This window comes from Papio anubis, chromosome 6, assembly GCF_008728515.1.
Source record: "Papio anubis isolate 15944 chromosome 6, Panubis1.0, whole genome shotgun sequence".
NCBI lineage: Eukaryota > Metazoa > Chordata > Mammalia > Primates > Cercopithecidae > Papio > Papio anubis.
The window spans coordinates 39,122,040-39,194,128 of NC_044981.1; the positions used below are offsets into that span (position 1 = coordinate 39,122,040).

At 46.7% G+C, this 72,089-nt stretch overlaps 1 long non-coding RNA gene across 7 annotated transcripts; it reads left to right on the top strand.

Moving 5' to 3' along the window:
• The first annotated feature begins 2,980 nt into the window (after positions 1-2,980).
• LOC103883666 lies at positions 2,981-23,721 on the top strand. Of its 7 annotated transcripts, none has more exons than XR_002521544.2 (7): positions 2,981-4,337; positions 5,517-5,580; positions 5,852-5,937; positions 7,152-9,135; positions 10,630-11,196; positions 11,717-12,624; positions 23,293-23,721. It is a non-coding gene; the product is annotated as an uncharacterized LOC103883666 (long non-coding RNA). The 7 variants fall into 7 exon arrangements; XR_004184274.1 differs by having other exon boundaries at positions 7,226-9,135; XR_645973.4 differs by lacking the exon at positions 7,152-9,135 and having other exon boundaries at positions 4,180-4,337.
• The last annotated feature ends 48,368 nt before the right edge of the window (positions 23,722-72,089 follow it).

Consider the following 72,089-nt stretch of genomic DNA (forward strand, 5'->3'; position numbering starts at 1 on the left):
ATTTGGGTTTTGTTGGTCTGGAGTGAGACCCTGGTATTGTTTGTTTCTGTAACTCCCCAGATGATCTTATTTTGCAGCCAGGGTGGGGAACCATCACTGTAGAAGACTCAGAGGTGAACAAAACCCACACCGGATTTCCACCATGTCTCATGGAAGGCACAGGCGCCTGCCCCATTAGACTGTGAGCTCCATGAGGGCTGAGATCCCTTCTCTCTTGTTTACTGCGGTACTCTCATTGCACTGCCTGATACATAGTAGGTATCCTATAAATATACACTGAGTGAAACTTAAGTCTCTCTTTTTCCATAGGTACCCTGATTTGCCTCACATTTCCAATATAGGTCCCACTACTTACTAACTGGGAGGTCTGGAGCAAGTCAACCTACCTTTCTAAGTCTCAATTTGCACATCCTTAAAATGGGGGTTCCCTGGGCTGAAGGCTCACCCAGAGAGGAAAAATATGGAGTTCAGCAGGAGCTCTGAGGAGCAGAGGCCTACACTGGGAGCCAAGAAATGCAAATTTGTGGTTTTGCTTGGGCTGAATTACTGTGTGACCTTGAGCATGTCTCCTGACCTCTCTGAACCTCTAACCTCCACCAGCCACCCTCTCCCCACCTGCCAGCATATCGGGTGGCTCTCTGGGTTAGGAGTCCGCTTTGCTGACCATGGCAGCTGCCCTTGAGACTTCCAGGCAGTGTCTGACCAGCCTGAATACTCTCAGGCTGGAAGTGTGGAAGTGAAGCACAGAAATGTGGCTGTGGAGGGAAAAATCTCTTGATGCGACCTGCCCTGGAAAATCCCTACTCTAACTGACACAGTTCTGTACCCAAGACACAGCCGCAGTGTGGGTCAGATTCCAGGGCCCTCGCTCTGTATCGTCTGCTCTGGGAGGGGGAATGAGGGCATGAAGGTCACTTCTGCTCCAGCGTGCATGACAGGGTACTCATCATTGATGCGGCATTCTGCAAAGATGGGAAAATGGCACTTTGGTTGCAGCTTCCTTCCCCAGGTCCCAGGAGTTAGTTGGCTCACTTTCTCCCATCATAGAAGAAATGTGAATTCCCAGGATGGGGTCATGGTGGAGAGAGGGAGGAGGAAATCTGTGCTGATCCTGGAGGTGGGGAAATGAGGAAGGAAGTCTCCGTGCTTTTTAAAAAACCACTCAAGGCAGGAGTTGCTTCCTGACTGCTTAAGCCTGCCACAATCCTGCTTGGAACTTCTAAGCATCGTAAGCTGTCTGCAGAGAATTACACATGCATGAGTATGACTTGGGGCTGTTTCCATCACTGGAGCTGTGACTTTTTTCTAAAAAAAAGGGCAGCTAATAGGGTGGGCAGCATAACAGCTCAGAGTCAGAGAGAACAAGAATCAAAGGCCAATTTTACTGATTCTTAGCTGTGCAGTCATGGACAATTTAGTTTTACCTCTTTGACCCCCCATGTCGTCATCAATGAAATGGGGACAAGAAAACCCACCCCACAGAATTGCTGACAATGTGGAATTAAATAACCTGTAGTGTTGCTAGCACAGTGCCTTGCCCATTGGACCTGCTCAGTAAATAAATGATGATGATGATGATGACGACGATGATGATAGTAGTGGTAGTAATAGTAACTGTTATGCTCCAGGGCCTTGAGGGTAGGAGCATGTCTTAGAACCCAGTGAAGGGTCAAATACACCAAAGGAGAAGCAGCAAGATGGAAGATTTGGGGAGTGAGTGGGAGGAGTCAGACTCACTGCTGGCAAGAGTACAGCACATGCCACGCATCTGTTTATCGCTGCCCCTGCAGATTTCTTCTCCAAAACGCCATAATTAATACTGCACCTCTTCCGCCCCAGCCCCCAGGCGCCTCTTAGGCAGGGAAGGAGCTTGCCTGCCTTCTGTCCCGAAAAGCACCAGAGAGAGGCCAAGGCTCAGCGGCAGCGGCAGCGGCGGCGGCGGCGGCTGGCGGGCGAGCTGCTGACGCGGGGCTGCCCCGGGCTGCGGGGGTTCTTCCCATTCCCTTGGCCGAAACGGGCATAATTAAGCCGCAGCGCTCTCCTTTCATTAAGTCTTCACGTTTATACCTGAATTAACTTTTCACATCCAGTTAAGGCGCATGGGAGGCCCTGTCCGCCGCAGGCGTGACAAGCGCAGCTGGGAGTGTTGGTTGGAAGTGGGGGCTGCGATGACCTACCACCCAAGAGCTGAGGAGCCTGAGCTTCCAGGTGTCTGGTGGCGAGGAGGGATCCAGCTTCCAAGCTCCGCCCAGGCACCCCGGGCAGATATCAGAAAGGGAAGAAGGGCGTTGCGCTCCAGCCGAGAACCTGCGGAGGAAGGCGCGGGCCCAAGCGGCAGTGGTGCGAGCGTGTGGGCTCCTTCCGATCTCTCCTGCTGGAAGAGATTGGAGCCTCCTTCAGGGGCTCTGGCTTTGCCAGCCGGAGCGGGGAGTGGGAGGTGGGGGCTGTTCCAAGAGGGAGGCGAAGTGTGCTCAGCTCTTTAGGTGTCCTCCTCAACGCTCCTGTTTGGACTTAACGAAGCTACAGAAACACACAGGGGGGCGCGCCCTGGTGCGCATAGGCAGGTGTTTGTGGAAGCATCCCCGGGCTTTGGTTTGCTGTAAAAGAGACCTAATCTTGCTTTAGCTCCCTGGATCCGGAGCCCGTGAAACTGCCAGCGTCTCCTTGACACCCTTCAGGGATATAAACAGGGGCCTGCTGGTGCCCTCCGCTTCGGGAAATGGGCTATGTCAAGGCATCTTTCTCCAGACGCCAGGAGTAGGCTGCCTTGCTTCTCTCCTGGCAGCCTTCTTGTGAATCATCGGAGCGAAGTGTTTTCTAGGAACTACTCAGCCTGCAGTGTTGTGACAGGGGAGAGTATGTTAACGTGCCCTCCCCCTCCCTACCCGCAGTAGTCTTCAAGGGCTTTCGCTCCTCCTCCCCCTTCACCTGCCTCCTCCATGCAGTTTAAGACATTTGGGTCTTCTCAATCAATACTCCTGCTCCCCCACACCACCCCCAGCCCTAAATTGGACACCTAAAGGTATTTAGTCAAAGGAGAGAAGGGAAGAAGCCAACCAAGGTGCCTACAAGGTCTCCAGAAATTATTTGCTTCGTGATCTTTGTCCTCTAGTGATTTAAAATCTAGTGGGGGTGCGGAGGGACAAGACAAGCCTGATAGACATGGCTAGCATGTGGGGAAATGATAAACGCTAGAGTGGTGAGTGATTAAATGCCGGAATGAGTGATTGGGACCAGACTCACACCCTTCGGAGGAAGGAAACTCTTGTGGGCTGGCTCTGAGTCACCCAGGATTTTTCAGGGGAGGTGGGATTTGGACCAGGCCTTCGTAACAATCTCTGTTCAGTGCATGCTGTCGAGATGCCAGGCTGTGAGTTTAGTGTTTGACACAATTATCTCATTTAATCCTTATAACAACCCCATGATCTGGGCATTATAATTACCACCCCATCTTCTAGATGAGGAAACAAGCCCAGAGGGGTCAGGGAACTGCCAAGGTCACAAGCTGGTGTGTCACTTTTTAGCTGGGCCTGTCTGACTCCTAAACCCTGGCTCTGAAACTTAATGCTTTATGGCCTCGTCCAACCTTGAAAATATGCAAAATTTTCTAGGGAGGATAACTGAAAGGAGGGCATTGCCACAGAGTCAGAGCATTAAGAAGATGGAAGGGTGTCAGGAAGATCTAAGTCTTGCTGGAGGGAGATTTCCAGGCCAGCAGTAAGAACTCGACTGTCTTTTCTAGGACGTGTGTGTGTTACTGTCCCCAACCCTAAGATTGCTTCATTATAGGGGAGGGGATTTGGGGTTCTCTGATTTCCCAGGACCCCCTCTGGGAAACCCAAACCACCTCTAAGTAAGGGCAGAAGGGTCTCCTTATAAATCCTACCCCCAAGAACTTCAGGATATCAAGAATTTAGAGATTCTTTGACCCAGTTGATCCAATACCTTCTGTTCAATTTGGATCAATAAACATGTGCCAGACACTAAGTGCTAGAAATGATTAAGGGACAGTGCTTCCCACCAGAAAGATTATAGTCTAGTGAAGACGATAGACACATAGAAAAAAATCAATATGAATGATAAATGCAAAGATAAAATTCATGGTCCTTCTCCACACTTGGGACATCAGCTCAGGAGGAAAGGACACACTAGCTGAGCCTTGAAAGCTGAGCAGGTGATCGGTGAGGAAAGGGGGGAATAGCACTCGGGCTAGAGAACATCGCATATGCGAGGTCATAGAGGTGTGGAACAGCAGTTTGTGTTTGAAATTCTAAGCAGGTCAGGTTATTAGAGTACATCCTTGGAGACAGGGAGTGGCGTGAGATGAGGCCAAAGAGGTGGACAGGATCTCACCATAGGGGGCTTTGTGGGACTGGCTGAGGGGCTTGGGCTCAACCCTTCAGAGGACTGAAGGGCTTTCAGCAGGATGTAACCTGGTTGCTTTGCATTTTAGAAGCACCCCTTTGGCAACAAAGAGGGCGAGGGTTTCCACTGGGCAAGACTGAAACCTAGGAGGCTGACAAGGAAAAGTGTGCTATACTTCACCCAAGATATGATGAAGTCCCAGATCAAGGCACTAGTAGTAGGTTAGAGAAGAGAGGAGTGGGTTAAGAAACACTGAAAAAGGGAAGAGATGAGAAAAGACCAGGGACAGAGAAGGAGGCACCTGGACCACTGTAGACTTCTATCTTGGGTGACTGAATGAGTGTGTTGCCTTTAAGATTTGGAACACAGGGAGAGAAGCAGGTTGGTGGGAGGGGATGATGGGGCATTCTGGATTTGGTTAAGTTCATGATAATCAAGTGACATTTAGGTGGATGCTTTCAGTAGATACCTGGAATCAAGCTCAGAGGAGAGGCTGGAGATGCAGAATTGGGGAAAATGAGCAAGAAGATAGGTTTAAAAAACGAAGAGTGAGTGAGCTAAACTACAGAGATCATGTAGAAAAAAAGAGAGAAAACCCATAAACAGACCACAGGGAGCAGCCATGCTTAGGAGGTAGACAGGAGAGACAACCATGGAGGAGACTAAGCAGAAACAACCAGAGAGTTAGAAGCCAAGGGAGCATAGGGTGTTACAGAAGGAGCCCCAAAGTTAAATGCAGCCAAGAGGTGGAGGAAGATCGGGACTGAAAAGTGCCCACTGACTTTGGCAGAGTGGAGGTCACTGTGGCTGTCTTATCAGGGTCCTGGCAGGAAAGAGATGGGGCTCTTAACTTGGGAAATTTCCAGAGAGTTGAGTAAATGGAATCTTGATAACAGCATGGCCTGGTGCAGGGAGGCCCCAAGGAGAGTGCAGGACAATGGGAGAGGTCACAGAAGGACAGCATGGGCAGCTGCTACCCTGGACCAGAGCACCAAGAAGAGAGGAGAACACCAAAGCCAGGGCCAGGGAGGTTGAATGCAGGGGGCTGTCAGGGCTTGTGAAGCTAATGAAGGTGAGCTTCCAGCAGAGCGATACCCCAAAGGTAGGGAGTTGTGGAGATCAATTCTCTGATCTCTCTCTCCTCCTTCCAGTCTCCAGTAGAGGCTCCCTATGGGCCTTACCCACAAGGAAGCCACAAGGCTAGTGAGACAGCAGGTAAATGCAAGATCTCCAGGTCAACCTCTGGGAGCAGAGAGCAGGGTGGAAGAGGGTGGGGAGTGGACATGGAAGGACAAAGAGGAGATGCCTAACATGCTGCTCCCCCTAGAGCACTTCAATGGAGCCACGGTGGGGGACTCAAGACCCACGGGTAGTGGGTTGGTCATGCAGCAAATGCTTGTCACACCGGCCAGCATCCCTTCCTGGGCCTGGTAAATTTCTTGTTTATGAGTCTCCCTTCCCCAAGGAAAAATCCTCTCTTTCCCAGCCTTCCTTGCAGCTGGGTCAGGCATGTGACCTGGGCTCCACCAATCAGCCCTACCAGTGAGAAGTGTGGATTTGCAGGAGAGCAAGGTAAGCAGACAGGTGCTGGGGGGAATCTGTTTCCTAATTAGGGTGATAGGGAGCTGCCAGCTTTGGGGTAAGCAATTCCAGGCTCTTTGGCATCCAGAATCAATCGTCAGCAGTGCCAGTCACAGCTCTGCAGTCAGTAGTCAAGGTTAGTAGGGCCTCCAGGGTAGGAGACTTGGGGCACCAGTCCCCCTGGACAGACCCCAAGGCTTCTCTTGGAAGAGTTTCTGGAATATTCCTGAAACCTTTTAATTAATTATATTTCTGCTTATATTAGCTAGAGTAGGTTCTGTTGCTTGTCACTAGAACACTTACTGATGTGAGAGCTGACTGGGAAGTGAAGACATGGGTATAGGAAAGCAGATTATGGGTTTTTTTCTTTTCTTTTCTTTTCTTTTCTTTTCTTTTTTTTTTTTTTTTTTTTTTTTTTTTTTTTTTTTTTTTTTTTTTTTGAGACTTGTGTCTTGCTCTGTTGCCCAGGCTAGAGTACAGTGGCACAATCATGGCTCACTGCAACTTTGACCTGCCAGGATCAAGTGATCCTCCAGCCTCAGCCTCCCAAGTAGCAGGAACTACAGGCATGTGCCACCATGCCCTGCTAATGTTTTAATGTTTCGTAGAGACAGGGGCTCACTATGTTGTCCAGGCTGGTCTCAAACTCCTGGGCTCAAGCCATCCTCCCACCTCAGCCTCCCAAGGTGGTAGGATTACAGGAATGAGCCACCAGGCCTGACCCAGGCTAAGCTTTTAAGAGAAAGAGGAGAAGGAAAAGAAGATGGAAGAGCTTTGGGTCAACAAAAGGATATTTTTAGGGAGCGAGAGCACTGAGAAGGTTAAAGAGCTGGAGGAGACAACTATGAGAAATAGAGAGCTATAATTATCCCCATCAAGAAGCTAAGAAAACTGAGGTCCAGAGAGGTTGACAACCTGCCCAGGGTCATGCTGACAGTAAGTAGGAGTGCAAAAATTCCAGTCCAGGCCTGCTGGTTTGAAAACCTCATCCTACAAGCATCCCCTGAAACAGCCAGCCCAGGCCTCCTCGTGGAGGGTAGTTTTCATGAGAAATTTTGAAGTCATAGCTAAAGCCCAATTTGAAAAGACAGAAAGACTCCTAGGGACAAGGTGAAGAATGAGCTGATCAGCCTTAGTATGACAGACAGACACAACTTCATGTCAAGTGAGTCAAGCTAGTTTAAAACATGAGACTCTCTATGTAGTGCTAGCTCATCCCACAAGACTGTGTTATCCTGGAGTAAAATCATTTTTCCTCAAACAACTGAACTCTATGAAGTACCACATGAAAAGGCTACCGGGGGAGTAGAAAAAGCTATGGAATACACCCCACCACCCCAGTACCACCAATCCCTTGGCAAATGGGCATTCTGGAACACCAGAGAAACTCCTAAGAGTGCCTAGCCTGTTTCATCAAAGCCGGATCTTCTGATGTGGTATATCAATGTGTGTTCAAGGAGAGGAAATGCAGGAAGGTTTTCATGGATAAATGCATGGAGAGGTTCTGAATTTTCATAGAGTATCTCCGGAGTTGGCTGAATTTGCATAGTGTATGTATTTCAGTTGTGTTTGTGCCTTTATGTGTCAAGGGCTTGTTGAGACATTTGGAGAGTTAATTCATCCTGACAGTCTGGGTCTCTGTGCAGGGTCTGCACACATGTATGTGCAGAGTTGACCCACCTACATGAAGCCCCTGTCTCATGAGAGTAGTGTCTGTCCACCACAAGGCTCTAAGAGAACAGCCCTAAGTAGAAAGTCTTTTACTGTATTACAATTAAGAGGCTAATTTCCCAGGTGCTTTTTCAATTGACCATATCGACAAAGTCTTGAAATTTGGTTATTTTAGTAACACATAAAGCATTTTCCTTGGTTAACACATTTGAGTTTAATTTCAGTAATATTTCCATTAACAACATGTAATTAAAGCATCCAATAAAGATCAGTAATTTACTTAGCTGGATTTGTGTTATTAAAAAAAAAAACAGAAAAGAGAAAAAAATGCATTTGTGGAACTCAAATTCCATTCCACTGTTAAATGAATATTGCGATTTTTCTGGGTCTCTTAATTGAAACTCATTTTTTAGCAGGAATATTAAACAAATTAAATTAAGCAAGTAATTTCCCTTTTTAGGTTTAAAAAAAAAGACTTCAAGTGGAAAAACTCGTCTAAAACACCCATTAGTGGGATGGGGTGGGGCAGTAATGTGGGCAAATGTGCTGCTTCTGCTTAAGCAGCAGGAAGCTGATGAGCTGTCATCCTGAGTGGGACCCCACGCGCTTAAAGAGCTCAGGCCCTAGAGGAGCCCACTGTCTTCCTGACCTGCTTGGCTGAGATTCCATAGGCTCCAGCCCTAAGGAGGGTAGGCTGAGACTGGTGGCAGTAGCAACTCAAGTGGTGGGAGGAGCTGGGTCTGGGCAGGTCACTAGGGCCAACCCAAATCAGGGGCAGGTGGAATCAGCTCAGGCAAGGCAGTGAGTACAAAACAAGCTTAGGAGTGAAAAGTATCAGTGAGCCACTTCAACCCACATGTGTAATCCTCCCATCTGCCCAGTGGGGGTGGGTAGAGATTATTTGCTCTGATTTACAGATGCAGAAACTACAGCTTTCAGAAGTCACAATTTGAAACTGGGTCTGCCTGGCTCCAAAGGCAGAAGTGTTAGTCTGGGTCCTCCAAGAAGCAGACTCCTGGATAAGACTAAATGTGCACAAGAATTAGGAGGGGCAACACCCATAAGGGAAAAAGCATGGCGGAAGCTGGGGGTGGCTAGTAGAGCTGTGAGACCCAGATGTAGGTCTGACCCCAGGGTGAAGGAAAGAGAGAAGGAAGCTTGCATGGGAGCAGTTTCCATTGCAGAACCAGTGATGAGATAGCTCCTTGAGGCAGTCAGAATTCTCCAGCCAAAGTGGCCCATCAGAGGGGTCCTGAGTCTTGGGAGTGGGCCTGTTTTAGCAGCTCTGCCATGCACAGGCACTGGCTGGGAGCACAGCAGCAGTGAGAGACTTCAGAGCACTCAGTTGGAGGTGCGAGGCCATTGTGCTCCCCACAAGCAGAGATCTGGGAGGTGCTTTTTCAGTGCCACCACATCAATGCGCTCTCTCTCTCTCTCTCTCTCTCAATCTCTACCATGTCAGATGGCTGCCCTTTATTCAAACAGATTTGGTATCAGTGGCTAACAAGGATAGGGCAGGTGAGTGAAAACAATTGTAATATTAAGTGATTTTCAGGCAGCATTTGGGTGTTGCCCACATGAGGCAAATACCCTGTGGGTGAACAGGACAGAGGGAGGTAGGACCCATCCAGGGTTGGGGAGAAGATGGGGCAGATGGACAGGGTTGGCCAGAGTTTGCATCCCCAGTCACTGGGTAGGATAGAAGACTTCCCTAAAAATGTATTGAATGGCCAGGCATGGTGGTTCACCCCTGTAGTCCCAGCATTTTGGGAGACTGAGGCAGGCAGATCACCTGAGGTCAGGAGTTTGAGACCAGCCTGGCCAACATGGTGAAACCCTGTCTCTACTAAAAATATAAAAAATTAGCCGGGCATGGTGGCGGGCACCTGTAATTCCAGCTACTCGGGAGGCAGAGGTTGCAGTGAGCCAAGATTGCGGCACTGTACTCCAGCCTGGGTGACAGAGCAAGACTCGTCTCAAAGAAAAAATAAAATGTATTGAATGCTAGACAGGGCCACATAAAACCAGGAGAAAGAAACTAGGCAGGGATGTAACCTTAGAACTGGTCACCCAAGGTCAAGAGGGGTCAGGGAGGTTGGGGGTCCCCTGAGCCACAGCCTTAACACATTAGGTCCATAGACTTGTGGGCAACATCAACTCAAGGAGAGAAAGCACACAGGGACCCATTTGCCATGGCTGGACTTCCAGGCCCCAGGCCTGCGAGGACCCTTGTCTCACTTCGCTCCACTCTCAGGCTGTAGTTCATAAAAGTGTTTGGTCCAGGGCAGGACCAAGGGACATGGTGTAATCAAAAAGTGGATCCTCCTCCTGAAAATTCCCCAAGTGGGGAAGGCACTGTCTCTGCCTCAGGGCAGCCTCCCATCTAATGGAGAAAACATGCTTTTGGCCCTTAAAGAGTTACTCCTTGGGCCAATGGAAAAACACAACCCCTGTTTCATGTGAGGGACCAGGTGGGAGATAATTGAATCACGTTGTTCTCATGATGGTGAGTTTCACAAGATCTGATGATTTTATAAGCATCTGGCATTTCCCCTGCTGGCACTCATTCTCTCTCTTGCCACCCTGTGAAGAGGTGCCTTCCGCAGTGATTGTAAGTGTCCTGAGGCCTTGCCAGCCATGCGGAACCATGAGTCGATTAAACCTCTTTTTTTTTTTTTTTTTTTTAAATAAATCACCCAGTCTCAGGCATTTCTTCATAGTAGCATGAGAATGGACTAATACATGCCCCCACACACAGCAACAACACTGCCCCTGAAGGTATGACTCAGAGGCAGAAGCACCTCAAATCCTCCACCCACTCCCCAGGCCCCATCCCAGGAAAGATGTCTTGGTGAGATTCCATCCTGAGCCCTATATCCAGAGATACCTCGCTAGGGCAACACTGCCTTTGGTCACGTGAACAGCCCCAGGAAAGTGCAGTAACTCAATTCAACCGTGTGGCTCCATAATCTCGTGTCAACCTCACAGCCGATTATTACTGTTTTATCACAGGCTCATAAAGTCTCCACATTGCCATGAATCACGGACAGTCTGCCAGCCAGAGCCCGGAAGCCCAGCCAACTCTGAGGGTGTCTGCTTGATTAGCAGCTGCTGCGATTCATCTGAGGTCACCTTTCATGATTACAAGGGTCCTTTCACCTGCTTGTCCTGGAAATCAGGGACCAAGTTACTCTCCTCCTGGTGGTGGGGTCTCCAGCTCCCTTATACTGGACAGATACTAAATGGCTAGGGGTCTCCCATGCAACAGATTAAATGATCTGACAACATGGGACAGAGGGAAACATCAAGGATTTTGAGTTCAAAGACATTCAACTCTTGGGTCTGCCATTTACTAATTGTATGGCCCTGGGCAAGTCATTTTTAAGCCATTCTAACCTCAACAACCTTGGATATAAAATGGGTATTGTGAAGCTTAAATGAGATAATGTCTGCAACACACTTTGAAAACAGTAAATCAGTGGACACGTTAAAATTGCACCTGTTATTAAGCCAGGACCCAGGCAACCAAGACCCAAACCAGGCTGACAACTGGAACCAGGAAGGAGGCTGCATCCAAAGGTTAGAATGTAATAAAAGGCTAGAGGGAGTACAGAGAAGCCAGAGTTTGAGGCAAGGCAGTGGGCTAAAGGCAGGACAAGAACACTTAGCATTAAAAAACTAGTGGAACTGGAAAGAACCTCAGGATCTTCTAGCCTGGTAGTTTGTAAAGTTCTGTTTAGTAGGTGAATCTTTGTCTGCTGAAATTGGGGTTCTCCAGAAAAGCAGAACCAATAGGAGGTATATATGTAAAGAGAGAGATTTATTGCAAGGAACTGGCTCATGCAGTTATGGAGGCTGGCAAGTTCAGATCTGCAGGGTAGGCTGTCAAGCTGGAGACCCAGGGAAGAGGCAATGCTGTCTGTAGTCAGTCTGAAGGCCATCTGCTGGCTGAATTCCTTCTTGCTTGGAAAAGGTCAGTGTTTGTTCTATTAAGGCCTTCAACTTATTGGATGAGTCCCACTCACATTAGGAGGGCAACTGGCTTTTCTCAAAGTCCACCAATTTAAATGTTAATTTTATCCATAAAATCTCTTCACAGAAACATCCAGAATAATGTTTGACTGAATATCTGGGTACCACGGCACAGCCAAGATGATCAACAAAATTAACCATCACAAGATCTTTCGCAGAACTCCAGTATATGAAATAGATACAAGAGAACCTGCTATCATTGAAGAGGGAGTGGGGGAACAGGGCCCACTCACAGTACAGTCTCTTGTTCCCTGCAGTGGCTGCAGAGGCTACAAAGAACCCAGTTTGAAAAACCACTGGCCTAGTTTCCATTGAGTTTGACCTTCACTCAAGAGGTTAGATAACCTATACTGGTCACACAGCTAATTCAGTTTAGAACTGAACTCACCACACTCTCTCCTTTGCTGGTTTTACTCCATCATAGCTCCTTCTAGACTGTAAGTCCTTGAGTAGAGGCGCCACTCACTTTTGCATGCCCAGCTCGAAGCAATGGGCAGACACGTCGTAGGTAAACAGTATATTTGCTGAATGAATGAGTGAATAAATGAATTCAGGAAAAAGACCATTCAATAACTGGAAATCCAAACTGAGAAAAGTGCAACGCAAAAGGGCAGAAACACTGCAAGTGCCTCAGAACTAAAGCCTCACATCTGCCCTGCAGCCCTAATGAGATGGGCCAAAGACAGAATTTCAGAGGAGGCCTCAGGATGTTGAGCGGCTGCTGTTTGCCACACTTGACAGTAAATGCAAACAAAGCTTCTCTTTGACTTTAGAATGCACTCTACAACTGTTCCTGCAGCAAATTCACTGCAGGCTGGTAGTAAAATGAGTCTGCATTCTGGGAACATGTTCAGAGTGGTGAGAGGAGGCAAACAGCTCCAAGACCCTGTGGGAGAAGGAGAAAGGGGATGTGGTCCTGCGACGGCAGAGTCTAATGAGTAGGGCACCACAAACGGGAGAACCTGTAACTATCTGGTGGGTAAATGACCAAATCCAGAGTAAGTAGTATTGGTCAGAGTCTTGCAAAGATGCTCTCTACCATCAGCACATCTGAGGGGATCTGGGGAGTGAGGCGGGATGTTCTGCGTGAAAGAGGAAGTTGCTTGTACACCTAATGAGGCCCAGGAGCCAATAGGCCTCCCTATACCTGGTAGTTAACTGGGAATGGAGGTGGGCATCTGCCTGCTCTGTCTCAGGAGCCTCCCGAGGCTGGGAAATTTCCTGCCAGCTGTCAGCACAGCTGTTCTCCAGACCCTAGAGTACTATAGCTAAGGGAGAAGGGGGACTTCCCATTCAGAGAAGGAACAATAAGTGAAGGAAAAAGTAATGACAAACATTTTGGCAACTCTTTTCTCCCTGCATCTGATCCTACAGGGCTTCCTTTTAAGGAGTCTGAAACTAGTGAGGGAGAAGGAAGGGCACGTTTCTACAGTGTTCCACTGCAATTTCAGCAGGACAAACAAGACTCTTCACAGCCTGTCCCTGACCTACCTCTGGATCAGTGATGCCCAGCCCTGGTTGCCCATTAGAATCATGTGGGAGCTTTTTAAAAGTATTGACACCCAGTCCCAGTCCAGAGAATCTTATTTTATTGGTTTGGAGGGGAGCCCGAGCATTGGTATTTTGTCAAAAGCTACCCAAGTGATTCTAATGTGCAGCTGAGATGGAGAACTTCTGCCTTAGATGCTCTGCCCTCCACACTCTCTTCCTGCCCTCCACACACAGAGTCCAGGCCTTTTCATAATGTCATGCATTTACACGTGTACTTTGGGGTTCCCATTCTTCCTTCTCACCCTCTATCTCTGCTTGGCAAATTCTTCACCCTTCAAGACCCTAGCCACATGTTGTCTCCTCTCTGAAGCCTTTCTAGATTTCTTTGGGCCAAGCTGAGCCCTACCCACAACATTGTGCTGCTGCCTCTGCCACATGGTACTCCAGTCATGTAGTCATCTTACTCCTAGCTAGATGCAAAGATTCTTTTGTTTTTAATTTTTTTTATTTTAGGTTCAGGGGTGCATGTGCAGGTTGTTATATAGATAAACTTGTGTCATGGGGGTTTGTTATACATATTATTTCGTCACTCAGGTGTTAAGCCTAGTACCCATTAGTTATTTAGTTATTTTTCCTGATTCTCTCTCTCCTCACACCCTGCACTCTCCAACAGACCCCAGTGTGTGTTGTTCTCTCCCATGTATCCATGTGTTCTCACTATTCAGCTCCCACTTATAAGTGAGAGAGAACATATGATGTTTGGTATTCTCTTCCTGTGTTAGTTTGCTAAGGATAATGGCTTCCAACTCCATCCATGTCCCTGTAAAGGAATGATCTCGTTCTTTTTTATGGCTGCATAGTATTCCACGGTGTATATGTACTACATTTTCTTCATCCAGTCTGCCACTGATGGGCATTTAGGTTGATTCCATGTCTTTGCTATTGTGAATAGTGCTGCAATGAACGTATGTGCATATATCTTTATAATAGAACGATTTATATTCCTTTAGGTATATACCCAGTAATGGGATTGCTAAGTTGAGTGATATTCTGTTTTTAGGTTTTTGAGGAATTGCCACACTGTTTTCCATCGTGGCTGAACTAATTTACACTCCCACCAACAGTGTATAAACGTTCCTTTTTCTCCCCAACCTCACCAGCATCTGTTGTTTTTTTACTTTTTGATAATAGCCATTCTGACTGATGTGAGATGGTATCTCATTATAATTTTGATTTGCATTTCTCTAATGATCAGTGATATTGAGCTTTTTTTCATATGATTCTCGGCTGCATGTGTGTCTTCCCTTGAAAAGTATCTGTTCATGTCCTTTGCCCATTTTTCAATGAAGTTATTTGTTTTTGTTTTTTTCTTGCAAATTTGTTTAAGTTCCTGATAGATGTTGAATATCAGACCTTTGTCAGATGCAGAGTTTGCAAAAATTTTCTCTCATTTTGTAGGTTGTCCATTCACTCTGTTGATAGTTTCCTTTGATGTGCAGAAGCTCATCACTGGTTTAATGAGATCCCATTTGTCAATTTTTGCTTTTGCTGCAATTAATTTTGGGTATTTGTTGTGAAATCTTTGCCTGTTCCTATGTCCAGGATGGTATTGCCTGGGTTTTCTTCCATGGTTTTTATGGTTTTAGATTGTATATTTAAATCTTTAATCCATCTTGAGTTAGGTTTTGTATGTGATGTAAGGATGGGGTCCAGTTTCAATCTTCTACGTATGGCTAGCCAGTTATCCCAGCACCATTCATTGAATAGGGAGTGCTTTCCCCATTGCTTGTTCTTGTCAGGTTTGATGCTAAGCTTCTTGAGGGTAGACATGATTCATGGATTAATATATATACACACATATTTTAATATTTTATATATATATATATGTTTATTTAGTAATGTATTTAGTGTCTCCTATGTGTCAGATGCTCTGAGGACCAGGGATATGACAATATATAAAACAGCCAAGTCTTCCCTTTTATATTCCCTGTAGCTTACCTGTCATAAGGAAGTTTAACAAAGATCTGTTGAATTAGTGAAAGACTTTCTGATGGAAGAAAGATAGGCAAGGTAGTATGCTGGTTAGGAAGTATGGCAGAGACAGTGCTTTATGGGCCACTGGGAGATTTCATCTCTCAGACCACCATGATGTCAGATGGGGTCTGGCCCTTGGGATGTGAGCAAAAGTGAAGTCAGCTACTTCCAAGTTTGATCTTAAACACAACTCATGCAATCTCACTTTTCTCTTCCTTTGCCTTGATGACCTTGAAGGCCACATTGACATAGCCACAAGATGGAGGAGGGCTGTCCAGCTCTCCAGGCTTTAAGGAAATGAGAAAGAAACATTTTGTGCTGAACCACTGAGATTTGTGAACCAAAGTCTTACAGCAGGGAAGTCTGCTTTGTCCTGACTAATACAGAATGCCTTTGCTATAAGTAAGAGCACATAAGTGAAAGTGGGGGAAAGATAGAAGTTTTCATCTCTGATGATAAAACTTGCAGAGGTAGGTGGTGTCTGGGGTTGAACAGCAACTCCTTCACATTAAGAAGGGCCCAGGCTCTCTCCATCCACCAATTCTGCCACCTTCAGTGTGTCAGCATGTCTCGTCTCTGCTCAAAAAGCAGCTTCTGCAGTTCCTAGCATAATTCCCACATCATGTGAGTGTCCAAACACAGTGAAGAAGCGGGGAGGCAAAGTCACCCTCTCATCATCTTTCCCATTTTAGGAAAGAGCAAAGTCTTTTCCAGGAGCCCCAGCAACTGCCCCTTATATCTCAGGGGCCAGAATTGGGTCACGTGGCCAATTCTGGCTGCAGGTCAGATGAGAAGACCATGTGCAAGGTCTCCCTGCTTCTTTATCTTGGGAAGTGGGTTGTGTTTGCTGCAAAGGGCTGGCATCTCAGCCTCCCCACCAAGCCTGGAGAGAGGGACACTGCCTGAAGCAGCCAGGCCAAAGGTGGGAGGTCCACCTGCTTTGCGTTAACAATGGTATTTCCTATGCAAGATCCTGGTTACCGGTTGTAATTTACACCTGAGTGTGTTATTTGGGGAAAGCACTGGGAAACTCACTGCTGCCTCAGAGAGGCAAGGTACAAAGGCAGGATCATTTGTTTTATTTCTTCAACAGATTCTTATGAGGCATGTCTTTTATGGCTGCATACTCATTATATTTCAAATGCATTCAAGTATCCTTGATGTATTGCTAAGTGTCTGGATAGGGTTTTTTTCCTCCAAAGCTCTTGTGGAAAAAATACTTATAGGTAAAATTGGGTGAGCCTATGGAGTAAGCTTTGTTGTCTTCTGTGAAAGCTGTGTTGTGGGGGCTGCTGCTCAGAGATAGGACCTTTCTTGGCTGTATTGGTATTGGAAAGACCAGGTAGGACAGGCCTTCAGCAAGGATAAAGGAGATGGTTGCCTGGACATTTTGATTTGGGCCATGCTATGCCTGAAAAATGTTCCCCCTAACCCCAGATCCCTAACTCACATAGAATCACCTCTTAGGTCAAAGCAATGTTTCTCCAAGTTTCCCTCAACATTGGCTTAATGAAGATGAACGCCAGCGGATTCCCTGGGGCTTGTAGGAGGATAGCCAGGACAGATACCCAGCTGGTTGTTAAAATACTGAAATACTTCCCTACCAGTTGGTAAATGGATGCAGTCCAGAGCCCCCCAGTTCCTTCCTTGGCTGCTCTCCCAGCTCCTCCCTTGGGGCTCCAGTACTGCCCTCAGTCCAGCTACTAAAGGGTTAACCTTTGGTGTTGCAAGGGTCCTCCAAGACCCTGCTCCAGCTGTTATTGGTTGCTGCTCCTATTGGTGGTTAAATATTTTGACTATCACTTCCTTCAGATTGCAGCCCAAAATGATCCATCTAAAGGCTCTCCTGTTTTAGCTGAGAAACGACAGCAAATTGTATTCTATGCCATAATTCACCCAAATTTGTTTTCATATGAAAGCAATGTTTTAAAATAGTATCTATGAAATAAAAATGTTGCTGCAAGAAGATGTGCAATGATCACCCTATGGTTTTGGTCTTTCCAGCACTTTGCTGGGTAACCCCCGCCCCGCCCCAGGTAGCTGGGCCATTCAGTCTAAGAATCAAAGATCTAAAGTGCTGTCATCAAAACATCATGGCACAGTTTTGCATATGGCACTTAAAGGGCGAAAGCCAACCCTCTGTCTGCAGTCTGTACCCCAAATTTTGGTTTTGGCAAAACCCAACCCCTACTGTCTGCCAGCTGCTCTGCTTCCTAGTCCCACTGCCCTGACCTAACGGGGCATTTTCCAATCCTCAAATCTTCTCATGCCTTTCCATCTCTAGGCCTTTGCTCCTGCTGTTTTTGTCCATAAGGTTGCTCCTTCAGCTCAGCCTTCAAAGTCATGCTCAAAGCTACATCATCCCTTTCCAGAGCAGACCCCCAGGCTGCTGTAACCTCTTGCTCTTCCTTATTTGTGTTTTTCTTTCTTTCTTTTTTTTTTTTTTTTTTTTTTTTTGAGACAGAGTCTCGCTCTGTCGCCCCAGACTGGAGTGCAGTGGCACGATCTCAGCTCACTGCAAGCTCTGCCTCCCAGGTCCACACCATTCTCCTGCCTCGGCCTCCTGAGTAGCTGGGACTACAGGCGCCCCCACCACGCCCAGCTATTTTTTAAAATATATTTTTAGTAGAGATGGGGTTTCACCATGTTAGCCAGGATGGTCTCAATCTCCTGACCTCGTGATCCGCCCGCCTCGGCCTCCCCAGAGTGCTGGGATTACAGGTGTGAGCCACCGTGCCCGGCCCCTTATTTGTTTTTTTCTTACCTATCCTGTGACTCACATCCCTTTCTATCTAGCGCTATAGTTGTTTACATTCATCTTTCAAGCTTGACTACGGCCTCCTTGAGGGATGGACCTTATGTTGTAGATCTATTTACTCTGCACAGTATCTAGACATGGAACGAGGAAGCAGAAAATGTTTATTCAAGAACCAAAGCATGACAGCAACTTTTTAAACTTTTTAATTTTTATATATTTAGGGACTACAAGTGCAGATTTCTTACATGTGTGTATTGCATAGTGGTAAAGTCTGGGCTTTTAGTGTACTTATCACCTGAATTGTGAACGTTGTACCCAATAGGTAATTTTTCAACCCTCACCCCCTCCCACTTTCCCATATTTTGGGGTCTCCAACATCTAGGATTCCACTCTGTATGTCCATGTGTGCCTATTGTTTAGCTCCCACTCATAAGTGAGAACATGCAGTATTTGACTTTCTGTTTCTCAGTTGTTTCATTAGGATAATGGCTTCCAATTCCATCCATATTGCTGCAAAATACATTATTTCATTCATTCCTATGGATGAGTAATACTCCATGTTATATATATACCACATTTTCTTCATCTAAACCTCTGTTAATTCATATTTAGATTGATTCCACATCTTTGCTACTGTGAATACCACTGCAATAAACACACAAGTGAAGATATCTTTTTGATATAATTATTTCTTTTACTTTTGCTGGATTGAATGGTAGTTCTATTTTTAGTTCTTTGAGAAATCTCCATACTGTTTCCCATATAGGTTGTACTAATTTATGCTCCTACCAACAGTGTATAAATAAGCATTCCCTTTTCTCTCAATTCTCACCAACATCTGTTGTTTTTTGTCTTTTTAGTAATAGCCATTCTGACTTGTATATCATGGTGTCTTGTGGTTTTAATTTGCATTTCTCTGATGATTAGTGATGTTGAGCATTTGTCATATGTTTTTTGGTCACTTATATATCTTTTGAAAAATGTTCATGTCCTTTGCCTACTTTTTAATGGGGTTATTTGTTTTTATCTTGTTGAGTTGTTTGAGTTCCTTGTAGATTCTGGAGATTAGCCCTTTGTTGGATGCATACTTTTCAAATATTTTTTCCCATTCTGTAGGTTACTTGTTTACTCTCTTGATTGTTTATTTTGCTGTGCAGAAGCTTTTTAACAATACTCATTTTTATACCTTGATATTGGTTAATTACATTTCCATCTGATGAAACAGGAGGAATAGAACATGGGATAGGCCACTTTGATGGAAAATATAGGACAAGGTTTAGACAAAGGCAGGATTCTAAACCACCATAATCCAACACATAGTTAAGGATTTAAAGGACAAATTCCATGCATATTATAGGTTTCAAAGGGCCACATAGTCATAAGTACAGGCCCTAGAGTCACACTGGCTTCAAAACCTGGCTCTGCTACTCTGTGACCTCTGTGGTTCAGTTCAGTTCTCTCACCTGTAAAATAGGACTGATAATTGTGCCTACCACACTAATTTCTTTGAAAGGATTAATGAGTTAATACATACAAATCATTAAGGATAGTGGCTGGCTGATTGTGATCCAAATCCCAATACAGTCTAGACAAGTTGGGTCTCCCATGTTTTAGTCCCTTTTTCCTTCATGATATAGAGACTATGACAGTCACCCAATTCCATTTTCTTCCACCTTCAGACCAGTGTGTATGTCAACTTTAGCATATTTTTAACATTCTCAGGTTAAGCACATTGGACCTATAGCTTTGGGAAGCCCGGTTTATACAATGTGTAGGAGGTTAACAAAAAAACAGCCACATAAAAGACAAAGTTGAATACATGTTCCAATGCCTACCTCCTCTGAAATTTCTTTTGCTCTGCCAGAAAATGGTCTTTTCACTTTTGTAATGCTACTCAATATTTTTGACAATTAGACATCAATTCAATTAAGTAAACTTTCTATTGTAAAGGGAATAAAAGAAGGAAGGGGGTGAAGGAGTAGGGGAAAAGAAATAAAGGAAAGAAAAAGGTGGTTTTAGCAAAAAGCTGGCAGTAATTCATAATTCAGTGTGAATTTGTTAAGCCAGATTGCCTTTCTGACATGTATCTGATATTGATCCACTTTGGAAAATAGAGATGTGGGTGGATTAGGATTTTAAATGGGAAAAGGCCATTTCAGAGCATGTCAAGGAAGGATGGGGCTGGGTGGAATATCCAGAGCAGAATGACAGGGTGGGAATGGGCGAGGGGTGCACCCAGCAACCAAAAAGCAACCTCAGCAAGCTGAGTCCAAGAAGTAGGTAAAGGCAGGGGAACAAAACAAAGATCAGAAAGAAACTCTGAAGAAATATTTCACATCTTGAAACGTAGCCTAGTGGAGGCTTTGGAAACAAATGTGAGGCAGATGTTCCGCCTAAAGCAATCTAGCACTTCTATCTGCAGTTAGTTGGTGATGCTGTTCCATCTCCAGGATGCTCTATCAGGAGGGATCAGAAAGCTAGCTCTTGGGTGTCTGCCCTTCCCACTCCTGCCCTCACCCTATTATGAAGGGAACAGTATTCTTTCTGTGGTCCCCAGAGCTTTTTCACCATGCAAGCATTGTGAGAAGTTGCCTCAAATTCCACCATCTCTTCATTACCCCTCTCCCTCTTCTCTATGAAAATGGGACAGTTCTAAATCCTTCTCCATTTCAGCAGAGAAAACATTTTTCTCAGCCAGTCTTGGTGGCACAAAGGCAGTCACTAGACTAAATTTCTCATTTATTACCCACAACTTCAGCCATCACCATCCATTTTATTTTTTTAGTAAAGGCAGATTAATGGGTTTAGACAGATGACAATTCATCAGAAAATCAAAGAACTGGAAGGGCCCTAGAAGAATATCTAATCCCACCCACTCACTAGACAGATAATGAAGCCAAGACTCAGAGAAAGGCATGACTCCCCCAGGGTCAACAGCAAGTCGAAGGTGGAGCTACATCAAGAGCCCAAGACTACTAGCTACCAGCTCTCATCCCCCAGCCCCTCTGTATTAGTCTGTTTTCATGCTGCTGATAAAGACACACCTGAGACTGGGAAATTTACAAAAGAAAGAGGTTTAACTGGACTTACAGTTCCACATGGCTGGGGAAGCCTCACAATCATGGTGGAAGGCAAGGAGGAGCAAGTCACATCTTATGTGGACGGTGGCAGGCAAAGAGAGTTTGTGCAGGGGAACTGCTCAGATTTCATGAGACTTATTCACTATCAGGAAAGACCTGTCACCATGATATAATTACCTCCCACTAGGTCCCTCCCACCACATGTGGGAATTCAAGATGAGATTTAGGTGGGGACATGGCCAAACCATATCACTCTCAGTCACTGACTTTTGTTGTAGGGTGGTAAGCCCTATCTAGGACTGGATTGTAGTGTCTACCTGTGCTCTGTGATTTGTTGGGATCCTGAAGGGTCCTGTCTCCCCAGCTGCTGCCATGTGGGTATAAGACACCATGCTAGATTCTGTGAGGAAACCCCTTGGTGGCCTATGTCTTTAAGCATCAGAGGATGCTTGGGCTGCACGTAACAGAGACCTTCACCTTAGCTGGCTTCAACCAGGAAGGTTAATGTTCTGGCACCACAGGGTGCCCAGAGTAGGGGGACTGCCAAAGTTGGTACACTCAGTGGCTCAATCTGTTATCCCAGGCTCTCTGTGTCTTTTTGATCCACATCATCAGCATGTTGGTGAGCTCCCGTCCTAGTCATAAGACAACTGCTGCAGTTCAAGGGCTCACTTCAAGACATAACATCACACCATAGAAGATGAGCCATTTCCTCCTGGTTGTCCTTTTTGTTAGTGAAGAACATTTTCTCCAAAGCCTCCCAGAAGAATTCTCTCCTCTCATTGGTCAGGATTAGGCCACATGTCCCTTTCTTAACCAATGACTGGCAATGGAAATGGGGTTACCAGAATTGACTTAAATAAATTGAGATTTACCCTAGAGTCTTATGGGGAGAGGTGGACCTTCAAACAAACTCAGAGATCTGCCAGCAAGAGGAAGAGAATGAGAGGGGGCAGGCACTCAACAGTACCTGCCACATCTTATCATCACCATCTGAGAAGAAGTATAGTGTTCAGAACAGACTCTGAACACTGGAGCTAGTCTGGCTAAGTTCAAATCCTTGCTCTGCTGCTTTCTAGTTGCATGACTTAAGAAAATTATTTTGTCTCTCTGTGCCTCAAATTATTTGAAGAATGTAATATAATCTACCTCTTGGTGCTATAAAAACTATGTAAGGTAATATATGTAAGCTATGCAAATCTATGTAATATGTAAGAGGCCAGCCCACGTAAATGTTATATAGGGGTAGCTGTTGTTAGCTACTTCCTAACTCCCTTCCCATCCTACATGCGCACACACACTCATGCTCACAACCCATATGCCCAACATCACTGCTACAGGAGCCTCATCATTATTCCAGAACTGACCTGCATTTTTCAAATCTTGAGACTTCACATATGCTGGCCTTCCACTTGTAAAGATAAACTTCCCACCATCTTTCCCATTGACATTTAAGAGCCAGCTCAACACCACCTCCTCCATAAACTTTTCCTGATCCCTTCTAGTTGGCATCAATCTCTTTCCACTCCACCCCCAAACTCCCTAAACCCTCAGTGTCTCCACTTGGGCTCCTGCACATGCTGCCTTGCTTTGTGGTTCCAAGTGATCGTGTTGGTCTCCTAGGCTGGGATCCCCTTTAGGGCAGGAGGTTAAAGACTAGGTCAAGAGTCTCTTCAGGAAATAACTCAGTACCCTGCATACAACATCACCTTAGTAAAAGTTAATCAAATATAAAATATACAGTCTTTGCCTTCAAGGAATCTAGTTGAGGAACAGGACAGACATGTAAGACAATTGGCCATGTAAGCATTAGAACCTCAGCACCCCTTACAGACCTGGTGCTCCAGCCACACCAACCTTCCTGCCATTCCCTTACACCCCCTTGCCTTTGCACATGCTGTTCCTTCTGCCTCCAACTTCCTTCTTTGCTCCCAGAATCTTTTTATGGGTGACACAGTCCAACTCACCCTTTCAGCCTCTACTGCAGCATTGCCTCCTCTGTGAAGCCCCTTGTGGTGATGCTGCTGCCCACTCTGATTCTTCTCTGTTTATTATACTGCTCACATGCTCCACTTCTGCCTCCTCCAGCCTGGGTGCTCCTGAAGGGCTAGGACTGGGTCTTTCCATCTCAGCATCCCCCAGCCCAGCACAGAGCTTGGCATGTAGCAGATGCTCCATGCCAACATTCCATGTTTGACGAGTGAATGAGTGGATGAGTTTGCAGGCAGCCTATGACCACTCTTGGGGATTTACATTAGCTCTCTTTTGTCCCTTTCTCAGAACAGCACCCCTGGGATCTTGGTAACAACAACAGGCTGTGTCTTCAAGAGGAAAGCCAGTCTGGAAAGCCGAAGAGTGGGAGCCACACTGGTTGAAGATGCCGGGCATCCCAGCCTAGGAGATAATAATATACTTAGCGTAATCCCTGAGAGCAGTGTGACAACACCTGCCCGGTGCTTGCCTCTGGGAGGAAAGCTGCAGAGAGAATAGGCACTACAGAGTGGGGGTTACATTCCTCTATGTCAAGTGGCCAGGCTGAAATGCCAAGAATGCAGCATTCTTCTAAGAAGCATCCACCAACAGGCACAGTCATGAAGCGCTGCATATCCCCCAGGATTCTGGCATGTGTTCCCAAGAACAATGTCTGCAGTGCACGCTTGCATTTGTTACTGTTGGCTTTCCATTGTAATACAGTGCCTTGCCTTACAATTTCCTGAGCCCTTTCCCATGTTACTTCAGCTAAGCCTTATATCAGCTCTGCAGGGACAATCCTGCCTATATTCCAGATGGGGAAACCTACTCTCAGAGAGGTCAAAGGCCTTACCCGATGGCACACAGCTAGTAAGAGCAGGGGCTCTGGATCCCAGCCCAGCACTTGCATGATCTGGTTTGGCTGGAAGGAAATTTGACAACGGGAGATTTCTGTTTTCAAGTGAGATACTGGTTTGACCCCAGCATCCATGGTCTTGTGGGCCACTGTTCTTCTGTGAGTCTTTATGTGTTGAGGTTGGGGGGAGTGGAGAATAAGGATATAGGGAATAGGAAAGGAGGGGAGGTTGTGTTGTGTATGCATATGTGTATGTCTGATGTGTATGTATGTGTGTATGTGTATATATATTGTGTGTCTATGTGCATGTGTGTATCTGTACATGTGTCTCTGTGTGTCTGTGTGTTTGTGTGTATGTGTGTATATGGATGTGTATGTTTGTGTGTGTATATGTGTATGTGTATGCATGTGAATGTATGTGTCTGCATCTGCATGTGCACGTGTGCCTGTCTGTATATGTGTGTCTGTGGGTGTCTGTGTATATGTGTATATATGTGTATGTGTATATGTATGCATGTGTATGTGTATGTCTGTGTGTGTCTGTGTGTGTATGTGTAATTGTGTACATGTGTGTGTGTCTGTATATGTATGTGTCTGTGTATGTATGTGTCAGTGTCTGTTTGTGTCTACGTGTGTTTGTATATGTCTGTATATGTGTGTCTGTGGGTATCTGTGTGTGTGTGTGTGTGTGTGTCGTATGTATCTGTGGGTGTATGTGTCAGTGTCCGTATCTATTGTCTGTGTGTATGTCTGTATATGTGTGTCTGTGGGTGACCGTGTGTGTGTGTATTTGTGTGTGTTTGTATATGTACGTATGGGTGACCGTGTGTGTGTGTATTTGTGTGTGTTTGTATATGTACGTATGTATGTGTCTGAGCGTGTGTGTGTTGGGCCCAGAGAGAGCTAAGAGCATCCCTTATGCAGTGAGCATGTTCCCCGGGACAGTGATGGATTCTCTCCGATTGCCCTGAGTGTCATAATTCCTCCAAGTGCATGCTCGCTCAGGGCAGTGATATTTTTAAAACCCATTCATATGTCTGTGCTGCACATTGCCTGGCCCTCTCCAAATGGAAAGGTGGAGCTGGAGCTACAATTGTGCTGAGATTTTCCATCACTCTGTCACCCAAGTTGTCTTCCCCACTGAGAAATAGAGGGCTTCTCCTTGTTTCCCCAGGGACCACAGTTCAGCAGAAGTCCCCACGGCCCACCCCTTCTACCCTCCTGTTCTCTTCCTTGTTCAGAGAGGGGCATCAATGCACAGGACTTCTGTGTCCCCCATCCAGCTTCCAAGCTGGCTCAGGCAACAGAAATGTGGTTTCTGGGTGGCTCCCATTGGATCCGTGTCTCCTGAAGCAAGTCACCTAGCACCAAGGACCATCATATCCTCATCTGTAAAGTCAGGATCATGGTGCCTCCTGAGAGGATGAAGTGTGGGAATGCTTTGGAGATTGTAGCAGGCCCTGTACCTTGGCCATTATTACCACAGCAGCCTCTGGCAGCCATCGGCACCATCCAGAAGCCAGAGGTCCCACTTCCACCTCCCTGCCTCTACTCTCCTTTCCTTCCAAATCTGACGACGAGCCCTCTGGCCCATCAGGGTCTCCTCTTTGGTGTCTCCCCCAGCCTCTGTTGACCTTCACCACTCTGTCCAAACTACCAAGTGCTCCAGCCCTTTCTGAGCCAAAAGGTTGTCTTCTGTTTGGAAGCATTTTGATTTAGAAAGTGCCTTGGACTCAAAGTGTGGTCTTGTGAACCACCAGGCCCTATTCTTCTGTGTTTGTGTGTGTGTGCATGTGTGTGCGTGTGTGCATGTGTGTGCGTGTGTGCGTGTGTGCACACACATGCATGTGTAGGGGCACATAGAGGTGTTAAGGATGTTGTAGCATGTGTGAGAGGGTATGTGGGGATGTTGGGCATGTTGCAGTATGTATGCTGTAGTAAGTGTGTTGGGGGGGGGAGCGGTAGGCAGGTATGCAGTGGCCTCTTTGCCCTAAAAGAAGCCAGGGGCTCCTGAGTGCCCCCTGGTGCAGGTGGAACAGTCCTGCTTTCCAAGGTTTTCTACGCAGGGATGATGTCCCTGAACTCCCTGAGACAGCCATGTGAGTTGGGCTCAAAAGGTGCTCCTGGGGTGGGTGCTGTAGACCCCTGCTACTCAAAATCTTACTCCAGGAGCAGAAGCATAGATACCACTGGAAGGTTTGTTAGAAAAGCAGTCTCAGACCCTAGCCCGGAACTACTAAATCTGTCTGCATTTTAACCAGATCCCCGGGTGGTCAGATGCATAGGAAAGTTTGAGAAGGCCTGGGCTAGGGTAGGAAGATGAACCAGCAACAGGAAGGATATTGACCCAACCTGGGGAGGAATTCCTGCCCACTGAGTGCATGAGGTAATGGGTTGGGTGACTAAGAGAGGCAGGAGGGGAGGTCAAAGGAGACATTTTTCAGTAAAGGTTGGGACTGGCTGGTGACTTAGGAAGGGACAGAACTGGTTGTCCCAAAGGCCGATCCAGTCCAGCGTCTCCACTTCATTGTGTTGGGTGGGCTGGAAACTGGGCCCCCAGCAGGGCATGGGCTTGTGCTTCCCCACCAGTGAGACGCCAGTGGCTTTGTGTGGCTTCGTATCAGGGTGATACTGGCCTCACAGGATGAGTTAGGAATTGTTTCTCGTTTATAATTTTTTGGAAGAATTTGAAAAGAATTGGTGTTCATTCTTCAAATGTTAGGTAGAATTCATCAATGAAGCTGTCTGGTCATGCACTTTTGTTTGTTGGATGGTTTTTTGTTACTAATTTAGTCTCTTTATTTGTATAGATCTGTTCATATTTTCTATTTAATCTCAATCCAGTTTTAGTAATTTGTGACTTCTAGGAACTTGTCTGCTGTAAGCATTATGGCCTGTGAACCAAGCTTGCCTTTCCTAAGCAGATCATCATGGCTGGGTAGTACCTAGGGTTCCTGCTGCTGGGTTCGGCAGTTCTCAGGAATTCACCTGTGCCTGGTCCTGTCCTCAGATCCCTGAGTCTGGTCTCTTCATTTGACCCAAGTGTAACCGTGCTGACCGACCTGCTCTGGCCACAAGAGTTTCCTGCTTAGATCCACACCCCTGTTATCTTGCTGGTGGACTAGAGCCAGCTTGCAGGGGAGGTAGAAACCTCAACAAAATCAACTGCAATCTCTCAAGTCCTGCTCTGCACCCTGGATCTTGAATCCTGCCCTTGGATGTGGACTGAACAACATCTCTGATCATTCTGTAAGTGATCAAATAAGAACTTTCCCCGGTGTTTAAAAACTGAGGATATTTTCAGTAGACTCCTCAAGACCCAAGTTGTCATAGTAAAAGCTTTTTTGGTTAAGATTAAAAGAAATCTACTATATTAGGCAGAAGACTCAGCTTGAGGACAAATAAACCTTGAAATCTCAGTGACCAAATGCAAAAAGCTTGATTTCTCTCTCACGTGAAGCCCCAGGAGGGTGGCACAGTCCTCCTCAGCAGCATTCCCTCCTCTGTGATTGGGGATCTGGGTTCTGCATTCCTGAGTTCCTCACTCACAGCCACAGGATGAGGGGGGAGTGCATGAAGCACAGTCACTCGGTGTTAGCTGCCTGGGACTGGAAGTGACACATCCCGTCTTCTCATGTCATCAGGGAGTATCCAGTTACCAGGGCTCATGCTAATGGCAAGTGCGATCTTCCTGGAAGTTAAACTTCCAAACGACTTTAGACAAAAGAGAATCAGGAAGTTACAGGGAGGTCCACATGAGAGTCAGGGCAAGAAATCCAGGCAGCCTCCTCCCAGCACCAGGAATAGGCACTGGGGAGCATCCAGATTCAAGGAAGTTCCTCTTGGTCATCGCAGGTCGCTCTTCTCTACTTTGGGTGACCAGCTGATTCTGGTTTCCCTGGGATGTTCTGATTTTAGCACTGAAAGTCCTGCGTCTTGAGCAAGCTACAATAGTTGGTTGTTCCAACATCATTTCTCTTTACCTATTGGCTTCAGTTTTCTGTTTGTTTGTTTGTTTTTGTTTTGTTTTGTTTTGTTTTGTTTTCTCACTCCTGGCTGAATTCCTTTATCTCTATGCATGTGGCATAAAGTCTATCCCAGCCTGGGAAGCTGCCAACCTCAGTACCTGCCACCACCTAACTAAGGCACTTCCTCAATACTAGCTCCAAATTTTCAGGAGGGATAAATTGATTATTCTGTCTCAGGTCTCACACCCACCCAAGTAGAATAATCATGGCCACCTGGGCCTATCCTTTTAAGTGAACAGGAAAAAAACAGAAAAAGCGGGGAGGGCCAACAGACACCCAAAATGCGTGTTATTGAATGGCCCATCAGGAACTTTCCATTTTAACTACACAGAAGACAAAAATAGAAGAGGACTATATTTATCCCGCCAAAGGACAGTGAACCTGGGATAAGAGCTGAGCTGCAGTCCCTCCCCTGAAGCCCCCCGCTCCACACACACAGACTTCATATTTTTAGCTACAGTGGTAGGCAGAAATGTAAGATTTCCCTCCAGGTTCCCATCCCTGTGTTCACCCCCTCCCCTTGAGTGTTGGCGGGACCTGGGAGTATGCTGGGATGGTCCCTCTAGTGATTAGATTACATTATATGGCAAAAGTGGTCACATACTTACTTCCACAATTACTGTATGTGACACTCATTGTCAACTGGAGAGAGACTCTCCTGCCAGCCTTGAAGGAGCAAGCTGCCATATTGTGAGAGGCCCACTGGCCAGGACCTGGGGTCAGCCTCCAGGAGCTGAGAGTGGCGCACAACTAATAGCCAAGAAGAAAATGGGGCCCTCAATCTTAAGACCACCATTAACTGAATTATGCCAACAACATGAAAAGGCTGGGCAGAGGACCTGAGTCTCAGATGGGATTGCAACCCCGACTGACATCTTGATTTCAGCCTAGTGAGACCCTAAACAGAAAACGGAGCTATGCTGTTCTTGGACTTCTGACTTACAGAAGCTGTGAGATAATAAATCCATGTTGGTTTTAGGCACTAAATTTGTGATGTGTTACATGTGTATAGAAAACTAACACATCTAACAGGAAAAAATCATGGGGGCATTAGGCAAGCCCAGGAGAGTAAGTTTCAAATGTTCAATCTTAAATCCAGTGTCCACATGAACAAAATATTAAATCAGCTTTACTCCAGAGTCCAGCTTTCCTAGGCCACCCACGTTCCTCACCACCCAATCCTCACTGGTTGGGGCTGGGGCAAGGAAAGCTGTCCCCTCATGGGGGCTAGCCTGTGTCATCAAAAAGGGAGCAGCAGCCATACCCTAAGGAAAAGGAAGAGTGTAACACTGGTTTCCCTTTAAATATTTGGACTTATGAAAAGGATCAATAACAACTCATTTGACAAGGGTGACAGACATCCCACACTCCCATACATAGTTAATGTGAGGATAAATTAGATTAGCTTTTCAGAGTACAGTTTAGCAAGATCTATTAAATTGTAAACTACACATATCCTTTAATCTAGCAATTCCTCTTTTAAGAATTTACCCTACAGAAATATTAACACAGGGACAAATCATATATGCTAAAGGATGTTCACTGCAGCATTGTTTGCAATAAAAAATAAATTGGCAGTAACCTGCATGCTTGTCAATAAGTGATTGGTTAAATAAACTGCGGTACACTCATGCTGGAATACTATTCAAGCATTGAAAAAAAATGAGGTTTATTTCTATGTGGTGACATGTCTATGCTGTATCTATGATATACTGTTAAGGGGAAAAAGCAAGTTGCAGAGCACGATGTACCGTACATCATTTTTGTTAAAAGTAATTACATATTTATATGTTAAAATATGCATAGTAAAAATGGAAAAATATAAACTAAATTTTTAGAAATAGTTATTTGTTGAATTATGGGGAACTTGCTGTTTTATATATACTTCTAGATTATGTTTTATGATAAGGACTTTCTATATTATTCATTTCTGTATTGTTAAAAATATTTACTATGTGCATTTGTTAATTTTCTAATAAAATAGAACAATAAATTTTGTTTTTTGTTTGTTTGTTTGTTTTTGAGACGGAGTCTTGCTCTGTCACCCAGGCTGGAGTGCAGTGGCGCGATCTCGGCTCCCTGCAACCTCTGCCTCCTGGGTTCAAGCAATTCTTCTGCCTCAGCCTCCCAAGTAGCAGGTTTTTTTAAATTAGATTAAACACCCCTAGATTTTTTATCTACCATCTGAGAAACTGATACAAGCCAGCCAGGCTTAGAGCTCACCGTCTAAGTAAAGCTTTCCATAGGCCTGCAGAACTGTCAACAGATACACAGTGGTTTTCTGCAAAGGGCTGATGTGTAGTGAAGAATTAATTTCACCCAAGGAGAGGCCTGGCCTTTGCCTTCAGCTACTGGGAGGTATCTCTAGGCACTTGGAATGCCATACCTAATAGGAGTGTCCTTATTTGCCTGGGGCTCTGGTTACCTGAACAGTCTAACAGTGTGACTTGTGAGCAGAGATCTAGGCCACGTGGTGTCATTTCCACCTCCAAATGTCAGCCACGTGGGCAGCATGTGGCGGAGTCCCAGTAAAAACTCTGGCTCACCAAAGGCTTAGGTGAACTTCCCTGGTTGGCAGTACCCCATGTGTACTGTCACTTGTCAGTGTCAGCAAAGTAATGCTGCCCATGACTTCCTGGGGAGTATTTTCCTCTCTACTTTATCCCCACTCAAATTCGCCCCTCTGCTCAGACGATGTTTCTTGGTTCATGTCCCCATCTCCACCCCTAGGCACAAAATTTAAAGGGTACAATTTAAAGGATAAAATTTTAAGAGGCCTCACTTTCAGGGCTGACCCCACATTTGCATGACCCTGAGAATGAGCACCTCCTTATCATTTGTGTCCTCAGCCCTTACTTGCCTCACCGTGGTCCCAGCCCTGAATTCCAGTATCCTGGCCCCTCCCCTCCTCTACCTGCTGATCCTCAGGACTTTTAGCCATAATCACATCTTGCCATTTTAGAAACGCTCCATTCACGCTCATGGCCTCCCAGTCTTCTTCCAATGAATAGCAGTTTCTTCCAGCCTTCGGGGTTTGAAATATATTATTCTCTCTGCCTGGAATAACACCCCACCTCTCACCAACCTAAAATCCTCATGACTAATTCCTCCTCAGCCCTCTGTGCTCAGCTTAAATATCACCTGTGCCGATACTTACTCCTAATTTCCCCAGAGTAAGTCAGATGCCCTCTTATATACTCTTAAAAAACATTGTATCACAGTTGCAATGAATTATTTGTGCCATGATTTGCTAGATGGCCATCAGGCTACATGTTATGTGACGCTAGGTATACCAGTCAGACTGGAAGGAAACAGGTGTATTTTAATGGGGTAATTAAGAGTTTGAGGCACCCCAGGGATAGCAAGAGTGTGGAGCCATTACTTCTCCAAGGCTTGAAGGGGCAAGAAGAGAGAGTGTTTCCTAGAAACTAGGGAGATCTGTGGGTGTTCTAGGAGAAATAGCAGCTGTGGCCTTGGGAAGAGGAATGCAAACCCTGTCAGCCTACAGAGCAGCAGGGAAGAAACAAGAGGGATAAATGTCTCAGTCTCTATGGCTAAACCCAACTGGATATGACAAGGCAGGAAGCTCAGGTGATGCAGTTCATACCGCTCAGCCTTCGGGGCACAGGGTGGGTGGAGGAGGATGGAGAAAAAACCTGGAGGGATAAATTAATATGTGTAGCCCGGCAGGGACCATGTCCATCTTGCTCACCCCTGAATCTCTGGTGTGTAGCTCAGTTCCTAGCATGGAGTAGGCTCTTAGGAAATATTGGTGCTGAACAAAGGAATGAATCTCTCCCTCACCTACATCCCAGGGATACAGTAAGATCAAATCAGATCAAGTGCATGAAAGTATTCTGTGAATCATAAAAGAGTAAACAAATAGAAAAAAGCATTATTCTGATTTTTCTTCCTATTGTGGGGTCAGTTTCTAAAAGAGAACCACAGCTTCTAGAAGGAACCACCTGGCTACATTTAATTTCTTAGCTGGCTAGAGCACCAGCCACCAAGGACCCTGTTGGCTTGAGCACCTGACCTGAAGGTCTTCTTGGAGGGGTAGCTCTTAGTGAGGTCGCATCTATACCACAAGGCACTTCATTTTTAATTTATTGAGTTAAAAATAAAATAATGACATTTTCTGGCAACAAAATTCTCTCTATTATACCTTGGGACTATAGGTTTATTGCAACTTTATTAAAACATATTAGATACATTGAAGAGGCATGCTTTCCAGCCAGCTGACAGAGCCACTGCCTCCCAGTAGATGTTTTGGTTTTGTATTAAGAAAGTTGTCACAAGTAATTTGGACTGGAGCGTGTAGTCATAGACTGCCAAATGTTGATTAATTAAGCCGATGTTTGGATTAGTTCAGCATGATCGTTTCATTAGGGGAGATGACTGAAAATGTGGAATAAAATAATAAGGGGGAATGAGAAAGCATCATGCCATAAGTGAGACCCAAGACAAAAATGCCCACCCTGTGTTCATCAGGATTTGCATGTACGTGCATGTGTGCGTATGTGTGTTTTCAAGTATTCCAGCAATGGATGGATCCATGGCTGTAAGAATTATAAATAGTTAATGTGAATTATTCTCCCGGTATCTGCTCCTTTTCTGACCTCGCCTTTGGGCTTGACGTCTCTTTGCAATGACTTCCCCAAGTCAAATTTCCAAATGTGCATTGAGCTTTTAGCCTTGAGTTGGAGGACCCCCAGCCACACTGGGGTGACCATTTATAGGACATTGAGGAACAGCCAGGTAAGTACTGACAGGGAAAGCTGGGGGTCGAGTTCATTCAGCCACCCAGAACCTGGCAGAAATGCCAGATGAAAGGCAAAATTCTCATAGAGGCAGGAAGATGCTTTTCCCAACCTCAAGGGAGCCAACATTGATGAAAATGTGAGTCTACCTCAAATGCGATGTGCTTTTAAGAAACTGTATTTTTGCTAATACATAACTTAAATAATGAGAGGTTTGGACATTTTTAGGAGTTTGTATAGATGCATATGATTTTTACCTTCATAAATTCATTCAAACATTAAACATTAATGTTCAGCCCTGAGCTGTTCAATTCACAAGAGGGACAAAAGACACAGCCTTTGCTCTTAAAAGATTTAGGATCTATATGGGAAGGTGAGTTTCCGGTGTTATGTCTTTCTAGCCCCACATGTCCAGCCAGCATGCCCTGTGTCTTTCAATGATATTGTACTTGTTAAAAATTCCTTAATTGCATCATGTTCTCTCTCATTGCCAAGATGTTGCCATGCTGTTCGTGCTGCCTAAAATATTTTTCTCCCAACCCCATCATCCCATCATCAATTCTTCAGATGATTCCTACTCATCATTCAGGTTTCAGCTTAGCTTAAATGTCATTTCTTCCAGGAAGCCTTCATTAATCATGGACACTCAGACTAGGTAAGAAGCCCTCATTCTATGCTCCAGAGTACCCTGTGCTTCCCTAATCATGGGACCCATCACATCATATTGTTACTTCTTCTTTAATTGCCCATCTTCTCCTCTCTATCATAAGCATGGGGAAGAGAGGGCATTTGTCTAGCTTGCAACATCCTCAGTGCTTAGTACAACATGTAATAGGCTTAATAAATGAAGGAAAAGAATAGAAAGAACATGAGCCAAAAATCTAGATGACTTCTAACAGTGAGAGTGGTGGGAACCTTGGCAAGCCACCTCCCATCCTGAACACCCATTCTCTCATCTGCAGAAAGGGAAATAGATTTGATGGCCATCTGGCACCCACTAGTGTCCAAGATTGATGTCTGGGCTGATGTAGTTACCCAAGTGGGAGTCGTATCCCCACTCACTGCTCCCAGTGAAGCATCGGGCTGGAGCAGAAAGAACAATATCCCCACGAGAGGTCAAAAGTACTAAGTAGGCCGGTGCAGTGGCTCACGTCTGTAATCCCAGCACTTTGGGAGGCTGAGGAGGGCAGATCACCTGAAGTCAGGAGTTCAAGACCAGCCTGGCCAACACGGTGAAACACTGACTGTACTAAAAATACAGAAATTAGCCAGGCATTGGGGTGGGTGCCTAGAATCCCAGCTACTTGGGAGGCTGAGGCAGGAGAATCACTTGAACCCAGGAGGTAGAGGTTGCAGTGAGCTGAGATCACGCCACTGCACTCCAGCCTGGGCAACAGAGCAAGACTCTGTCTCAAAACAAACAAACAAACAAAGAGCATTGAGTAAATGGGAATGACACAAACTGATCCCTCTCTCCTCTTAGACCTCTTAGGGGCCCAAATGAGAATGGCCTCTATCAATCAACTGTCAAGCAATACCAGGAGAGAATGATTATTACATTAGTGAGACAACTGATGGATACATATTTTGATGGCTTACAACAATCAGTGGCCAGATGAATAAAATTCTGCTCTTGCCTGAAGAGGATTTGCTATGACATGTTGTATAGCTAGCCAGCTAAGTAGAGACAGACACAGATGGTCCCTGACCTATTATAGTTTGACTTAGAATTTTTTTTATTTTACCGTGGGTTTATTGGGACAAAACCCCATCCTAAGCCGAGGAGCATCTGTATAGATATAGATTTAGGCTAAGGGAATCTGCAATACTTGTTAGCAGCATGTAGGAAGTTAGTTGGTGGATATTGCTTTCCTGGGTATGAAACTTGGACTTCATTCTCACACATGCACAAAAAAACTAATCATCTTCCCTTCTCTCCCTGCCCCAGTTATTTTAATTTCTTCCCATCCAGGAGGACTTTGATGACACCTCTGTGGAGGCCTTCACTTAAGGGAGACAGGACGCCTTGCCTTGAGAATGGGTTCCTTCACATCTCACCTGTCCCCCTTGCTGGTCTCTGGACCACTCTTCCTCACTCACATTCTAACAACTGCCTATTCCTTCCTTCATCTCCTAGTGAAGTCCAGTTGGCTTATTCCTGTCCCAGAGTGCAATCTTCTGCAGGGTTTTGTCGGGAGGTCTGGGAGGAACGGGGTGGTTAAGGACTGTAGCTTCTACCCAGCCTCACTAGCTGTAAAAGCAGTCACAGCACAGTGCCCTCCACCTCCACATTCTCCTTCCATGATTCCTCAAGAACCCCACCTCCCTCTACAGTTTTCAGTAGTAAAAAAAAATCCACCCATCGAAGCTGGCTGATATCACAGCAAATTCTGATTGAAAGGAAAGATAAAGACATAACAGAAGTGGAACATAGTATAAATTCCCTGCAAGGTCTAAAAGTCCCCCAGGCACAAAAGCTGACAAAAAGAGTTTATGCAGAAACCCAGCCCCTTTCCCCATTCTCCCTTGAACTTGCCTCCTCTGCAAGAAGACCAAGCAAACACTACTCACTTCTTTTCTCTGCACGATTTTACTTCCATTCATACAAACTTAATAAAGCTGCTTAACATGCCTGAAGGTAAGTAGATGTATCCTTCTGGCCCATCTACCCTTGACCAAGGCTAGCAGAGGAGAGAAGCTTCCCTCTGCACCCTGGAAAGTGACTCTGGCTTGGTGAGATGGGAGACTTGGTTAAACTCAGATAGTTTGTGAGCATGCTATAAACTAATACCTAGAAGGATCCACATTGCAAAAGGTAAATGCGGGCCCCTGAGTTTGTCGCAACTTCACCAAGTGCCTTCTGAATAATGGAAGAAGGAACAGACTTGGTACAATGCATGTCTATCTATAACAAAAGATAAGCATAGATGTGGGGATAGCTTTACTAGCTATGTAGCAGTGTAGGATGAAGACAGGTGCATGGGCTTTGGAGTCAGACAGAACAGGGTTTGAATTCTGACTCCCTTACCTTGCAAAGTTTCTGTCTTAGGTTGAGTTACCCAGAACTAGAACTTGATTCAAGGATCTGAGGATTATATGGAGATGATTCTAGAGAGAACCCATAGCAGAGTGGGAAAGTGAGACAAGGAAGGGAAGAAACCCATCGAAGGTAGGTTAAAGAGCAGATTACCACTGTGGGATCAGTGTCAGGAGAACCTTTTGGAGACTGTGTAACTCATGCCTCAGAGCTGTCTTCCAGCAAGGTGAGAAAGTTGTGATATTTATCTACCAATCCCCACTGTTTATTGGCTGTAGGCTGCTCCCAAGTATGCTACCTGCCCCCAGGTTAAGCAGGCTTTCTTACAAAAAGTTTACAGTGAAAGCTGTCAGTGTGTAAAAGAGAGGCATGATGGCATTCAATACACCTTTGCATAACTTAAAAATGCAGATACCTTTGCATAAAGTAGAAAAAACAGGGAATCATCATGGACATTGTGATTGGAAAGTCTTAAGCTTACTGCACAGGGTTTCTTTAAGAGGGGACAGACTTTAGGATCTGGTTTCCACAACCCATATCTCTCAATAGACAACCTAAAGCCTGAGCATCTTGGGACCTCCTCAAGCCCTTGCCTCAAGTAAGGACTTGGAATTCATTAGGAGATTTCATCTCAGCAGCCCCAATATACAAAGTCAGTGCATATGTACCCTGTCTCAGCATCTCCCTTCCCAAAAGACTATATGCGCTTTGACTGGGAAAGAAGCAGTAAGGAAGAACTGGATCTGGGTCTACCAGATGACCCAGCAGCTGTGTGGTCTCAGAGGTGTCATTTAACTTCTTTGGGTCTCAGTGTCCTCATTTCTGGTCCTGTAATAATTGACCCAGACTTCTCAGAGGCACAGGGAGGATTAATTTAAGGAGGTAATCCATGTGAATGAAGATCAGCCAGCCAGTCTTCCCACTGCACCTCCGACTTACCCCTCCAGAGCCCAGAGCACACTGCCAGGTTCTAAACAACCTTCAACTTCTACGTAGATTTGTAACACCCTCAAGGACAAGGAAATTCCAACCCTGGCCCTGGGCCAAGAGACATCGCCATTGCCCAAAGTTGGTGTATCCCTTCTCTCTGTGAAGCTAAGATGTGGTCCTAAAAACCAGGCAATGTGGTAGGCAGGGGTAGGCCTGTTGTGGGGAGGCCTTCAGGCACTCAGGCTAGATTTTGTTGCCTCATTCAGATACCCTGGTCTCATCCTGCCAAGAATCATGCATCACTCTTTGCCGTGGCTGTTAAAATTGGCTCTGTTGCATTTGTGATTCTACAGCAGGAAACTATAACTAAATCAAGGAGGAAAACTCCAAAAGAGAATGGTCTCCCCCTCTCCCTTTCTCTTTCTTTGCACAAATACACACACACACACACACACACACACACACACACACACACACCACCAGAGAGAATCAGAAAGAAAGGCAACGGCAGATATAAAAATGCAGAGAGAAAAAAAAATGGAGATAAAAGGAAATAGAAACAAAAAGAGACACAGGCTCTCTGCAGTGCGGAGGCCTGGTAGGACAGGAAGTCGAGGAGGGGAGGTGTGGAGGTGTGAGATCCTCAGAGGGAGAGAGTGGAGGAGGCGGCCAGTCATGCAGGAAAGAGAGGCAGCCATGAAGGGACTGTGTTCAGGCTGCAATTTTTAAGATCCTAAATAATAGTAATGACATAGTGTGCACGTGCATGTGTGCATGCGTGTGTGTGTGTGTGTGTGTGTACACCTCTTGGGGTGTGCTCATGAACACTAATGGCACAGAAACAGAGCACAGGCACAAAGGCAGGAAGCAGATGGCCTGGGAACAATCCAGGGGTCTTTTGAGGGCGCTTATTATCCCAGGCAGAGCCTTGCCTGCTTCTCTGAAGGCACATAATCAATACTTCCTGAATGGTGTTGAATGGTGCAACCCAGTCCTTTCCCAAGAGGGTGGATCACAGGTGGGACAGTAAATGCAGACACGGCCCTCCTACCCACTTTTCTTACTTTACTGCCACACCTGCAAAGCCAATCAATAATGAAAAAGTACCAAGTTGCTGGCCTGAAGCCCTGGGGCTCAGATCCACACATCTCTCTTGGAAGCGCGACTTTCTTTCCTTTCTCTGAGTTAAAATGATGTGTTCAGATCTTCACTCCCCTGCTAGACTGAAGGCACCCTGAGGGCATGCCCCATTTATTATTTATCTTTGTTTCACCACAGTGCCCAGCACAGTACCAGGTGCTCAATACTTGCTTGTTAAATAAATGAACTGCATGGTGGTATCTATCACATGTCCCAGGGCACAAAAATGGTCTACAGAGCAACATTTGACAGGGTGCCACACACACCCAACAACATGGCTGTGCTTGTTTTTCCTCCCTCTCTCCCTCTCTTCTCTCCCTTTCTTCCTCCCTTCACCAGGATTGATCAAGCCCCTGTTCCAGACCAAGAACTGTGCCAGATGATACCTAGCTAAAAGAGACTGAGGCTGAAAGAAATGCGTGCCCTTGGCTCCCTTGACGTTCTGTGTCCACTTAAGGACATCATGCCTTTAGAGGGCATGAAAGAGCATGGATGAGTCCAGCATGTGTCTAGGGACAGATGAAAGAGGTTACATCTGCTACGGGTTGAATATCTCTTTTCCAAAATGCTTGGGACAGCACCGTTTCAGATTTCAGATGTTTTCAGATGTTGGAATATTTGCATTATACTTACCGGTTGAGCATCTGTAATCTGACAATCTGAAATTCCAAATGCTCTACTGAGTATTTTCTTTGAACATCATGTCAACGCTCCAAAAATTTAGAATTTTGGAGCATTTCAGATTTTCAGAATACAGGTACTCAACCTGAAATATGTAAAAGACAAGGCTGGGTATGAAGCTTCAAGTTCCTGAGTAATCTTGGGGTAAAAGTTACTAACTGGATGTTTTCAATTTTTTTTTTTTTTTGGAAAAAAGAAAGACTGAAGGAAGAAAGGAAGGAAAGGAGAAAGGGAGAGAGGATGGAGACAAGAAGAAACCGATATGACCAAAGAGGGGTCAAGGGTTAGTTTGGAAGAACTCCCCAAGAGCAAGGACACTGATTACCCAACAATTCCACCTTCCAGGCCTTTTGTGCCCTATCCCATTTACCCTCTACAACAGCAGTGAGGGAGGCACTGTTATGAGGAAGCCCTTTTGCCAATATAGAAACAGGTCTAGGTGGTTCCAGGAAGGTCTTGGGGTGTGGACCTGAGAGTCCAATTTGGGATTTCCCAACAAAGAGGGATGGGGTGCACACCACCAGGGTCACCATTTAGCGATGATGATTCAGTCCTGCAGATGGTCCCAGCCTGGTCAGTCTCCTTTCATCCCAGAGAGGAAGGAGTCTGCAGTGGCCTGTAAGATGCAACAGATGCTAAGAATTTCCCTTTTGCAGCTTGAGAAAGAAAGCCACTCCCTCCTACCTTCCTCCCACCCAGCCAGCTCCCAGGTCACATAGCCAATTCATCTAAGATGTCACTGCTGGTAGCCAAGTGGGAAGCTGATGGAAGCCTACTGCTGGGGCGTTTAATCTTGCAAAGTAGTGTCAAGCAGGCATGTCTCAGGATGCTGTGACTCAGCATGAGTTCTGCCCTTCAGGTTTTCATTCTTGGAAAGTCTCAGCCTGTGGGGCCAGGTGGAGCAGAGCAGAGACAAGCAGAAAACCAGTGTCTGCCACCTGGTCTCCAAGTCCTGTCCCCAGCAGCCTGGGGCTCACTCACAGTGGCCCTCAGCTGAGTTATCTCCCCAAAACCAAACCACCTGGCTGGGCACGGTGGCTCACGCCTGTAATCCCAGCACTTTGGGAGGCCAAGGCGGGCGGATCATGAGGTCAGGAGATCGAGACCACCCTGGCTAACACGGTAAAACCCTGAGTCTACTAAACATACAAAAAAGAATTAGCCAGACACCATGGCAGGTGCCTGTAGTCCCAGCTACTAGGGAGGCTGAGGCAGGAGAATGTCGTGAATCTGGGAGGCGGAGCTTGCAGTGAGCCGAGATGGCACCAATGCACTCTAGCCTGGGAGACAGAGCGAGACTCCGTCTCAAAACAAAAAAACAAACAACAACAACAACAAAAACAAAAACAAAAAACAAATCACCTATAGTTACTTCATTTTCTGTGTCCAGAATGGGTTGTCCTAAACATCCCACTGGCTTGGCTTGTCATCCAGGTCTCACACCGTCCAGCCCCACCTTACAGGACGGGATTATCCTCCCTACTCACAGCTATCCCTTCTCAAGGCCAACTCATCTATTCTGATTCCTAAAAGTACAGGCCCTGGTGTATGAGAAACTTGATTCTGCCACTAACTACATAGGACCCTAAGCATGTCACTTACCCATCTGTTTCTCATCTTTAAAATGAGCTCATCATTGTCATAACTATCTCACATGGTGGACGTAAGAACAAAATAAGATATGGCCTTGAATTACATACTCGGTGCTGAGGTTAGACACTGATAGATTTGTGTGGTCAGCTAAATAATGCCCCCCAAAGATACCCACATCCTGATCCCTAGGACCTGCAAAGAGACTTTGCAGATGTGATTAAATTAAGGGTCTTGAGATGGGGAGATGATCCTGGATTGTCTGAATGGACCCAATGTAATCACAAGCATCTTTATAAGAATGAGGCAGGAGGATCACTTGGAGAAGGAGATGTGATAATGGAAGCAGAAGTCAGAGTGATGTGAAGAAGAGTCCAGGGGTCACAGCATAATCTTCCTCTAGAAACTCAAAAAGCCAAAGAAAGCCAGTTTCTTCCAGAGACTCCAGAAGGAACAAAACCAGCAGACACCTGAATTTCAGACATCTACCTTCTACCTACCTTCAAACCTCAGCACCAAGTAGGCAATTCAGGGCCGTATCTTATGTTGTGCTTTCATCCACCATGTGAGATAGTTATGATGATGATGAGCTCATTTTAAAGATAAGAAACTGATGGGTAAGTGACATGCTTAGGGTCCTATATAGTCAGTGGCAGAATCAGGTAATAAACTGTGCTCTTTGAAGTCACCAAGTTTGTGGTGACAGCACCAGCAGGAAACTAACATGGTGCTCTAATACAGACATTTGGTTTCCCTCCTTCATATCAGTACTACTAGACTTTAGGGCTCATGTCTCACGGTTCTCTGAAACTCTCACAGTTCTACCACAATGCCCCACACAGAATATCCTACTAGAGATTGCCTAAAAGGCAGGAGAGTAAGTTACATGCTCTGAGCTTGCAAGTAGATGATCTAGGTTTGATCCCAAGTCTTCTACGTGCTCAATGTGATCTTGGGTAAATCATACCAACTACTTGAACCCCAGTTTCTTTTTCAATAAATGGGATAATGATACCTAACGGTATGATGAGTTCTCCAAAATGCATGGTATTCTTGTTGATTTTCCTTTTAATTTAAGAAAGCACATCCATGTTCAGGTGTGTCTCCAAGTGTGTTTTCACTTTTCACAGTAACTTGATGATGGACCTGACTCCACATGAATATAAAAATCCTGCTTTTTCTCCCAGTTGGCTGCTGAGGACAGTGAGTCTTCATTTGACACTGGGACCTATTTACTCATTCACAAAGCAAGGGGAAAAATAAAAATCGAAGGGATGGATGTGAATGGTTTCTAAGGGCTCCATCATTCATTTGTTTAATCGCTGAAGGTTTACAAAGCACTGAAGCTATGGAATAAACCACAGATGGTCCTACTCTCAAGGTGATTACTGTCCAGTTGGGATAGATAGGGAAACATCTCTACAGTTCCATGGGGTTCATGGTGTGACATACACGGGACATACCAAGTTCATAGTGCTCATAGCAGTAAATGCTCTGCAAGGAAATAAAAACATCAGGCTCTTGGGGAGGGAGGGTAATGAGGGAAAGGCCTTCTAGTGCTCATCTGGTGCTTTCCCTGGCACTGTAAAAAGATAAGAGAGTTCTCCCTTCTCTACAGATCTCTAGGAAAAGGGTGCATGGTGGTTCCATGAATAGTTTTCTAATGACGAACTCCCAGAACATTCCTAGGGTCTGACCAATGTTTCTTGATGACAAAACTCCTCTTCTGTATGAAGTTGTCTATTCTGTTCAGAAAATTATTTTGGAAGGTCGGATTAAAAAGCAGATGGAGCAGGGAGTGCTGAGCAGTCACAGATAGGGAAATCAGGTGGGGTTTCAGGGAGCAAGTGGCATCTGGAACTTTGCTCTCAGGACCACTCTGAGCACACCCAGGTATGCCCCAACAGAGGCATCATGGTCAGAAGCACCCTCTGGTTGCCTCCCAGAAAGAACCTACCTTTGAAAAAATGGTCTCTCTTCCCTGCCTTCCTCTTCTGAGCTCAGAAGTCCAAGAATTGTACAGCAAAGGCTCCCCAGGGCAAGGCGTCCTAGAGGACCCAGCCTTCTCCCACTCTGGTTGACAGAGAAGTTTCCCAGGGTAAAGCCAGAGAGAGACAGTAGTAGGCTTGCCTTTAATCATTTTCAAATTTGCAGGCAGTGACAATTCTAGCTAGGGATGAGTAGGCACATTAAAGAGGAAAACACTCTGCTTCCTTAACAAGAGGGTAATGTACCTGCTTTCTATTTCTAATGAACAGCACCACAAGATCAAGCATTTGTCATGAATTAGGAGGTAGGAGGCCAGAGTTCTTGATCAACCCAAGGATTAAACCATTCCACATACCCAGTTGTGCTCCTCCATGTGTGCCAGGCACCGTGGTGGGCACGGAGGTATGCAGACAGTAAGGTATAGTCCCTGCCTTCAATGTGCAGCATAATGCAATCATCTCTTTCTCTAACATTCCTGCCAAGTACAAGGGATATAAACACAAGGAAAACATGATCCCTGCCTTTGAAGAGCTTATAACCTGGTTCATTCATTTAATAAACATTATTTGTGAAGTGCTAGGCTAGGCTTTGGGAATCACAGCTAAATTAGACAGTTACTACCTTCAAGGAAGCTGCATTCTCTTAATGCTACCTGAACTGCCCTTGCTGGGTTCCTGGATAGAATTTTGGCATCCTGGAATGCTAGAGTCATCTGGTCCAGCCTTCCATTCAGTGTGGGACTAGGGTGGCCACAGAATTCTTCTGGCCAATGAGATAAAACTGGAAGCTGTTGGATGGCTCTTCTAGGAAAACTCATGCAAAAGGGACAGACTCCATGAGCATGCCATCTATCTGGCTTTAGACATTTGTCCTGTTTAGAAAGAGGTGTGACATTTGGAAATGCAGCAGCCCTGGATTGAATGAATGAATGAACAATGAGAATGAAAGCTTCAAGCTAAGGAAGAGGGATGGAAAGACATCAGGGGCCTGAGTTCCAGTGGTGCCCCTACTGAGGCAGCATGGAGCCACCACACAAGACCTTGACGGCCTCTGCATCCATTACCTATGCTGCATAATAAAGCACTTCAAACCTTAGTGGTTTAAAACAGCAAACATTTATTAATCACCACTTCTGTAGTTCAGAAATCTGGGCACAACTTAGCTGGGTGCCTCTGGCTCAGGGTCTCTCTTGAGGCTGCAGTTGTGCTGTCTGTCAAGGCTGCAGTCATCTCAAGGCTTGACTGAGATGGAAGAATCTGCAGCCAAATTCACTCAGGTGGTTTCTTTCTGGCAGCCTCAGTTTCCCAAGACACGGGCCTCTCTGTGAGTTGCCTGCATATGTTCACAGCATAGCAGCTGATGACCTAGGAGACAGCCAGGGAGCACCCAGGTTAGAAGAAGTCACAGCCTAGTCCCAGAAATGACAGGCTGGCATCAATAAGAGGGGTTGGGGGTCACTGAGAGTCATCATAGAGGTTGCCTACCACAGTCTCCGATCCCCAGGTTTCTTGTTGGCCAGCACAAAGAAATCCCTCTTTCATTTTAATCACTATTAATTGAGTGTTCTGCTATTTATAGTCAAATGCACACCTGGTAAAGTCATAACAATAGTTTACGTGTACAGTATATACCATTTACTATGTAACAAGCAATCTTCTAAATGCCTTTTATATATAAACTCATATAGGCCTTGAAATAACCTTACAAGAGAGGTATTTTGTTATCCTCATCTTGCAGATGAGAAAACAGAGGCACAAAGAGGGTACATAACAGACAGCCAGGAAGTGGCCGGTCCGTATGCACACCCAGGCAGTTGAGCTCCAGAGTCCACGTTCTTAATTAACCACTGTGGTTCTCCTGCCAATAAGTGCCCACAATCCTGACTTTCTCTTCCTGTTCCAAAAGTCACCTCCTTGGTGGAGATTTCCCCGATCCCACTAGCCCTATGATTGCCACAAATAGGATTCATTGCTCTCTCCTTCCCACAATGGCTTGTGCACCTCCATTAGCATGCTGCATTGTACTGGAATTAGGTATTTACGTGGCTGAATCTCCTTCTGGACTGATTCTGAACTGAGAGCTGCTTCCTCGAGGTCGGGACATGAGTGAAAGTGAATGTGTGAGGACAAGAGAGTCCACATCTGTGTGTGGGTGTGAGTGTAAGCATGCAGAAACAATGGCCATGCAGTAGTCTGCATTCCCATGGCTCAAAGGTACCCAACAGATGTCTGCTGAATGAATGAATGAATGAATGAATGAATGAATGAATGAATGAGTAAATAGCAAATAAATGGTATATTCACCTGAATGCTTTCCAAGATCCTTCCTGGAGTAGGCTGAGGACAGGAGCTTTACCATCATCATTGAGATTCAGTAGAACAGTGGTTCTCCAGTTTCCATCAGGACCACCTCGAGGAACTGATTATTAGAAACACAGATGAAAATTATCGCTAACATTTTTCACTCCTTCCCTATATGCCAGGCACCTATCTAAGCACTTGATTACCTTCATACATTTCATCCTCACAACTGCTTATTGGATGGGTCTTATAGGTAACCACACCTTACAGATTCAGAAACTGAAGCATAGAGAGGTTAAGTAACTGACTCAAGGTCACACAACTTCTAAGGGGTGGACCTGGGATTTGAACCCAGGCAGCCTGGGCTCCAGAGTCTATGCTCATAGCTATGCACACAATTGTCTCTATACCATTTTCTCATTGCCTTCTCACATGTTTTGCAAAATGGTTTCTGAACACCCTGGGTGAAGCTTAGAGAAATTTGTGAGTCAACAATATCTAGAAAAAGTGAACCTTGTAAAGGCATCTGGCCCCCAGGCCAGAAAGAGGCTGTTAAGGCCCCAGCACACTGGGATAGACTCAGTTGGGGAAGTCAGAGAGCAGCCCTCGCCCTCCTCTGACCCTCCACCATTAGCACACAGCCCTCCCCTGGAAAACAGGATGGCTGAGGCGATACAGTGTACCTGCCCTCCACATCTGTATGTGCCAGACAGGGGACATGGTTAGGTGTGGCCCATTGCAAGCTCCAGGACACTCCAGCCAGTGGCATTCCAGACTGAGAGGGCTGCAAGGTGAGATGGGAGCGGAGGCAGCCTGTTTTCCCCCATCCTCCACAGCTCCCTAGGGCAGCCCAGGGGCCAGATGTGTCACTGCTGTGGCTTCAGGGCAGGCTGTGAGGGAATGATCTGTGGTTCTCTCGAGGCCCTCTGAGTGCGGCAATGTTTAAAAGCCTTAAATAAATTCCCATCTAATTTCAACTAGCTCCCATCTCCAGCTCGAGCTCTCTGCCGGAGCATGAAACGAGCAGGCGGGGTTTCTCCTGCAGCTGTGTCTCCTCCATGGGCCCCACGGGACCCACTCGATGACCTAGCAGGTCTTTTCCATCTCTGATATCTATGGCTTCAGCTTCTCTCCCTCCCCTCCTTCCCCAAGCTCCCCCGCCCCCAACAGCTGGCCTCCTGGGACTGTGCTCTCTGCTCTTCCCAGCACTGCTAGGCTGTTCCACAGCCCTCCCCACCTGTCTGTAGGTATGGACAGAGAGAAAGGCAGTCTTCAAAACTGCACCCTTCCCTAATGTAGCCTGTCTCTCTCAGAAGCTAGCTGAAGGCTGGCTTTTCATTCTTCTGGGTCTCAGCTCTTCTCTTGCTCCCAGGGAGACCTCTCCACCACTCAACTCCCTCCAGGCCCCTGCCTTCTCCTGTCCCCTTGAGGAAATGGCCCTCCCACCAGTTCTCCCTCCCCTTCTAGCCACAACTATGGGGGTCCCTCACACTCCACACTTGCCCTCTTGGGGCCTTGGCACTGAGAGGCCCTGCTCCTTGCAGTGCTCCCTCCTGGACCCAGAGCCTCCCTGCCTGGCTTCACTCAGGTCTCTGCTCAAATACCACCGCCTCAGACAGGCCTTCCCTGGACTCGTTACCTCCTCCTACTACCATATGTTTTTATTACACTTATCACATCCTGCCACATTTTTTATTAAATACGGTAAACACACTATCTAGAACATATATAAGTATAATATGCTTGTTTTATTATTGTCTCTCCAGCTTAAATACAATTCCCTTGAGGGCACGAACACTTCTCTATGTCCTCAGCACTCGGAGCAGTGTCTGGTACACAGGAGATGGTTGTTGGTTGAGTGAATACATGGTAAATGAGAGGATTAATAAAAGCATGAATTAGTCCAGGAAAACCAAGCTAGGTGCTAACAAATAAGGGGTGGAATAGCCTGGAGTTGTTTGAGCAGATAGGCTTTGGAGGTCGGCGTAGGATGGCCTAGGCTTAGAGCTAAAACTCAGGACCCAGATGCCTGGCCTGGTTCCCGGCCCAGCTCTGCCAATTTCCAGTTCTGTGACCTTGGGCAAGTCACTGAACCTCTCTGCACCTCACTAGGGAAGCCCAGGGGCCAGATGGATCACTGCACAATGGGATGACAGCACTACTCTCAGGTTATTATGAGGATTCCACAAGGAGATATTTGCTTGTAACTGCTCGGCCTATGGCAAGGGCTCTAAAGGTGTTAAACGCATGAGACAGACCTGTCTACAAGAGGAAAGTGAAGCCCAGAGGAAAACAGCTCGGCCCCAGCTGCATCACAGGGGGGTGAGGCTGAGCAGGCTTTAAACTCTGCAGGGGGCTTCCTCTCACAGAGCTGCTGCTGGTGCCAGGGAGGAGCTGAACTTCCAGAGCTCCAGAGAAGATTCCCGCCTTGGGCTGACAGGTGAGCTGAGGACACTGTGAAGAGAGCAAAACCCGGCTTCCTGAGAATCTGGAGTCTGGGAGAGAGGAAGAGGGAAGGAACACTGGTCCAAGGGTGAGACAGAAGCAAGGATCATAACTGAAAGGGGGCTGGAAGCAGGGCTGGGCTGGAGGGCCCAGCTTCCCCATTCAAAGAGCCTGCCAAGACTGCTGACCGTGGCATGGGTGCCATGGGAGAGAGAGATGTTGCCAAGGGCGGAGTGAGGACTGGACCCTGCATCCCAGACATCTGCTCTCCCTGGCAGGAATGGGCAGAGGAAAGTGGCCTGGCAGAACTGGCACTGGGAACTTGGTGGATGGAGACTTTAGGTTGGGGTGTCTGAGGATAATCAGGATTTTTGCATACTGTGTAGGGGGAAGGATGACACCAGCAATGCTGGTATAAAACCGTTGGTGGAGGAGCACAGTGCCCCCTGCCCCAGGGAAAGCAGTGAAGTAGAAGAGGGTTGCCCTGGGTGCCCACCCCCCACCAGCTTCCACCACCACTGTCAGCACAAACACTCCCATTCCTGGGGCCTCACCTTTACTTCCACTTCTCCCACCTACCCCCTCCCTCCCCACACCTACCTGTTCTGTGCTTCACTCCCCGCCATTCCTGCTCTCTGCAGGGTGGCAAGCTGCTACCCTGGTAAAGGAAACCATAGGAATACATCAAGGGCACTAAGATAATATACTTGCATTTTAAGAGGTAATGAATACTCCAACAACCAAAGGCGGATCACTAATGCTTTAACAATTCAGTTAACAAACATGCCTACTACAGCATGAAGGGTTTTGCTCTCGGTACTGGAGATCAGTGGAGTGTAGGATATTTAAGAGCCATTTAGGCGATGGCAGGATGTATAGGTAATAGCAGAACGCCCTTTGGGCTTAGAATCAAAGCAGGCAGCAAGTGCCTGTTCTCCTGGTGAGTGGGAGAGGGGTGGCGACTTCGGAGCAAGGTTGAACCTAGAGTCTATGGCTCTATGAGGCAGACAGAGGAGGCTGACAAAGCTTTGGCTTCCTGAAAGAATTCCTAGGCAGGGGCTAGGCAGTGGCTCCATCCATTTAGGTAGAGCCCACAGGGACCTGGATGAAATCACAGGTCGATAACCAGGCTCTCAGAAAGAGAGGAGAGCAGTCTTTGAGACAGCAGGCTGTCCAGGCTGGATGCATTTGCTCAAGAGATCAATATGTAATCCAAACCAGATTGTCCCCTCCTTCCTCCCTCCCTCTTCCCTTCAGAGAATTTGAAGCAGAGGAAAGCAAAAAATCTTCAATGTGAATGAGACAGAAGGTCAGGATTGTACTGACCTCTCTTTCTGAAGATGCTCCCCCTGCCCTCTTCCAGGAAAGGAAGGCCAAAAGCAAGGGGCTGGGAGGCAGGTGAGTCTGAGGAGATGCACCTAGGAGGTGGGCGGGACAGTGAGAGGAGCACTTTCCCTGGCCCTTGGCACCTGCATGGAGATGAGTTAGGACAGGAAGCATCATTGTGGGTGGAAGGGCCTGCAGGGGTGTTTTCCTGTGTCAAGTATTGATGGGCAACTGGTCCATTTGGAGGGTGTTTGTAAGGAAGTGCAGGTGTTTATAAACAGAACCCGGGCTAATCTGGGGGTAAAGCAGAGGGAGAGAAATCTGGAACTGATTGAATTATTTGCCAAGGTAGCAGGAGGCTTTTGCTGGACAGTTGAGAAAGGCAGGAAGACTAGACAAGGAGAGCGGCAGCTCGGTTTCCCTATTGGACACATAAGCACGAAGGGAAATGACATGGGTTTCTGTCATCAGGGAGACTTCACCCTGTAGGACCGACTGACTCCAGAAGGGATCCTTTCAATCCCACCAACAGGGTGGATACAGAGAGAAAAGCTGCAAGAAGACTGAGGCACGAGCAACCAACTTGAGGGAGGCAGGGAAGGTTTCCAACAAAAGGTGACCATGGATCTGAGTCTTCAGGAATAGATGGATTGGACTGCACACAGTTTGTTTGGGAATTGATCTTCCAAAAATATTAGTAGGGAATGGAATCATGAGACAAGAAGGGAAGACACTGAATGAAAGGTGTGTTATCAACAAATGTAAATGAGGCTCAATCCTACTAGGGAACTATGGGAGTTAGAGCAATAGGACAACAAGGGCCTTAGAATTCTCCCCTGAAGTGCAGATATTTAGGGTACCTATTAACCACTCCTATCAGTCCCCAACAAGAGCCATTCATTCCCCACAGTGGCCATTCAGGCTCCAACAGCCAGCAAGAGCCCGCAGGCAAAGAGGTACAGGTGCTACCAATGAGCATTGTGTCCATGTGTATGTGCTTAAAGAATAAGGGCTGATGGAACGGCGGGTGAGCCTCAGCTGTGTCTGGTGTAGACTCAGCAGGGCAAGGAAGGGTGGGCATTTGGGGATGGTGGATTAGCATGTACAAAGACCCAGAGGAGATCTGGAAGCGGGCAAGGGCAGGAAATGAGGGAAGGGGGGCAGCCTAGGGAATAATGCAGAGATTTTGACTGGGAAAGACTAAATCATTAGGAATGATGACAGACCTCGAACTACAGAACATCTCCAAGTCCAGCTTATTTCCTAAGCTATTCAAGTCTAGGTACTATAGCCAGACTCTGGAGCCCTGGATTCCTAATTTTTTAGGGCCTGAAGGTCCCTGAGAAATGCAAACACTAATAACTACAGAGAGAAAGTGATTTGCCCAAACCCACACAGCTGGTTAATGGCCGTGCCAGGATTAGAACCCATGACTGTGGCTCCCTAAAATATTAGTGGCCTGGCCTGCAACTGTCCTTGGAGAAATCCATCTCAGGACATAACCTTCCTGTAGATGGCATGATCCCTACAGGCAACCCCACACACTTCAGCAGACGGGGTGGGCATTCGCAAGGTCTAGAAAATGCCTGTGCCTATAGAAATAAAGGTAGAGCCCCGTTCCTCCGAGTGACTCCAGGCTGCACTTCTAGCTTGGTTTATGACCTTCCAGTCTTTTTCCCAGGCGTATTAAACCCATCAGGGAATAGATGCCTCACCGGGGGAGGAAGGTGAAGAGAGTTTGAAGAAGGAGTTTACAAGGTGTGGGGCAGGGTTTAGGGAAACCAGCAAGGTAGGGTGCAACACCTGGGGCTGGCCCTCAGTGAGTGCAGTTAACACCGCCTCCCTCCCCACAGGAAGGGGTGAGGGGAGGGAGGGAGAAGTTACCAGGACCTGGAAGGCCTAAAGGTCTTGTGGAAGGGCTGCCTGGGGAGAAGAGCCACCTCAGTAGGGAGATGTAGCAGCTTGGCAGGGAGGGAACGAATGCTGGCCTCACTCTCCTTCTCTCCCATTGACTGGGCCATCAGGAAACCAGAGGGCAGGAAGTAGGTTGATGCAGTCCACACAGGCAAGCCTCCGAGGGCAGAGGGTGGGTGGAGAGGGGAGAGTATGGATCTGAAAGGTCCAAGGGAAGGGATCTGGCACCCATAATAGAGCGAGCGAGAGAGTGAGAGAGTAAGTGACTGAGAGAGAGCGCTCTCCATATGCATATATATAGTAGAACAGTGCAAATGCTGTTTCATGGCCTGATTTCCTTTGAAACAAATGTTAGACTGTTGAAGAGAGAATTCCCACCTCTGAGGAGGACCCCATTAGGCAGCCCACCCTGCACCCAGGGCTGCTCCTTCAGGGAGCTTCGTTGGCTCATTACGCTAACAAGTCTCAGCCTTCTTACTTAGCCAGGCATCCTGGCACCTCTTCTTCTTCTGCCTCCTAATGAGAAACTAGTGTGGCCCTGCAAAGGGAATGCAGAGACAGGCAGTGGTCGTGCAGGGGTTGCCATGGAAAACAAACTGTCCACAGGAACAGACATCATTCTGGGGAACAAGGGGCATTTCAGCCCAGTGCTCTCAAATCCAAGCGTGCACACAAGTTCCCTTAAAGTCAACTTCAAGTCTGGTTTAGGAGGTCTGGTAGGCGGGGGTGGGGAGTAGGGGGAGGGGGCTGGGCATCTCTAAGAAGCTCCTGGATGAGGCCAATGCAGCAGCCTCTGCCTGCGCTTGGAGTAGCGAGTTTCTAGAGAAGCTTTGAGACCTATGTGCTCAAGCCCAAGGGGATGGGAAGTTGGGGTCATTGCAGGCAACTGACTAAAGGAAGTAGAACTTATCTTTCTCCCCAAACCTAACCTGTCAATGGGCCTGAAATTCTACCATTAGAGTCACCTCTTTCGAGTTTACGTGGTAATTAAATTCAGCTTCTCTTTTTGGAGGGTAACTCATACTCAACCCTTCATGCCTTGGCTCTACCCTGTTCGTCTATTGAGATTAATCCCTCAACAAAGGCAAGGCACTGAAGAAAAGGGACACAAGGCTGGGATGTTCTGATGAGATGGGTGGAGCTCACCAAGCAGAGACCTGGCTGTATTTCCCAGTGACCAGGTCTGGGACGGCCACAGCAGGGGTTGTGAGGGGCTAAAACTCAGGTGCACCCGCCCATTATGTTCCCTAGAGACAGGTCCACAGGCATCTCTGGAGGCCCTAGTTCCACAAGCCCCATCTTCCTATTATTAAGGGGTCTTTCTTTTGAATAATGCTGAGCCGAGAGTGTTTGCCTTCTTTAAAGCTTGGCCTTTTCTACCTTTAAGAATGAAGGGAGAAGACCCACAATTTTTCACTTTTGCCCACCAGAGTATGAGAGGTCAGTATGCACGTCTAACTTGGTCTCCTCTGGACTTCCAGCATCTAGAGCAGAGCCTCACACAAAGTAGGCACCCAGGAATGTTCACTGAATGAGGAAAGACTTCCCTGCCAAGAGCTTTCTTCATCAGCTGGCTGCTGGTCTTGGAGGGGAAAGTAAACCATGATGGGTGATTGACTGGATTAACTGAACTCTAGGACTTGAGAATTAGAGGAGAAGGAACTTCTGCCTCTAAATGTTTAAGACACTTGATCAGAGAACTCAAACAATTTATTTTAAGAATCAGGAAACTGAAACTCAGAAAGGAGAAGAGGTTTCCCTGAGATCACACAGTACATTTCTAGGGTTAGGCCCTAGAACTCTGACTCCCAATTCAGGTATCCATTCATTCATTCAACAGCTGCCTATTGTGCAACTGCTTTTCCCAGGAGCTGTTCTAGTTGCTAAGGATTCAGAGTAAACAAGAAGGCAAAGTCCCTGCCCTTATGGAGCTTACATTCCAGGGAAAAGACAGAAATAAGCACATAAATCAGCAAATAAATTCAGAAAGGGATAACAGCTATAAAAGAAAGAAAACAGGCCAGTGAGCTAAGATGTGTGTGCAGTGGGTGGACACCCAAAGTAAAGGTGGTTTTCTGAAGCTTGAAACTGAGAATTACGCATAGAGGGATGAACAGATACAGCCCCTGCCTCGGGTGCCTAATTTCCTTACTCCCCACATTCTGCTCTGCGTCTTCCCAGAGTTCTCCCTCCTGTGCCTTCCTCACCCTGCTCTGAAATAATCAGTCAGGCTACGGTTGTCTCGGTCACACTCCAACCACCTCTGGCTGTCTCCCAGCCTCCAGCCTCACAGCCAGAGTGGGAGCTCAGATACCAAAGTGCCTCCATGGTCATACCTCCTTCAGTACCAGAACTGGAAAACACTAATATTCTGCTTTAAGTCCAAATCCTCTAGATTACAAAGGAAGAGCCTGAGGTCCAGAGAGGGCAAGTAACTTGCCCAAGGTCACACAGTAAGTAGTTGGCAGAATTTCCACTTTCTCGCATCCCTCTGTATTTCCTCCTTTACTCCCAGTCAGCCCTCTATGAATCCTCAGGGGTTTTCAGGGATGTTCAGCAGGCCCTCATCTTGGGCTGCTTCCCCTGGCCCCCAAGGAAACCCGATGTGCAGTGTGCGGCCTCTCTGCCATCTTGTGGCTGCTCCTAAGAATGTCACCTGCCTGGCCAGTTTGGAAAAAGTGCCACAGAATTCTCACTGGAATCTGAACTCTCCTCCCAGTACCCATAACTTCTGGCAAAAGAGCTTCACCCACACAAATGCTCGCCTCCAAGAAAGAAGCTAGGGCGAAGGGTCAGGCCTGCCCCTCCCCAGCTCTGGACAGACCACAGCAGAGTCACTTCTCCCTTCTGCCTCAGTTCCCTCCTCTATAAAAGGAGGGGAATAATTTCTTCCCACCCACTGCTGGAGCAGTTGTAAGGCAGGAACAGATCATAGATGTAAAAGTGGTCTGAGAGGGGAAAAGTGCTACGTCACTGTTGTCATCTCGCTCTTTCATATAGCAGGTGCCCTAACCCACCCCAAAGAGCCTGGATTAGGTGGGCATGAGATGCGGACTTCCCTGACATCTCATTTGCACACGCAGAAGGCTCATCTGCAGGATGCAAGGCCTCTGCTGCCTGCAGTGGGATTAACTCTTTCCATGGCCACTGTCTGCTCTCTGTCAGGATGTCTGTCTGCAGTCAGGGGAAGGGACAGTATCTGGGTAATTTTGCATCACCTAGTGTCATGTTCATGAGGTAGCAGGTGTCTCCAGGTGTGCAGGTGCTGTCAGCGCTCTGCCCAGATCTTCTGACTTAACCCCATCTGTGTGTCCTCTCCCGAGGACATTTTCTGTCCACCTGAGCCCACTTTGCCATCTGTTGGCAGGCCAGAGATGTCTAGGGATAAATGCCCTGCTCCCTACCCCAGCTCTGACATGCTGGCTCCCAGAGCTCCCCTGCGGGACTAAGCCCCCACACCCACAGGGATGGCTGACTTGATGATGCTCCCTTATTGGGGCTTCCAGGTCTTGTCCCACTTCCCCTCTCTCCTCCTGGGGTTTCCTTCACCTCCCAATAAACTATATGCATTCATACCCTCCTCTTAGAGTGAACACCAGTATATCCCCCAAGCCCTCACGCCCCACCGTGCACCTGGCTCTCTACACTTGCGCCTGGCCAGCCCCTCCCTACCACCATCAGGAGGCACCAGGGGAAGAGAAATCTCTCCAAAGGGCTTGAATCCATGCCTCTCTTTGTATTCCAGCTGCTGCTCCCATCTCCTGTCACGTCATTTAGATCAATGGATTATCAAATTTTTATTGAACACTTCTTGTGTTTCAACCCCTATGTTAGATGCTAAGAACACAGTTGTAAGATTACTCAAGGACAAATGTACTGTCCTTGAAAGGCAAATACAAAATAAGCATACACACAAATGGAAGTGAGCAGTCCGAGTCATGACAGAGGCCATGAAGGAAAACAGGTTGCTGTGGGAGAGGAGTGGCAAGGGGCATATTACAGGGCAAGAGGCCAGGGTAGGCTGCCCCAAGGAAGAGCTACACAGGCTGATTGCTGCAGAGACAGAAGGAGCCAGCCAAGCAAACACTGGGTGGAAATGCCCCAGGCAGAAGGACCAGGCAGCACAGAGGGCCTGGGGTGGGAAACATGGAGAAGGCAGAGTGGTGAACCGTGACACAGAAGAGGAGAGCCTCTCAGGGAGCTGCTGGCACAGCAGGTAGAGCACAGCCACACAGGGCTGCAGAAGCCTTCTGAGGGCATCTGCATTGCACTTTCAGTTCAGTGAGAAGCCCAGGACGGCGTCAAAATAGGATTAATATGATTGTTTAGACTGAGTGCAGTGGCTCACGCCTGTAATCCCAACACTTTGGGAGACCAATGCAGGAGGATCACTTGAGCCCAGGGGTTTGAGACCAACCTTGTCAACATAGGGAGACCCCTGCTGTACAAAAACTTTTTAAAAATTAGCTGAGTGGGCCAGGCACAGTGGCTTAGACCTGTAATCCCAGCATTTTGGGAGGCCGAGGCAGGCAGATCACAAGGTCAGGAGTTCGAGACCAGCCTGGCCAATATGGTGAAACCCCATCTCTACTAAAAATACAAAAATCAGCCAGGCATGGTGGCAGATGCCTGTAGTCCCAGCTACTCGGGAGGCAGGAGAATCTCTTGAACCTGGGAGGTGGAGGTTGCAGTGAGTCGAGATCAGGCCACTGCACTCCAGCCTGGGAGACAAAGCGAGACTCTGAGACTCTGTCTCAAAAAAAAAAAAAAAAAATAGGCCGGGCGCGGTGGCTCAAGCCTGTAATCCCAGCACTTTGGGAGGCCGAGACGGGTGGATCACGAGGTCAGGAGATCGAGACCATCCTGGCTAACACGGTGAAACCCCATCTCTACTAAAAAATACAAAAAACTAGCCAGGCGAGGTGGCGGGCGCCTGTAGTCCCAGCTACTCGGGAGGCTGAGGCAGGAGAATGGCGTAAACCCGGGAGGTGGAGCTTGCAGTGAGCTGAGATCCAGCCACTGCACCCCAGCCTGGGTGACAGAGCAAGACTCCGTCTCAAAAAAAAAAAAAAAAAAATTAGCTGAGTGTAGTGGTATGCATCTGTGGTCTTAGCTACTCCAAAGGCTAAGACAGGTGGATCACTTGAGCCTGGGAGATTTACACTGCAGTGAGCTATGATTATGCCACTGCACTCCAGCCTGGGCAATAGAGCAAGACCCTGTTACAAAGAATAATAACAAAAGAAAGAATATGGTCATTTGAAACGATCTGTCCGGCTGCCAGGTGAAGCCTGGACTGGAGGAAACCAAGTAGATGCAAGGAGGCCTGTTCAGAGACCATTGCAATTGTTCAGAGGAGAAAACGTGGTAACTGAGACTAGAATAATGGACATGCATAGTGATGAAGATAATTTCATGAATACATCAATAGACCCATAGACACCAGCAAAGTAAGCATTGGGAGTTGGGAATTAAAGTATTTTTATAAGCAAAACCTAAGGGTAACTGTGATGGTTAATACTGAGGGTCAACTTGTTGATTGGATTGAAGGATGCAAAGTATTGTTCCTGGATGTGTCTGTGAGGGTGTTGCCAAAGGAGATTATTAACATTTGAGTCAGTGGACTGGGAGAGGCAGACCCACTGTCAGCCGGGATGGGCACCATCTAATCAGCTGTCGGCATAAAAGCAGGAATAGAACCGACTTGCTGAGTCTTCTGGCCTCCATCTTTCTCCCATGCTGGATGCTTCCTGCTCATGAACATCGGACTCCAAGTTCGTCAGCTTTTGGACTCTTAGACCTGCACCAGTGGTTTGCCAAGGGCTCTTGGGCCTTCAGTCTGTGACTGAAGTTCCCTACTTTTGAGGTTTGGGGACTTGGACCAGCTTCCTTGCTCCTCAGCTTGCAGATGGCCTATTGTGAGACTTCACCTTGTGATCGTGTGAATCAATACTCCTTAATAAACTCCCCTTCATATATACATCTATCCTATTAGTCCTGTCCCTCTAGAGAATCCTGACTAATACAGATTTTGGTACTGGGAGTGGAGCGTTACCTAAGGATAGCAGTTAGAACAAAAATATAAACCTTCTTAGATACCAAAAGTTATAAAAATATACCTAACTCCTCACATCCCTGCAAAAGAGAGAAAAAACAAAATGTAGTCGCATGGAATATTCTCTTTCTTTCTCTACACTCATGCACACACACACACCTATTTACAGAAAATACAAAGGACACAGGAACTTGCTAAACTATCCCACAGGGAGGAAATCAGCAAAATTCAGACTCTGTAAAGCTCTTCAGGGCAAATGATCCAAATTATTCATTAAGAAATTGGATGGACATTAAAAGACATAGGAGAACAAACAAAAAAGATTTAAGACACATGTCAGCCAATCTTACTTGCATCCTGATTCAAACTTTACTAAAATATGTTTTTCTCAAGCCAATCATGAAAATATAAACACTGACCTTATATTTCTTTATTTTAAGAAATTACTTAAAATATTAGAAGTGATCAGGGTCAGGTGGTTATGTTTTTCTAATGTAGTATATGTGTTTTTAAATTGAGTAGATGTCTTTTACAGAAATATACTGACCTATTTACGGGCAAAATTATACAATGTGTTGGGTTTGTTTCAAAATAACCTGGAGTGAAGAAGTGGATAAGGTAGTTGATGAACCAAGATTCACCACATGTTGATAACTGTTGAAGCTGGTGATAAATATTTTGGTATAAAGTATTTTTTTCTCTGCTCTTACAGATACTTGAAAAAAAAATCTATGGGAAAAATGTTGAATGGAACCAAGAGAAATGAGAAGATGGAGAAATGTCTTAGAGACAGAAGTGATCTAATATACTATGGTATGGGATGATTGGCATGATGGGGGACCATGAGGGAACTGGAAGTATCAGAGCAGCATCCAGGTCTCTGGCTTACCCAGCTCAGCACACGGTGGTTGTACTAGCCAGCTCGAAGATTGTGAAGTCTCCAGAACTGAAAGTAAGACTTGGCAGGATGGGTTTCTAATGGGGGCTCTCTTTCAGCCTTGCAGGTGGCTGCCTTCTCACTACATCCTCAAACGATAGAAAGAGAAAGAACTCTGGTCTCTCTTCCCACCTCCTCCTTTTTTTTTTTTTTTTTTTTTTTTTTTGAGATAGAGTTTCTCTCTGTCACCAGGCTGGAGTGCAGTGGCGCGATCTCGGCGTTCAAGCGATTCTCGTGCCTCAGCCTCCTGAGTAGCGGGAACTACAGGCACGCACCACCATACCCGGCTAATTTTTTGTATTTTTAGTAGAGATGGGGTTTCACCGTGTTAGTCAGGATGGTCTCGACCTCCTGATCTTGTGATCCTACTGCCTCGGCCTCCCGAAGTGCTGGGATTACAGGTGTGAGCCACTGCGCCCAGCCTCTCTTCCTCTTCTTATAAGAACACCAATCTGATCGGATTAGGAGCTCAACTTTATGACTTCATTTCATCTTACTTACCTCCTAAGGATCCTGTCTCTACAGGTGTCACATTGGGTGTTAGGATTTCAACATTTATATTCAGAGGGATCATAACTTAGTCCACAGCAAGGATGTCATTTACTGAGATGGGAAAGACTGGGAAAGAACACTGGGAAAAGATAAGTCTATCCTCCTCACAAGGTGAGGATATTAGATTCTCAAATCAACAAAGCTGACCAAAGGTAGGGGGACCCATTACCACAAAGAAGGTTTTGAAATAAGAATAACAGCACGGTCAATCTCTCATTCACTTTCCTTAACCAGGAACTGTGACAGGTGCTTTCTAAGCATCATCTCATTTCATTCTCTTCTACTCCTCATTTCACAGATGACAAAACTGAAGTACAGAAAAGTTGAGTCCCTTGTCCAGGGCCACATGCTGGCAAATGGTGGAATGGGGCCCTGTCTAATGTCAGAATCTACACTTTGTTTCATTCCATTCTGCCTCCGTGGAAAATCTCTGAGTTTAGAGTCAGACAGGTCTGTGTTGGAATCTTGGTTTTGCCATTTACTTGTTGAGAGGATTTGGGTAAGTGATAACTTCTCTGACCTTCAGTATCTTCATCTGTAAAATGAAGAATATAATACCATCCTCTCAAGGCTTTCATGACAATAAGGTTGTGTATGGGCAGTGATTGCCACAGACCAAGCACTTCCAGGGGGCAGCAGCTATTGTTAATATTACCATTTTGTTATGTACTTTTATTCACCCTATGCTCTCTTCCCTGGAGGCCCTCAGGAATGTTACTTCTCTGACATCCCTGACAATTTTTACCCCTTTGTTCACATGTATCCTCCTCCCAACAGACCAACAGACTGGAGTTCCCTTTGGGTAGGGATGGGTCCAGAATGGGTAGGGCAGGATGTTGTAACTCATTGCTTCCTTCCCTCATTCCTGACCTCCTATAGCTGCCAACCAGGATAAGATGACCAGTATCTCAGCCACAGTATCTCAGGACAGGCCTAGCTTCACACGCTGATCCCACTGTTAGACCTTGGGTCCCATTTGCGGGGCTCATAAAACGTTCTGCATATTTACAATAACCTGAGTTTCTACTCCTGCTGCTGCAAAGCAGTTCAGTGGATGTCCTGCCCCGTGCAAATCTTCCAGTTGCCACTGACCATTATTCCAGGTCATTATTCCAGGTGGAGTTTCTCAGCTTTCAGGCCCTGTAAAGAGCCCTGGGCAATAGACATCTCAGGTCAGCTTGAACCAGTTTTATGGCATTGAGCTAAACATGTCCCATTTCTGGACCTGAGCGTCCTCATCAGAGGCTAGGTTAGACAGAGCTCTAAGAGCCACATCAGCCCTGGGACTGAGCATCTGTTGAGGCCCCAGCTTACATAGGCTCACATGTTGATTTTGGAGTGAAACATGGAAAGTGTGTGGTTCAGTTGCACAGTGGAGGTTGGTTGCACATCCCAACCCCCATCCTAAAAATGTGCCTACTTCTGCATCAGAAATAAAGCCTAGTAAGGTGAAAAGGAGATTTTATAATTCCTTGTAATTCTTTTTGAGGGCTTCACGACATGGATTTTCTTTGCAATTACCTACAGGGAGCAGAAGCGATTAGAAACGCAGGGAATTTTCTGGGTGTCGTGTTAAGGCCTGACATGAGAGGAAGGAGGCTTAGAAGGCTGCACCCTCAGGGAAAGAGAGTTTAGCACTCAATTACACAGGGCCTGTTAGGTGCCTGGACCAAGCCCCAAACTGTTGAAAAATAATATTTTAAATATACAAACATCATCTATGTCCTTAAGGCTATTACAATCTACCTCAAAAGACAAAAACAACATGATTCCCAGATTACGGTTTTTTAAATATATGGTGGTTTATTCACTCACAGTCAAGAGTCCCTATGGCTCTGAGAACCTACACTCCGGGAGGAGATGGGGAGGGCATGACCAAGTGACTCACAGAGCCCAAGGTGCTGTCCACAGGAAGGTAGTTGTCACCTCATGTTTATGGGATAGTGGGAGAAGGAGCAGAGATTGAGGCAGGAATGGGAAGTGACCCTTGCTCAGGATCACACAGTTAACTTGTCAGAGAAAAGCCCAGAAAAGGTCTTGGCCAGGCCTCTGGTGGCCCCTGCAGACACAGACTGTACCACCACAGGTCAGCCTGGGGGCAGGAATTGGGATCTTGAATTTGACAGCCATGTTTCTCAGCTGTAAAATGGCTCAGAGGATTTTTGTCAGGGTTACCACTCTGCTTTGTAAACTATGAAATACTGTATATGCATGACCCAGATATTTAGAAAAGATGAAATAAAGCCTTGTTATTAATACGCATCATTGATATTTTAAATTACATGTATTAACAATAATAACAGGATTAAGCCAGTAGAATCTCAAGAGCTAGAAGGGTTCTCTCATCAGCCTTCCTTATCTGGTGTTGGCATCCCCTGTTCTCTATCTGTGCCAAGTGGTATTAATCTCATTACAAACGATGAACACATTTAATTTCAGAATCCTCCCTGAGAAGTGAGCTACTTCAGGAGAAATTCTCATACACATCCTCCAACCAGCCCAGCGCTCAATGGCTTGAGCACTAGGCCTTTGGGACCCGTGGTGGGGAGGGACAGGCCATCACCCTGACCCTCTTGGGAAACCCAGAGCTCCAGAGACCACAGAGTGACCCGAGCCTCTGTGGCTTTACCTGGGCCCAGCTGAAATTTCTGTGATGCCCATTGTCTTCCTGCCAAGCTGGTCCTGCTCTTCACGACTTGGAGAAGATAAGAAAGCAGAGAGGGACAGGGGACAGCTGATATCCCCTGTGGCCCTGGATGAACACTTTGTTGTAGTTTTTACCAATGGAAGATCTCATAAGAACCCATGTATTTCCAGTTCTCCCTGCCGCAGCGCCCAGGCTGGTCATGAGAAGCCAATACAGTTGCATTCAGCACCAGCTCACACTGTCATCTTGGTGCCTTCATCATCCCTCACCCGACTACCTGTTTCTCAGGACTGCCGCAGCAGCCTTACAGCTGAACATCCATGGGCCCAAGTCTCCCACAGTACCAGGTCTTCTGGTACGGGGGTCCATTCCTTGTAAAAATAAGAGTTCTCCTCTTATTAAAGTGAAAATACACATAGGATGGTTCTCCAACTAAACCACAAGTACCAAGTCACCTAGTGACAGATGAGGCTGTGCTCAAAAAGGCTGCAGACTGCTGTCAGCCCCCTCAGGCAGAGTGAAGGGCTGTGGGTGTGGTATACAGGGGCCGGCCTTCCCGGCACACAGAAGGCCAGGCCCTCTTACACACTATCCCTAACGTCCAGCTTCCCTTCGGTGCAAGCCCACTGATCCTGACTGGAAGATGATCCTAACCTGGTCATCTGAGCTCACCAACCCAAACCCTGGCAATAACATACAAAATACTGTTCTTAAGTGCTTTGAGGGGGGTCTGGTTGACTGGCCAGGCTCCTCAGGCCAAAACAAAACTTTCAAGTTCTTCTAAAGTTTGCTGCCAAGGCTAAAGGACTCTGTCCACGTTAAAGTGTTGGCTTTGGTGTTGATGCCACATGGAAAATATGTTTAGGTCACAGCTGAGATTCAGGACAAGGATACTTGGGGTTGTGACAGAAGACAAGACATCTGGTTAGGTATAGGGCTCTGTGCCAGGTATAAGAAGATCGGGGAAAGGTACTACTCTAATTTCCATTCCAAAACTATTATAGAAGGAGTTTAAAAAGATATCTTGAATTTGTGGGTGGTCTTCCTCTCACTTCTAGCACACAATTACGTCATTGGGGCTGTCAGAAACCAAAAAGTGGGCACTGAACAGTATGTAAAATTATATTCTAACATCTCTAGGGAACTCAAATTGTCATTGTCATCCTCGAAGAAGTTCAAATGGACACCCCCTCTCATTTACAGAGAAGAAAACTGAGGTTAAACGTTGAAGTAGCTTTTCCAGATTTGCATAGGACTTAGAACTTACAAGGTGGAGTGGACCTAGCGCGGGTGTTCTAATTTCCTACCTGGAGCTCTAGCAAGTACCCACCCTCCCAACTCATCTCTCTTATTTAACAGCACCACATCACACATTCAATGGAGACACGAGAAGTGATACTGAGAAACACAAAGCAGCAAAAACAATGCCCAAGAAGCAGGCCATGCAAGAGCTTGGTAGACTGACCAGCCTTCAGGGTTGGTGGGCTGGGCCAGAGCTTCCCACAGAGCTCACGGGTCCCTGCTGGCTCTGAAGTGGCCTGTGGGGGGGGCCTGTGGAATCCACCCTCCACTGGTGGAAGAAGTGAGGGGTAAGAAAGAAGGGTTCATCCAGAAACAAATGGGAGCCCCTAGGATAGCCAGAGCCCACATGCAGCCCCCTCCACAGGTGGCTCCCAGCCCACCATTCCTGCAGACAGAAGGAGGGCATGGTGGGGGCCACATGCCTGGAGAGCCCAGGCAGACTCAGCGACCACTACTGGGACTAGGTCCCAGGGCCTGTCCAGCCTCCTGCCCAGTTGCCTCTGAGGAAAGGGGATGGGGTGAAGGGAAAAAGTGAGGGAGAGAAGTCTATCTCTCAGCCAGGAAAAGCAAACTCCCCCAGGCCCTCCTTAAATGCCCTGGGGCTCGCGTGGCCACCCCTGCAGAACCACACACTCAGGCCTCCTCCAATTAAAGGTTAAGTGTTGTTTCCCACCCACCGGGCGTGGGTGCTGGAAAATGATGGCCTTAATAAAGTTTAAAAAAGAAACGCAGTAGCCTTCTTTGGGTGAGTAGTCCTCTTCTTTGGATGGGAGAAAAAGGAACTTTCAGAAGATTCTAAGACATCTGGATAAACCAAGACCCTCTGAGTGGAGGCTGAAAAGTGATAAAGATTTTTGAGATCCCAGGCATTCCAAAAAGCTCCACGACCCAACCTCCATGAAGGGAAGGCTGAGGCCAAGGAAGTGAGGGCTTCTAGAAAATTCCACAGTCCCTAAAGAGGTCATATGGTGACTTTTCAAGACAATAGGTTGGATGGGAAGGGAGACAATAGGGGTTCTGAAAACTAGCCTTCTAGAAAGTTCCACAGGTTGAGATAGCCCTCAACCCAACCTCCATGAAGGAAAGGCTGGGGCCCAGAGGGTGAGACCTGTGCCTTCCAGAAAGTGCCATGATTTGATAACTGACCTATGACCCAGCAGGGGCGTGGGGGAAAGGTGGGCAGTGTTTCCTACCTGGAGGTCTATCAAGTACCCACCCTCCCGCCTCCTCTCTCTTATTTAACATCACCACATCACACATTCAAAGAAAAAACTAGAAGTGACACTGAAAAACACAAGGCAACAAAAACAATGCCCAAGGGTTGACATACAAACAAAGACACAGGCCATGAAAGAGCTTGGAAGACTGACCAGCCTTCGGTCTTGGCAATCACCACCCTATTACACCTCTAAAAAAAACCAAGGCCAGAAAGACCATGTCATTGTTATCCATTGTCAGTGACAAGGCTGGAAACTTGACTGGCCTAATGCCAAAATCCTATTATAATCTGAAGCCTCAAGTAAGGGAAGACATTTGAGACAGGGCCAGTGCACGGAATTGGAGGGATAAGAGGGAATCCTTCCTCTTGTTAGAAATCTTCCTCACCGTCCTCCCTTCAGGGGCCAGAGACCCCTAATCTTACCCCTCAAGTGCCAGAAACCTCGAGTCTCCCGCTTGCAGGGGCCAGGAAACCCCAGGTCTCAACCACCAGAGCACAGCCGCTGGGAGAGTCACTGAGACAGTTCATGAGAGAAGGAACAGCCAGGAGAGCCCCCAGTTCCTCGTACAGGAAGGTGGTCTGGCCCTCAGTCTAGTTAGACCTTGGCATCCTGGTATCAAGTGGCTTAAGTGCCATGTATCCCACTGTCTGGAAAGTGTACTAGGTGACCCAGAGACCATCTTCGCATGGCTCCTGAGGCAAGAATCAGAGGCACAAGCTGCCTGCCAAGAGTCCAAAGCACTGGTGTAACCCTGAGGGGCGAAAAGGAACATCACAGTGGGTGGCCACCCCATGCTTGCTTTGGGGACTGATACTAGGAGTTCAGGACACCTGTAAGAGGTCTAAGGCAACTGAGTGCTTCAGCATTGTGGGGTCTAGGCAGCTGATCCCCTGTGAGATGAACCAAGGCTGTTGTGGCTGACTGGGTGGCCTAGACCCCTGGTAGGCCTTGAGATGTCAGGACACAGGCTGGGCGCTGGGCAGCTGGTATGCACCAGGAATAGCCAAGGTACCCCGTCTAAGAGGCAACCCTGTGGATGCAACATTGTAGGAAATAGGTGGCCAGGAGCCAATGTGCTTTTCAGGAGATAACAGTGTCTCCTCTCTGAAGGTCCATTGGCAAGTGGGCACTGGACAGCCAAACCAGCACGTGCTAAATCAACTAAGGCACTAAGACCATCCTCTAGTCCTTTCTGGGGCTGGCAGCAGAGGTGCTAGTGTGGCCCAATGACAGGGGACCAATGGGACTGGGAAGATAATATACTTCAAAGACATTGAGGAAATGGGGTGTGTACTTCCTACTAGCTTTTGAGATTTGCAGAGGGCCAGGCCAACTGCCAAGGGTCAAAGCACTGCATGAACTTAGCAGTGGGAGTTTAGAGAAGGCTGAGCATCCAGGACACCAGAAGGAGAAGCAGGCCATGAGAGGTGGATGTGAAGGCCAGTTGGCAATGCACACTGAAAACTGCAAAGACCACGCCAACACCAGCCTCAATGGCTTTAGCAGCTGGTACCAGTGGACCAGGCTCCTTGCCAAGGGGCTGAGGCATTGATGTAACCCGGGGGATGTGGGTTACGTGGGCATATTGGGAGCCAGGCAGTCATGCCCTCTAAGAAGAATCAAGTCAATGTGCCAACTACTACTGCCAAGGTTTGAGGCTTTAGTGCTGACCCAGTGAAGCAGGGTCCAGTGAGACCGGCCAATACACCTTAGGTAAACCAAGGCAGTGTGAAAACAATGCTCTAATAGTTTGTAGGGTGTTGGTGTGGCCCCAGGGATCTAGGGCGAAGGGGCCCAGGCAGCCATGATACTCAGAATTTCCAAGGCAATGCAGTGGCTTCTCTGCAAGGTCTTTTGCGGCTGGAACCCACAGTTCAGGCCCCTTTCCAGGGAGTCATTGGTGTGGCCCCAGCAATAAGGAGAACATGGGGAAAATGTGGAGCCCAGCTCACAGGATTGACAGAGAAAATACAGGATGCCCAGCCCAATTTGAATTTTAGATAAACCACAAATAATGGCATGAAACATACAAACTATGATTTGTTGTTTATCTGAAATTTAAATGTCACTGAGCATTCTGTATCTTCATTTGCTAAATCTGGCAAAGTGCAATCCATTCAGCCCATGTATCCTAAGAACCAAGGCAGCACAGAGGCCACCCTCATCGCTGTGGGGTGGGCACCAGATGCTTTGTCACTGCCAAGGGCGAGTCCCTACTGTGGCCACAGCGGTGTGGGAAAACACCAAGGCAAACCGCGACGACCCTCCAACGCAGACCTGCCCAACGGAGGCACATGGGGCATTTCACACATGTGCCTCAGTAGCCACATTAAAAAGTAAAAAGAAATAGGTGAAATTGATTTGAATAACCCAATATAGCCAAAATAATGTCCTTTCAACATATAATCAATATAAACATATTAATGAGATATTTTACCTTTTTTTTTTAGGACTAAAGTTTCAAAATCTGGTGTGTAGCTTGGCCCATCTCAACTTGAACTAGGCACATTTCAACATTTCGAGTGCTCACTAGCCACCTATACCATGGTGCAGCTTTCTTTTTTTTTCCTTTTTCTTTTTTCTTTTTTAAGCAGGGCCTCACTCTGTCCCCAGGCTGGAGTATAGTGGTGCAATCTCGGCTCACTGTAGCCTCGAAGCCTGGGGCTCAAGCAATCCTCCCGCCTCGGTCTCCCCAGGCAGCTGACAATACAGGTGCACCCCACCATATGTGGATAATTTTTGTATTTTTTGTAGAGGTGGGGTTTTACCATGTTGCCCAGGCTGGTCTTGAACTCCTGGCCTCAAGCGATCCACCTGCCTCAGCCTCCCAAAGTGCTGGGATTACAGGCATGAACCACCATGCCCAACCCGTAGTGCAGCTCTTATAGCTTCTGGGGATGGCACTCAGCACCTTGCCAAGAGTCCCAGGCCTTGGTGGATTCCAGTGATGTTAAGGATGTAGGGACCAGGGAGCCAATGAACTCTAAGAAGAACCAAGGCAATGTGAGGACTACTTTCTCATGACTACTTGGGTTTCCCTGGTGGCCCAGCCCACTGCCAAGGGTCTGTGATTTTGGGGTAACCCCAGGGATGTGGGGGACTGGACAGTCAACGCACTCTGGGAAGAAGCAAGGCAAGGCTTACATTCCTCTCTAATGGGTGTAGAGACCAGCACCAAAGCCCTGGGCCCCCAGCCTAGGGTCTGAGTCAATAGAGTTACCATTAATTTGGGGGAGATTTAAAGTTATTTGAATGGGGCTGGGCAGCCAGATAATACCTGTGGCAAGAGCCAAGTTAATGCAGTGACTATGTTCCAATGACTACAGTGGCTGACTTCAGAAATCAAGGCCCCCTGATGAGGGGTGAGGAGGGGAGTGGTAGCCAACCAATACTGTCTTCAAAGAATCAGGTGACATGGTGAGCTCTGGAGTTGGCACCAAAGGCACAGGTCCCTACCAAGGGTCCCAAGCACTGATATGGCCTATATGACTTGAGGAAGGGGGGTGGATGGGAGTCAATACTCTCTCAGAAATAAATTCAAGGCATGTGGTCTTGCAGGTGGGGCCGAGCAGCCACTGTGCTCAATTTCACTCTGTGCCCCAGTGGTACTCAGATCCCTCCCTCCAGAGCCATTCCTCCTCCCAGGACCTGTGCTCTTCCCCACAAGAATGTCTCCAGCTGACATTCTTGGCATGGCAACTGGGCACAAAGTGTGCCTACCCCCTGGGATGGCCCACACCAGGCAAACAAAGCAGGGAGAGGTGGTCATTTTCTCTTGTTATCTAAGTTCCTGCACGATTGCCTCCAGTCCTCAAAGCCTAAAATGTTTGCTAATCCCTGCTCTATATCATGACTTTCAGAGGCTGGGCCAAAGGTCAAGGCCCCTGACAGGGATCTTAGGCCTGCGGGTGGCTCCTGTGATATGTGGGAGGGGGCCAGGCAGGCAAAACACCAAGAACCAAGACAACATGGTACCCACGTTCTAGTGCATTCTGAGACTGGGACTAGAAGCTAGATTTCCAGCCAATATTTGACACTTGGCATGCCCCTGGAGATGACATCAGCCCTGGGGGCGGGGGTTGATGTCCCTGAGATTGCATCAGCCCTAGGGAACAATTTGAGCTCCCTAATGACCTACCACTGAAGGGCAAGTGAAGACCCTTCACCAGGGCAGCCTGCTTACTCAACTATGCATTGCCAGAAAGGTAGCTGGCATGAGACAGACAGAATCATTTCATTCCCTGGTCAGGAGTTTTCCTGGTCGAAGGCCAGTTATAAAATATGGGTGTATGAGGGATCCACAGAAAATGTAGCCACATAAGGATGGAACTGTCTAACACCTGTGATGTTGGTAAACTCAATGAGTGGAGGACGGCAGAATGACTCTGCTCTGTTAATAGTTTCAGGGTGGAAGGAAAATGTGGATGCATGTTCTGAAATAGGAGCCTTGGAAAAAACCTGGCCCAAAAGAGGAGTTCCTCTTCTTGTGCAACAGGACAGGAGGGTGAAGGAGAGTACAGAGACCCACCAAGTTGAGGAGCTGGGAATTTAGTCATTAACTTGGAGAGGTCTAAGGTGATTGTATGTTACCTCTGTCTGCAGAGTAGGGTTGAAGGTGGAGGGCAGGGAAAGGTGGAGGCAGGAGTGGGGAAAGAAGGGAAAGGAGTGGGGAAAGAAGGGAAAGGAGTAGGTGCAGGAGGTGCTTGGAGCACATTTGCAGCTTAGCATAAAGACTGGAGCCTCATGAAGAGGGCTTAAAAAGGTCAGATGCCAGCATTCAGATTGGTGTCCTCCAGCTAAATGAAGTTGTATGGGCCATTTTCAGAAAATGTTGGGAATGGTGGTCCCCGGCTGAGGAAGTACCCAGAAGGTCAAGGTGCCCCTTGACCAGGGTTCAGGTTTAGCAAATCAGGGGCTGCTGAGCTCTGAGTGTGCACTCCAAAGTCATATGTTGAAATCCTACCCCCCAATGTAATGTATTAGGAGGTAGGGCCTTTGGGAGGTGACAAGGTCGTGAGGATGGAGCTTTCATGAATGGGTTTTGTGCCCTTATAAAGTACCAGACAGTACTTCTGGTACCAAGAAGTACCAGACAGCTGCCTTGCCCCTCCTGCCATGTGAGGGTGCAGCAAGAAGACCATCTATGGACCAAGAATGGGGCCCTCACCAGACATTGAATCTGCTGGAGTCTTGATATTGGGCTTCTCAGCCTCCAGGACTGTGAAAAATAAATTTGTTTTTGTTGTTGTTGTTGTTGCTGCTGCTGCTGTTGTTGTTGCTGTTTCAAGATGGAGTCTTGCTTTGTCACCCAGGCTGGAGTGCCGTGGTACAATCTCGGCTCACTGCAACCTCTGCCTCCTAGGTTCAAGCGATTCTCCTGCCTCAGCCTCCCGAGTAGCTGGGATTACATGCACGCACCACTGCACCCAGCTAATTTTTGTGTTTTTAGTAGAGACGGGGTTTCACCGTGTTGGCCAGGCTGGTCTTGAACCCCTGACCTCGTGATCCAATAGCCTCAGCATCCCAAAGTGGTTGGATTACAGGCATGAGCCACCACACCCGGCCAACAAATTTGTTTTTAAGATGAATTTGGTGATAATATATTTAAATAAATTTATCTTTATAAGCCATCCAGTCTGAAATGTGTGATAGCAGTCCTAACAGACTAGGAGAAGAGCCAGACCCTTTCAAGGGTGAGAGAATCGCTGTGCTATCCAAGCAAAATGGCTGACAGAGGTGGTGTCAGAGGTGCAAGGGGAGTAAGGACATCATGAAGCTGGAAGGAGACTTTGGAGGAAGCCGAGGCCCAGCAGTGCAGTGAGAGTAAATAAGAGCTCAGCAGCAGTTCAGTTTGGAGTTGAGATTAACAAAAGGAGCAGGAGTTGGGGTCAAAAGAGAAGCCTAAGGTTTGAGATCTCGGATGTGTGGAAGGTATCTGTCAAGGCCCGGCTTATGGCTTTGCCCATGGTAGCAAAGAGTAGTTGAAGAGGCATGGCAACAGGAAACCAGGATTCTAGAAAGGTCACTAACAAGGACATTGAAGTGACTACGGATGCCCGCCTAGCAGGATGAAGAGACCACAGGACAGGTTCTAACCTTTCTGGAAGGTGGGAGAAGTGTTCAAGGCATGCAAGTGGTGGTAATAAATTGCACATGGTACACTTTGCAACAAAAGCTGTGAAGTATGTTTTAGATTTATAGGATTGAATGGAGCAATTTTCTGTTCTCCTGGAGATGGAAGGTGAAGAGGGAATGGAAAGGCGAGGGACATTTCAGTTATGTATGGTGGTACAAGATGTGAACCAGAAAAGCTGTGGTGAGCGGGAGAGTACATCATCAAGAGAGGTAATGGGAGTGCAGGAGTCCTACTGCTTAGTGCTCACTATTCAAACCCACGCTCCAACCCTCACCTTGGAAGTATTTACAAGAGGAGTGCACTGGTTCTCATGGAAAATGGGCAGAAAGGTCACATATGCATCTATTGCTGCTGGCCAGAAATGACTGACTCAGAAGTCAAAGAGAAGGAAACAGAGGTTAGTTACATTTTATAGACATGCTTCTTTCATTTACTGCAAATTCTGGTACATCTGCATTCTGGTACGTCTGCATCTCTAAGTTTGGTGTAAAATGCTCTGTGATTTCAAGTTGCTGTGGATAAATCCTTCTGTGCACTTGAGCTCTTCTGAAACTCAAGAGACACCAAACATAATGCTTCAAACAACTACAAAATTCTCACAATTGATGACTACATTTACCCCTTCTCTTTTTTAAGCATAAAAATTGTTAAGTGCAATGTCTGCTTTCCGTGTAAGATCTGCTTAATCTGGATTCCCGCTGATTTTTTTCTGGGTTGTTTACTCATTGATTTGGAAGCCTTGCAATCTCTAAGAATCTGTTAACAGTGGTCGTGTAGGCCTGATCAAAGTTTGTTTATGATTTATTGTCCAATTTTATAAGGTTTGTTTTCATTAAAACTCTCAGAGATAGCACAAGTTCCTTCTATGAGTAAAAACTTCCTGCTCACATAGACCACTGGATATTCCATATTCATGCATGTGAAGGAGTACTCCTCTTAAATCTGCATCTTATAGCCATTATAAAAGGTTCCCAAGACACTCTTGGCTGACAGCTCCCTGCATTGCAACTATGTGGATTAAATCACGGAGTAGTCTGATACTAGCAAGGTGAAGAGCAAATCTCCTATGATACTATGCTAATCCCAGGAATGATCTGCCCTAGTTGGTATTTAATAAAGTGGTCCTTTTCTTTTATTATGGCAGCTTTTCTCTAGTACCTAATAGTGAATCTTTTGTGACTCAAATATTTAGCTTCAGCTATCCCAAGACAATAATTCACTGAGTTTTGGGACAGAGACAGAAGTAACTGAAGATGGTCTAAGCATTCTTCAAAGCTGTGATCTGAAGTTGCTGCTGCGCTCTCCATGCAGGAAATGTAATAATATGATGATTCAGCTAATGACTGAGTAGCTACCATAAAGATTCCTCAGGTCAGGCAGCATTTAAACACGCTAGAGTATTATTTAAGGGGAGGGATCGAAGATCAGGCTAAGTAGATTGCATGATGATGTATTTAAGCTCTGTGCAAACACATATGCCTCCATCTAATTCTTATTGCTCTACGTGGCAGAAAATGACCTACAGACACATCAAACACCATGGCTACAAAAACAGTAAGTAGAGAGCAAGTATGAAGATATAGATGCCTTTCAGTCAGGATGAGGTCACGAAAAGAGACTCAGCATCAGTTTGTTAACAGAAAGAATTTCACAAAAAGATTTATATAACAGATACTGGAGAGCTGAAAAGGCAAAGGCGACCACTGCAGCAACACTCTCCAGGCCAGGAGAATAAAGGGGGCAAGGGTGAGGTTATTAGAAGCTCGGGGAAAGGTGCTGATGTCTCAGCAGCTCTGAAGAGGGTCAGATGCCATTGAGGCTGCTGGTGGTGTCCGGGTGACCTGGACCAGGGTCCCTGCACGCCAGACTCTGCCATCAAAGTAACAGGCACTGACTGGCTGGACCGGTGGCTCTAAGAGAGCATAGTGAGTCTGGTTCTGGAAGTATGAAAAGAATTGGAACCAACTGCCACCAGCTGGGGCAAACAGTTGCTTGGGTGATAAGCAACTGTTTATTATAGGAACCAAACTCAAAACAGAAAAAGAATAAGCCCCTCCTCAGCCTACAGAATGGGAGAAAATTTTTGCAACCTACCCAGAATCTACAAAGGGCTAATATCCAGAATCTACAAAGTACTCAAACACATTTACAAGAAAAAAAACAACACCATCAAAAAGTGGGCAAAGGATATGAACAGACACTTCTCAAAAGAAGACATCTATGCAGCCAACAGCCACATGAAAAAAATGCTCATTATCACTGGTCATCAGAGAAACGCAAATCAAAACCACAATGAGATACCATCTCACACCAGTTAGAATGGAAATCATTAAAAAGTCAGGAAACAACAGATGCTGGAGAGGATGTGGATAAATAGGAATGCTTTTACACTGTTGGTGGGAGTGTAAACTAGTTCAACCATTGTAGAAGACAGTGTGGCGATTCCTCAAAGATCTAGAACTAGAATTATCATTTGACCCAGCAATCCCATTACTGGGTATATACCCAAAGGATTATAAATCATGCTGCTATAAAGACACATGCACACATATGTTTATTGTGGCACTATTCACAATAGCAAAGACTTGGAACCAACCCAAATGTTCATCAATGATAGACTGGATAAAGAAAATGTGGCACATATACACCATGGAATACTATGCAGCCACAAAAAAGATGAGTTCATGTCCTTTGCAGGGACATGGATGAAGCTGGAAACCATCATTCTCAGCAAACTATCACAAGGACAGAAAATCAAACACCACCTATGCTCACTCATAGGTGGGAGTTGAACAATGAGAACACATGGACACAGGGAGGGGAACATCACACACTGGAGCCTGTCGTGGAGTGAGAGGCTGGGGGAAGGATAGCATTAGGAGAAATACCTAATGTAAATGATGAGCTGATGGGTGCAGCAAACCAATATGGCACATGTATACCTGTGTATCAAACCTGCATGTTGTGCACATGTACCCTAGAACTTAAAGTATAATTTAAAAAAAAAAAGAAAAAAAAAAGAATAAGCCAGTCCTGGCGGCGTGAGCCTCCTTCTGGTCTCCCTCTAGTTCCCCCTAGTGACAGAACTTGAGAAGGAGCTAGCAAAGGAGGGCTGGACCTGGCAGGGTCCCAGCCCAGTGTGACATAGCAGGATATATAAGAAGAGGTCAGCAGGTAAGGAGCAAGGGCTTAATAACCCAAACAAGATGCATATGCACCTTATAATCCCGTCTACACGCAGGGAGGGAGGTAAAGCAGTAA